Here is a 71,139-nt window from a genome sequence, read left to right as displayed (position 1 = left end):
CATGAACAATCATTTTAAATGCATTTCTATAAATAACCATTTGTTGAATTAAATTTGGTTATGTGAGGAATTACCATGGGATAGAGGGGTTATACTGGTTCTGATTGACCCAAGAGAGAAAAACTAGGAGTGTTAATGAAGTCAGGATATAGATTTAAACTTGATATTAGGATTACTTTCCTAGTAGCCAGAGCCATTCTAACATGGAACTGGGTACTTTGTGGGTCATGCATTTTCCATCATTTACGCTATCCAAGCAGAGGACCATTGACAAATTCTAGAAAGAGGTATTTCATGAGGAGGGATATTGAACTAAATGTCTTCTAAGAGGTCTCTTTCACCTCTGCCATCACAGTATCCTATGTATGCACATATGTGATCACATGTGTACTTTTCTGTCCCTATGAACATGTATTTATTATTCCACATACATGTAAATTCCATGGATCTATTTCTCCTGGAAACACTCTGGATTCAGTCACAGTGTGGCTTATCTTTGCTTTTCACGATGAGGTGGAGGTCAGCCCAGGGTTTGACTCTCTAACCGTTGTCTGTTCCCACACAGACAGGGTGAGATCCGTTTGGTCTGGGGAGAGAGAGCGTGGCTGCCTTCCAGTCCTGCCTGATCTGCATTCTCCCTCTTTCACTCTACTTCCCAAACTAATTGTTCCTGGGACATCCTGTCTCCTATTTCAACTCCTCCTTATAGTGTCTGTATCTGGGTTCCTCCCGGGAGCTTTAGTCAAGAAGAGGATCCTAGGAAATGGAGATGGGTGGTGAGGGAAAGGGACAGGAACAAAGATTATGGCAGAAAAAGAGAAAAATTGAGTGTCCTTCAAGGGGGTGGAGAAAAAGGGATGACCTATGCTTTCCAAATCTGAGGGCTGAATCCTGGACCTGGGATGGGGCTTTCTCTAGCATCTTAGAACTGGAAAGTATCTCCAAGTTTAGGAAATCCAACTCCAATGCCTAGGCTTTAAGTCAGTTTAGCCATAATCCCCTCAACCACTAGGATAAACACCAGTGTACTCCCTGGATGTGGTCCTATTCTTCTACCTCAGTTGATCACTTGCTGTCAGGTAGTCTGTTCATAAGACTGTCAATCAGAGTGTCCGGCAGTCCATCATCAGTTGGTTTGTCTGTTAGTCCAACTATCCACCAACTGGTCAGTTCCTGCATCAGCCTGCCAGATAGCCTACCTGTCCATAGGTCAGTCGGTCAGTTGGACCATCTGCCTGTCAGTCTATCACATTCACCTTTCACATTCACTGTTCAATCTGTCATTCACAAGCCATCAGTCTGTTGTCAGTCAGTCCTTCCATCAGCCTGTCTGTCCATCAGGAGCCTATTCCCCTCACCTGCTGTTGATTATCCTGGGGATGTGGCCCAGCCTGGATACCTTTGCCTCTGCTGTGTTATCCAGATTTAGACAGTGATTTACATATAATTTACCCAGAAAGCTGCACTGTGAGAAATATAATCACTTTTTTAATATTCCCCATTCTGATTTGGATGTGAGAAGCCCTTGTAATGAATTGCTCAGCTAATGAAGATGAACTTGAATGAGGATAGAGATGGAGGGTCATTAAATCCTAGGCTGTTGCTGCTGTTAACCTGGTTGTTGCCGCTAACCTCAGAAACAGATACTCTTCTTCCCTACGGCCTGAATTAACTATAAATTCCCAGGAAGTCCAAGGTTTTCCCCAGCCATTCCCTCCAGGAGGTATTCCCTGGCTGGTGAGAAAGGACCTAAAGCATCAGAAGTGAGACAGCTTAAAGGTCTGGTCAGTGGCAAAGCTCTGTTCCCTGCCCCCAGTCCATCCTGAATGGGAGGTCAGTCCCAAAGCCAGACACTGAGTAATCCCCAATTTAGTTAGTGATGGGAAGAGAGAGTGAGGAGGAGATGAGTCTGGAGGACAAAGGGGAGAGAAGCCTGCACTCCTAAGTGCCAGAAAGGGAGGACTAATGGAAGGGCTTTAGGAACAGCAGCTCCAGCACATGGAAACTTAAGGAGTGAAAGCTGAGAAATTCATAGCAGTGAAAGGAAGGAGGAAGATGCAAAGATGCAGCTGATCTGTCTGGGCTTAGATGGGCCTAATTATGTATTTCCTATGGTTCCTTTGCATATATATATATTCTGTTCAGTCATTTTTCAGTTGTATCCAACTCTTTTTGTGACTCCATTTGGATTTTTCTTTGACAAAGATACTAAAATGATTTCTTTTCTTTCTCCAGTTAATTTTACAGATGGGGACACTGAGGCAAAAAGGGTTAAGTGACTTGCCCAGGATCACACGGCTGCATTTGAACTCAAGTCCTCCAAAGCTCTGTGCACTGTGGCACCATTTAGCTGCCCATATTCACACATTTATATTCTGTTGTAAATGCTATGGTGTAAAAGCATATAATAGGTGGCAAAGCTATATTTCTTTCTTTCTTTTTTTTTTCCTCTGAGGCTGGGGTTAAGTGATTTGCCCAGTGTGTCACACAGCTAGGACGTGTTAAGTGTCTGAGGCTGGATTTGAACTCAGGTCCTCCTGACTTCAGGGCTGGTGCTCTATCCACTGCACCACCTAGCTGCCCCTAAACTATATTTCTAAAGCACAGATAGTCCTTATCAAGGAGTTGCAGTGGCTCCCTGTGGTTTTTAGGATAAAATCCAAAGTCCTGCTTTTGGCCCTTAAAGCCCTTTACTGTTTATTTCCTTCTTTTCTGAGTTGAGTATACATTGTTTCTCTTCCATAGTACTCTATAGTAACCACTAAACTGGTCTATTTCTTCTCCTACCTTTATACGGTATATTCTCTATTCCTCCCTCCTTACTATCGCCTTTTAGAATTCCTACCATCCTGTGGAGTGGCTAGATAGTGCAGTGGATAGAGCACTGTGCCTGGAGTCAAGAAAACTCATCTTCCTGAGTTCAAATTCAGACCCAGACCCTTACTAGCTGGTGACCCTGGGAAAAGCCCTCTGCTTGCCTCAGTTTCCTCCTCTGTAAAATGAGCTGGAGAAGGAAATGGTCAGCTACTACATTATCTTTCCCAAGAAAACCCAAAGGGAGTCATGGAGAGCTGGATACGAAAACCAGAGACCAAGATGAAGCGATCCCTGCCCTGAAGTTGCAGATATTTATTTTGGGGAAACAGCATATATATAAACCGAAGGTAAATAAAAGGATGGGAAGGAGGCTCTGGTAACTGGAAAGTCCACATGTAGAAGAATCGGTGCTTAAGCTGAGCTTTGAAGAGCTGTGACTCCATCTAAGGGTTTCCTAACTCTAGGGCTGTAGATCTATTTGTGGTGCCATTTAGCCGCCCAGCTGGCACATAGTAGTTGCTTAATAAGTGCTTATTAGTTATCCAACATATGCATCTGTATATCTGAGGTCTCTTAAAATCCCCAAAGAAGTATAACCTATCCTGTGTTTGTGGAATGCTCCTGGCCTTTTGCCAGTCACCCTGACCACTGACTCTTTATCCAAAGCTGGCTCTGCTATGGCCCTGCCAGACTTGGTTCTGCATTTCATGGAAACTCAGAACAGAAAAAATGTGTTTTTTCTTTTCTTCTTTACCACACAATATATGGTCCCAATGTGATAAACACACTGAAGGAGAGGTAGATCCCTTTGCACTCCATTACGGACCTCTTGATGTCAGGCTGAGTTGCAAATCCTGGCTTTTCTCTATGGCACATAATCTTTTTTTTTTAAGTTTTTTTTTTTTAATTTTCAAAACATGGATAATTTTCAACACTGAGCCTTGCAAAACCTTGTGTTCCAATTTCCCCCCTTACCCCTCCCCTAGATGGCTAGTAATCCAATATATGTTAAAATATATATAAAATCCCATAAATGTATGCACATTTATACAATTACCTTGCTGCACAAGAAAAATCAGATCACAAAGGAAAAAAAAAGATGAAAATAAAGTGCAAGTGAACAATGGCAAAAAGGAAAAAATGCTATATTGTGATCCACACTCAGTTCCCACAGTCCTCTCTCTAGGTATAGATGGCTCTCTTCATCACAAGACTATTGGAACTATATGCCACATAATCTTAAAAAGTCTCTTCAAACTCCCTGAGCCTCAATTTCTTGGTCTGTAAAATGAAAGTAATGATCCAAGTGGCTCCTAAGAATTTTTTCACCTTTGACTACTAAAATCCTATGATCCAAAGCCATGCAACTTTTTCTAACTATAGTATACAAATGGGTCAGGAGTTGTTCTCCAAGGTTTTCCATTCTCAGCACCTGATCTGGGAACCCACAGGTACTCTGGGATGTCAGTAATGACACTGAAGATGACCAGGCTACTGGAGCCCTAAGGCTGCTGTGGAGACCCAGGGGCCTTAAGCCACCCTGTTAAGGCTCTCAGCAGGAGACCACAACACAGAAACAGCATCATCATCTATGGGGAATTCGGGGGGGGTGGTGCAGAACTCTGAGCGGGGGCCAACCTGGTTCCTCATGATTCTGTCTGCTCCCCAGGCTCAGACAGGGCCACGGAAGAGCCTCCAGGTCCTGAGAGAGCCTCAGTGCCAGGGAACAGTAACTGGAGAGGGAGGGGGGAGCTGGTGGCTGGTGAGGGAGAAGACAAGCTAATGAGGCCCCAGAGAGCCCTTAATCCTTCACCTCCCGCCCTGCCTGTGAATCACAGCCACTTGCGACCGTCTCTCCCCGGCTCCCACCCGTCTGCCTGCTGGGCTTGTGCACATTTTCCCAGGAGGACCCCAGCAGCTCTCGGGGCCCATGAGCTAGCAGCCCCCTTCTCTACTCCTACCCACCCTGCTCCATCACTTACCTTGGCCCAGCTGTTTCTTTCCCTCCTGAGGCAGCAGCTGCAGAGGGGAGAGTAGCCTTGGGCCCTAGCACCTCAGCACTTGGAGGGGGACAGTGGGCACCCAGGGACGTCTCCAGGCAGAAGTTGGATGAGTACAAGTCCAGGAAGGGTGAGTGCCCCAGGAGCAGCAAATGGAGCCAAGATTCGGGGGTAAGAGGCTGGGCAAGACCTCCCACATTTGGGGCAAATTTTCAGATGTCCAGGGCTAAGATCAGGACAGAAAGGGAAGGGAAGCAAGAGCCAGGCCGACTCCCACACTCTAGAAAGGAGCTCTTCCATCCTGGAGATTCAAAAGAGCTGTAGGAGGAGGGGCCTCAGAAAGAGGAAATGGGGGGGACCTGGTCCTTGAATCCTGATAACAGTGGGCATTTCTGCAGAGCTTTAACACGCACAAAGTGCCTCATTTCCATTATCTCACATCCCTGGTGGGGGGACAGATACTAGGATTGTGGGGTATTATTCCTTCTTCACACAGGAAGAAACTGAGGTTCAACAAAATGCAAACGACTGGTCCAGAATCACAAAATGAGAACACATCAGGATTTGAACTTCAAGTTCTCTTTATTCCCAGTTTCCTCATCTGTAAAGTGGAAAATAACACAACAATGGATTAGAGATTAAGAGATTTACCCAGATTCACACAGTTAATTGGATCTGAAGCAGGATTTGAACTCAGGTCTCCTTAGCTCCAAGCTCAGCACTCTTACTTCTAATGCAGCATTTCTGTGTGGAGCCAGATCTGCTCCAAGACTAACTGATCTACACCAATTGAGCTTGTGTCTGATTCTGGACCTCCAAAGCAGTGTTAACGCTGAATGTCAGTTCATAATGTGACTTCATTTCTCTGTGTGATTCTGATCCTTGAAGTCCCCTGGCCCCAGGATATGGAGGCTTTTCTTTTTTGTCTCTCCTCAGAGTGCCCAGCGTCAGACTCCCAAATGCAGTAGGTAAGTACCCAATCAAGTCTGTCCAATGCCCTAGGAGCTCACCTCAATGAGCTGTTTAGGGGCCAGGATCAACCCTGGACTGCCAAGACTTATTTCAGGTATCATCACCTTCCCACAGTTAAATCAGTGAAGTATCTTAAAAACTGAACCAGTCATATAGCCATCAGTCCTAGTGTGAGGGAACAACAGCAGCAACAACAATAAAAATAATTCACATTTACCAAGTGTTTTAGGAAGATGATTCCGTCAGAAAATCATACAACCTCAGAGTTAGATTACTCTGTGTAAGAGGTGGGAAAAAGACTTCTTTTTGTCCCTGAATAAGTTACCCTACAGCTGTAGTGAAGTGGGATAGTAATACTAACAACAGTTTTTATTTAAGTACTTTACATATGTTATACTACCTATGTTATTCAATAATGGTCTTGGAGTAAGGAGAGATCTGGAATCAAATCTTGATACTTCCTCATAACAACCCTGGGAGGCAGAAGCTTTTATTATCCCCATTTTGCAGAAGAGGAAACTGGGGCTATTAAGTGGCTGAGGCAGGTTTGAACTCAGCTCTTCTGGACACCAAGTCCAGCACTCTCTCGACTGCATTACCTGGATGCCACAGATAAGCCTTGGAGTCAGAGGAGCTGAGCTGAAGATCCAGTTCTGCTGTACACCAGGTGTGATGCTATAAAAGTTGCTGCCCAGCCCTTGACCTCAGTCTTCACATCTGTAAAATAAGGTTATAACATATCTGGCCTGCTTCCCTCACAAGATTGTTTGAAGCCCTTTGTAAGATAGTAGAGTGCTGTATGAACCATAAAATCTCAGGACCAGAAGGGGGCCATGGAAGGAAGCTGGTCTCCCCTAAAGTGAACAGGAATCCCTTGTCCATCATCCTCTAGATGGATGGGGATGCAGTGATAGGGAGTGACTCTCTCCTGGTTCCATTCTTGTACAGTAATAACTCTTATCTGCAATTATTATCATTAATATTCAACTTTATGTAAATGATACAGCAACTTTTGTAACCCTGGGCAAGAATCTTTCATGCATCTAGAGTCTCTGGGAAGCCTGAAGGCTTTATGGGGAGTCCTGGCTGGAGTAGCTACCTGTTTGAGTTCAATAAGGATGGGTGGAGCAGTGTTCCCCAACTTCTAGTCCTGGAATTGTGAATGGAAACTCTAGACTTCCCAATGGGGTTGTGGCTATGGATGAAGGGAGCCTAGGGCATCTCTGAGCAAGTCCAACTTCAGAAAAGATGAGGACTTCTAAGACAAACACCTTTTTGAGGAGGAAGCTGAGGTGACTTCAAGACAGAAGCATTCTGTGAAAGGAGCCCAGTGAGGTCTGGGGTGAAGATTAGAGGCAGCCTGGTGAGCTGTGACATGTCTGATAACCTGTTGAGGTGTGACATCTTGTCACAAATGAAAGCTTTCTGATTTATGAAGCCTCAGTAAGCTGTTTATGGGGCCAGGATCAACCCTAGACTGCCAAGACTTATTTCAGGTATTGTCACATTCCCACAGTTAAATCAGTGAAATGTCTTAAAAACTGAACCAGTCATATAGCCATCAGTCCTAGTGTGAGGGACAACAACAGCAACAACAATAATAATAATTCACATTTACAAAGTGTTTTAGGAAGATGATTCAGTCAGAAAATCATATAATCTCAGACATGGAAGGGACCTCACAGTTTGAAGTGTCCAAGAAATGGGCACACAGCTTCCACCTGAACATCTGCTGCAGTGAAGGACTGGTAAGCTCCTAATATTCATCATCCCATTGTTGGACAGCTCCATGTAGTCTTCATGAGTCCTTCTTGGTTCTTAGAGATCACCATTTCCCTGTCTGAATTCCCATAAACTTTCTTTTTTCACAATCTATTGGAAGATTTTGCAGGAACTGAATTTGAGTATACCAGGCTATTGTTTAAGAAGAAACTACCTTCTCCTTTTTTGATATTTGGACTATTTGGTTATTTCTGGTTCTGGATGTATTCTTCCCATTCTTTGTGGCTTTTAAAAATTGATAACATTAGCTTAGCAATAATTATCTACCAGTGGTAACTATCCTGGGATCTAAGTGATTTTAACCAAATGATTAGAAGTCATAGAGAGCATCTATCTTGCCACTTATTTTAGGATCCAATTTCCTGTCCCCCCCCTTTTTTTTCTTACTCATTCTAATATGAAGCTCATTATCCCAAGGGGCATCATGGTGGATTAGATGGATTGGTAGATTGGGAATCAGGGAGACTTGGGCTTGAATTCTAGTTCTGAAAGTAGCTCTGTAACCCTAAGCAAGTGACTTTATTGGGGAGGGGATAGAGGGGGAATGGACAGCAGTGAGGGAAGACAAAAACATATAGGTAAATAGGTGGAAAGAGAAGAGGATGGGGAGGAGAAAAAGAGAGACAGAAGGGAATGGGTAGAGAGAAACAAAGAAGAGATATAGAAAAAGAGACAAGGGGAGATGCAGAGAGAATAGGAAAAGGAGATAGAGACACACAGAGTGACACAGACACAGACAGAGACAGAGAAAAGAAGGGAGTAGAGGGAAGGGGAGAAGAAAAGAGGGAAAAGAGAGAGTGAAAGGAAAGGAAGGGCAGAAGAGAGGAGAGAGAGAGAAGGAGGGAGGGAAAGAAGGAAGAAGGGAGGGAAGATAAGAAAGAAGAGGAGGGGAGAGGAAAGGAAAGGAAAAAGATTACAGCATATTTATTAAGCATTTACTTTGTACCAGACACTGTGCTAAGAATCAAGACTATACAAATCCAAACAAAAGAGGCAGTCCCTACCTTCAGATATCTTTTCTCCATTCTGACAAGGAAAGACAACATAGAAAAAGGAGCAGAGAAGCTGGGGGGATGTGGAAGAAGGCTATCTGCCTGGGGGCAGGGTTACTGGGGAGGAGGTGGAGAAGTTAGGCACTGTGTGCACTGTGTGGGGTTCCCGTGGGATGGCTGCAGTCCCACATGAAGCCAATACCTTTCCTAGGTTTAATTTGTAATGCTTATAATATTCAGTCATTCAGTGGTGTCCAGCCCTCCGTGACCCCATGGACCACACTGTCCATAGGATTTTCTTGGCAGAGACACTGGGGTGCTTGCCATTTCCTTCTTCAGTGGATTAAGTGAGAGGCTTGCCCAGGGTCACACAGATAGTGAGTGTCTAAGGCTGGCTTTGAACGCAGGTCCCTCGGACTCCAGGCCCAGTGCTCTAGCCCCTGAGCCAGCTAGATGCCCAATGAGAACAGAGTCCATTTCTGTGGCTCTTTAAAGTTTACAAAGCACCTTACAAGGGACAGGGTACCAGCTTTGGAATGCGAGGACCTCCGTTGTAGCCCTGGAACTTTGGGAAAAGTCTTTTATCTCCAGTTCCTTTATTTCCTCAGCTGTAAGATGGGTGGAGTCCCCCTTCAGCTTTAGGTCTATGCTCCTAGTTCATAGTGAAGCCATTTTCCTCCTTTCCATCTAAGGAAGCAGAGGCCCAGAGAGGTTAAATAGCTTCCCTGGAGCTCTCCAGCTCCTAAGGAACTAAGTACAGAGCTGGGATTCACAGGTCTCTCCTGATTCCAAATTCAGCAACTTTCTTTCCATTAAGCCACCTGTGAAGCACCAAGAGCAACCTAAATGAAGGAAACCAGTGCCAGGTCCTGGTTAGTGCCAACAGGAAGGCAGCCCCCTGCCCTGCCACAGGACCAAAGCATAGGAATGGTCAGTGGGTGAGGGCAAGAGGTGGTTGCCCACGCGTGGAGTTCAGGCTTCCTTTGGGAAAGCCAGTGGTCAGAAGAAGGTCTGCTTAGAGCATTAAACAGATGAGAAGAATTGTTCTCTACCTGGAAAAAGTCAGGTTCAGGGCAGAGAAGAGGAGAAATACACTGAAGCAGGGTTTGGAGCCAGAGATGTGAGAGGTTCAAATCCTGACTCATCCCTTTTCAGTGGAACTCTGGGCCTTGCCCATCTTTGTGAAATTCTGTTTTAGCATTTGTGAAATGATCTTTAAGGTCCCTTGGAGCTCTGAATGCTGTGATTTGATGAATTGGGATAAAGAGGGAAGGGGTAAAACACGGAGGGAAGATGTGGGCCAGCCTAGCGGCCATCCTGGAAATAGAATCGTGGGCTTTTCAGGGGGACCCCACTTCCAGAAGCTTCGAGGCAGCCCTTGCTTGGGCCCAGCGAGCCGTGTGGGTGGGTGAGAAGCTATAGGACAGCCGCTCTCAGGTCCTCCTCGGGGACCCGGCCAGCAGGCAGGCTCTCTGACGATGGGAGAGCCTTTAAATACCTCTCAGGGCTGGGCTCTGGCTTCCCGGCAGCCTGGAGAAAAGTGACACCCTCCTATTTTGTAAACTGTTTCTCACAGCTTGTTTGTTCTGGGTTAGAGCTCCAACGGCTCCGTATGGAAGTGTGACTCATTGTTTAATGTGTCAGCTCATTAGCAAAGCTTGTTGCTGCCTTCTATTCCTCTGCTCCCACTAATTGGAGAGCCCACTGTGGCCCCCACTCCCAGGCCAGAGCCCGGGGCACTGCTGGCCCAGGCTTCCCTGCTCGACTACTGACCTCCTGCCCTGCCCTGCTGGGTAAGGCTCTGGAAGCCGGGCCCTGCTGGACACCGAGCTTTCCTTGGGCTGTGGGCTCACAGCTGCCACCCCTGGACCCAGTCAAGCTCACCCCCTTATGGGCTCAATGCCATGATAGTGGCCACCAGGCAAGTGCCTGCTGCGGGCACGGAAAAACACGGGATCACGGATGGAGCCACTCTCCCAGAGTTGGCTGGGTCGTTCTCACATATCCTCGTTCCTGCCTTGGGTAGAACATGAAGCACCCTAGATTTAGGGCTGGAAAGAACCTCCAAGGCTATCTAGTCCAACCCCTTCCCTTAACACCGAGAAAGTGAGGTCCAGAGAGAGAGTGTCGGTGACAGATGGGATCTGACCCCAGATCCTCTGAGGCCAAAGCCAGGGCATTCATTCTGCCATCTCTCTTTTCTCCAGACTGTGTGGTATACACAAGCCATGGGAATCATGGGATTCACTGGGCTTTCAGTCCATTGGTCAGAAGTGGGGAGGGAGTCTCCCTTCAGATGAGGAAGCCACATATCAAGACTCAGAAAATAGATGAGACTAGAGATGAGCACTTAGATGTTATCCATCTCAGAAGCAAGATTCCAACAAATGTTTCTGACATTCATTTGTGTGGCTTGTGTTCAAGTCATTTCCCTTCTGGAAGCCACAGTTTCCCCATCTGTAAGATAAGGATAAATATTTGTGCCTGATTTCTCTCAAGATATAATTCATTCCTGAAGAGAGGATGACAGCTCATTGCTTAGGCATCCTCAGGGAATAAACTTTTCCACACCATCAGATTTTCCAGGTAACTCAGGGTCTGCTACTCTCTAACATTCATTCATATCTTCATGCATTTATTCCAAGACCACCAATTATATCTTACAACATGCAAGACCCAGTGTTTGGTACTGGGGACAAAACATAATTCCCAGCTCCAGAGAGCTCAGTATAAAATAGATTGAATCATATAATTAATATTATTTTTATTTATATAGTTCATTATTTTTATTATATTTGTAATTTCACTGATGTAGGGAGCTCCTAGGGGAGGAAATTTCTCCACCCATGCAGGGTAACATCTTTTCTATAATTTATGGTCTTGGTGAGTGTTGTCTAAGGTTACTCTAAGAACTCAAAGAACAGTGGCCTTCAAAGAACTCACATTCTGATGGAGGAAGAAAACTACAAATAATGATGTGTCTATAAGATGGATACTGATGAGGTCTTCAATGTTAAATGTGGTTAGCAGAGGAATTGCTAAAATAAATAAATAAATAATCCCTGAGGCAAGCAGGGAGAAGGCACTGGTAGAGATCAGTTTAGCACCATGGTCCCACCTTTGGGGGAAGTGATCCAGTCTGAAATCCAAGTTTCCTCAAATTCTTGAGATCCACCCTCTGTAAAGGTCTCAAGCAGTATCACTTTGCCATGCCCTGTCTTGTCCCTGAGGTTAAATTTTCTCTATAAAATCTATTTATGGGCCATCCTCCGGCTGCTGCCTTCCTTGGGTCAGTCCATCAGCCTTGGTGGTATCTTTCTCCTTACCCATCCCCTCAAGCATCCTATGCTTCTCAATTCTACTTCTCCTCTTGATAGCTAACTAATTCTTTTAAAGTGCTAAGTATCTTTCAAGATTTAGCCTGCCAGCTAAGAGCATTCCCAACTTAATGGGGTGCTCCCTTTCCATTGAGTAATTGTGAGTTTCACTGAGGAACTTGCATTTCATATGCTCTCCTAACTCTATTTCACATTTACCATTCTTGGTATCCCTTCTATTATACAGTGTCCCTTCATTTTGTCTGTAGCCTCTTCCCCAAATAACTCTACCTTTTGCCAAAGAGAATGACTACTGTGAATTCTTTATATGACCAAAGCCCACTCTACCATCATCTGGCATCTACATCACCCCTCTCATTTTGATGCCCGAACCACATCAAATACAGAGCCAATTGAATGTCATCTCAGAAGGATTGTCTTTTGTCTTTCCTTCATTTTTTTTACTGAGGCAATTGGGGTTAAGTGACTTGCCCAGGGTCACACAGCAAATTCAAGAAGATATGTTTGAACCCAGGTCCTTCCTGACTTCAAGACCTGTTTTTGATCTACTAATTCCATGTACTTACAGTGAAGTAAGTAGTGAAAGTATTACTCCCATTTTACAGAGGAGGAAACTGAATTTCAAAATTATTAAGTGACTTGTCCCAAGTCATGCAAGCTAGTAAATCAGAGAATCGGAAAGCAGCAAAATTGGAAGATCATCTAGTCCCACCTGTTCATTTGATAAAGGAAGAACTTTGTGGTAAAGTAACTTGTCCAAAGTGACAAGGGTAGTAAATGGTAAGGTTGGGGCTCAAATTCAAGTCACCTTCCTCCCAAGTCAGTGGTTTCTCCAGCATTCCATTCTTCATGGGAGCTAGAACAAGAAATAGAAAACTAGCATGCTCACTAGTGTAAGAGAAGCTCAAGAGAAAAATCAGGACAATGGACAGAGATGTGGGTGTCACCTACATGGGGAAGTCATTCTAGACTTAGAGCTAGCATTCATCTAATTTAACCCCTTCCTTTTTTTCAACAGAAGATTAGGGTGACTTGTCCGAAATTACAAAGGCAGTAATAGCAGAGCAAGGGTTAAATCCTGGTCTTTTTTTAAAATTTCATTTTCTTTACTGTTTAATTTTTCAGTCATCATTTTGATTGTCAAATTTTCTCCCTCCCTCTAGCTCCTCCTCCACCCATTGAGAAAGATGCAATATGTTACCCATTATACATGTGAAGCCATGCAAAACATATTCTATATTAAGCATGTTGCAAAAAAGAAAGAAAAATAAAATTTTAAAAATATGCTTCAATCTGTACTTGGAGTCCTTCAGTGCTCTCTTTAGAGGTAGATAGTATTTCTCATTATGAGTCCTTTGGAATTGTGAATCATTGTACTGATCACAGTAGCTAAGTCACAGTTGATCATTGTTACAATTCTGCTGTTACTGTGTGTACAATGTCCTTTTGGTTCTGCTGACTTCACTCTGCATCAGTACATGTAAAGTCTTCTTTGTCTGAAATCATCACCCTCATTATTTCTGTAGCACAATAGTTCTTCATCACAATCATATACCACAATTTGTTCAGCCATTCCTTAATTGATGGACACCCCTTCAATTTCCAACACTTTGCCCCAACAAAGAGACCTGTGGTAAGTATTTTTGCACATATAAGTCCTTTTCCTTTTTCTCCAATCTCTTAGGAATGTAGACCTAGAAGTGTTATTGCTGGGTCAGAGAGCCTGCACAATTTTATAACCCTTTTATAATGGCTCCAAATTCTTCCCCAGAATGATTAGACCAATTCACAGTCCCTGTATCTCCTCTAGCATTTTTCTTTTACTCTTTTTCATTTTAACCAATCTCATAGTGTGAGGTGGTACCTTAGAGTTGTTTTGATTTGCATTTCTCTAATCCATAGCTTTTGATCACTTTTTTTAAATGTGAGTATAGATAGTTTTGATTTCTTTTTCTGAAAAGTGTCTCTTCCTATCCTTTGACTATTTATCCTTATAGGAATGTGAACCCCAATCTTGAGAACTTTGTCATAAAGTGAAAAGAATCAGACTTGGGTCTGGAGGCAGGAAGAGGTGATTGTGATGTGGTGAAAAGACAGTTAGCATTGAAATCAGAGAACCAAGGCTTTGCTACATTGTTACCTGGGTCCCTTCACCCTGGTGTGATAGAAAGATCAGATTTTTGGAGTCAGAAGATCTGAGCTTGAATAGAATCCCTGCCATTAATACTTGAGTAACAAGCATTCCACTTTTATGGGCCTCGATATTTTCATGTGTAAAATGAAAGAGGTTGATATGAATATTGTCTAATCTCCCTTCTCCCCTAGATGTTAAAGCAAGATCAGTAATAGAGTGGATAGAATGCTAGTGCTGGAGTCAGGAAAACCTGAGTTCAAATTCAGCCTCTAAAAAACAAGCAAATGAATAGAGAGATAGATGAATGGATGGATGGATGGAAGAATAAGAAAAAAATTTAGTGTCAAAGACTATCACTTTACATTTTAGCCTCCACTTTCTCATCTATAAAATGAGCACAATAATAGCCACCTCTCTTACAGAGCAATTGTGGTTAAAATGAAATAAGATTTGTGAAGTGCTACACAAATTTTAAAGTGTTATGTGACTCTAGCTATCATCATTATCCATAATAAGATCTACATCCATATCCTAGTCCTGATATTTATTAGCCATGTGGCCAAATGCAAGTCACTTCACCTCTGACAATTCCTTCATCTGTAAAATGGGAGTGCTAATTGTCTAGTACTTATTTCAGAGTGCTGCTGTAAAACTCAAATGAGATAATGGTAATAAAGTATTTCATTCACTAAAAGTGCTTTATAATAGCTGTTATTTTTATTGTGACTCTAAATCCAGAGCTCTTTCCTTACTACATCTGCTTCCAGAACTGCTTTGGGAATGGTGGCAAAGTAGAGAAGATATCGGAGAGCCAGGGTCTGGGGAGGGAGTGTGAGTAGATGTTTATATTGGAAGAAGGGGAGAAAGGAGGAGAAGAGAGAGAGTAATAGAGATGAAAAGAGGATGAGGAGAGAATAGGAAAGGATGGGAGGGGGAGTAAGAGGACAGGGAGAAAAGAAAGGAAAGAGGAAGGAGAAGGTAGGAGAGGAGAAGGGGAGAGAAAAAAGGGGAAGGAAAGGAGGGGGAAGAGATGAGAAAAGGAGAAAGAAAGATGAAGGAAGAAAGGGAGAGAGAGGAGAAAGGAAGAAGGAGAAAGTAAAAAAGGAGTAGGAGAGAAGGGAGAGAAAAAAATCAATTAAGAAGAGAAATGGAATAGTTGAATGTAGAGAAGTGTTCAGAAAGTGGGGGTGTGCAACAGTGGCAAATACAGCAGGGAAATTAGGGAAGATGAGAACTTAGAAGCTCCTGGGTTTGGGATAAGGAGTTTCCAGATGCCCTTGGAGAACAGTATCAGTGCAGTCCTTGGCATAGGAGCCAGACTTCAGGGGGAGGAGGAGGGAGGAAAGTCAGAGAGAGAGAAGACAAGAGAAAGAAGCAGAAGAGCTAATCTAATGCAACTTGGCCCCGTCTGAGCCTTGGAAGAGAGAGGAGTCCAGGGGCTTCTCAGCCAAGAATGGAGGAGAGAGAACAACCAATCACCTTACCAGGCTAGTGCTGAGGAGAACACTTCCAGACAATCAGCGAACATCAGTGCTGGAAAGGACTCTTAAAGGTAATGATAATTATTATGATAACTCCCATGCCTAGAGTACTACAAGGTTTACAAAGCGATAACCCTGGACTGCAGAATAAGCAAGTATTATCAGGCTCACCTTATAGGTATGGAAACTGAGGCTCATAGAGGTTAAGGAAATTATGCATATTCATAATAGAGTGTTAGAACCCACTAGGCAGGTTCTCTGACTCCAGACCTTTCTCTTGTGTCATGCTGTCTCTATTGATGTTAGATGCAGAACTCAGCCATAAAGGCCTTGATATCCCCAAGGGCTGAGGCTAGAAAGCCAGTCATCTCTGGGAATTAAAAGAGGTTGGAATATGAAATCAAATCTTTGTTGTCAAGCCATGGCAGGCTGGGTTCAGTAACTAAGCTGAGTGCCTATAATCAACCCATGTGACAAAATCGCTATATTAGTTTAGTTTTATAGCAATTTTACGTTAGCCTTGTTCTATTTAATTTAATGGTTTTAAAATGAAGGGTAGACCTCCTGTAAGAAATGTGTTAAGGTTGTAAAATTCAAGAGAATTTCAAATATCAAAAGGCATCCATCCATTCATTAGCATCTTATTAAGCACCTACTATGTGGGAGATCCTTTGTTAGACAATGGAAGAAATACAAAGAAATACAAAGATGAGACAAGACCCAGTCTCTGCACCCAAGAAGCTGACAATTTAGTAGCAGAGTTGCCCAAAGATGTGCAAAGTACAAATTTAATATGTGTATGATTAATGCATTGAAAATAGATAAGAGAGTCAAACAAAGCACTTCTAATTGGAAAATCACGTCTTCAATACTATTTGAATTGGACCTTGAAAGACAAAGTTTGTCAACATGCCATGATGGAAGGGGAGCAGGATTATAGGTATAAGAGAGAGTGTAAATATTGTCTTCTAAATGGGAATATACTGAGTATGTTCCATATGCCTTAAGCATCAAGTTTATGAAGGGGACAGTAGGATGGAAAAATGCAAATATTGGTTGGAGCTTGAGTGTCGGGACTAACAGAACAATTTTCACAGAATATCAGCATTGGAAGGGAACTTCAGAAATCTGTGCCTTCATACCTGAACAGGCATCCCCTCCACAACACAAAGTACTTGAAAATTCGCAAAGTATTTTCTTTGCTATAACCTCATCAGATGGGTTCTAGTCAAGTATCATTTTACAAATGAGGAAACTGAGCTGGGAGGTTAAGTGCTTTTCCTATAATCATATAGTATTATCTAGGAAAAGGTTGAAACTAGGTCTTCTGGACTCTACTTTAGCCTCCCCAACAAATGAACGCTACCCTCCAGTGAAGAGAAACCCATTGCTTCCCCAAAGACCATCCATTCGACTTTTAAATAGCACTCATTTTTAGAGTTTTTCTTCCTGCAAGCACAAATCTAGCTCTCTACAGCTCCCACTCATTGGTCATATTTTTGCCTTTTACTGCCAGTTCAAAGAAGGCTAATCCTTCTCCCACATAATGACCCTTCACTTACTTAAACACAGCTGTTTTGTCCTTTATAAGTCTTTTATCCAGGCAAAGCAGCCCCAGTTGCTCTAGTCGTTCCTTCTATAGCATAGTCTACAATCCTCTTTTCATCGTCCCTCTCCCCTCACCCGCACCACCACCACCCTTCTCTGGACCTGCTTTAATTTATGGATCTTTCCTAAAATGTTATTCCCAGAATTGAACAAAAAACTCCAAACAATCAAAACAAAAGGGTATGGAATTATGATTTCTCCACTCCTTGACCCCCGAGAATTCTGTATCTCCATCTTTTTTTGCCACCATATTACTCTTTTAACTCAGAAAATCCTATAGTCCATTGAAACCTCCAGATCTTTTTTCATGCAAATTGTTATCTGACTAGGTCTCCTTTATTATATGCACATGTATCTGTTTTTTTTTTTTAAACTCAAGATTAGGACCTTGTATTGTTCTCTACTGAACTGAATTTGGTTAATTTGGAACATATCCTTCTAGCATATTGAGATTTTTTTTTAGATCTTAACTTTTATCCAATAAGTTATCTCTCCCAGATTTAAGCTTGGCAACTAGGTAATTTCTACCTTCATTTGAAGCATTAAGAGAAATAATCAAGAACAAGAGTCTTAAAACACTCCAATAGAGATTGCCTGTCCAGTTGATGTTGATCCATTAATGACTTTCTCTTAGCTAGTCACTAAGGGCATCTGGGTGGTGAAGTGGATAGAATACTGGGCTTGGAATTAAGACTTGTTTTCATGAGTTCAAATCCAGCCTCACTTACTAGCAATGTCACTTGAGCATGTCACTTAACCTCGTTTGCCACGGTTTCCTTATTTGTAAAAATGAGCTGGACAAGGAAATGACAATATGATTGAACAAAAGCAATAAAAACCAATTCTAAATCCATATTTTGTTCTTTCATCTGAACCATATCTTCCTACATTTTCCATGAAGACATAGTGTCTTTGTTGAATATATTTGATCAGCAGTAAGAGATTATCTGACTATCTGCAAAGATAGTATCCAGAATTCTCATTCCCCCTTACCTTAATCCCTATTGTAAAAGGGTAGCAGGAAACATCAGATCCATTAGCAATTTTGGTATCCAAGGCAAATAATATGAAATGGGCCCTCAATTCAACTTTTCAAGATAAATTCAGCTGAGTGGGATGGAGAGGAGGGAACGATGCCAGAACTCACCTGGGGGTGTGACTATGGAGAAGTGTACAGTGCCATCTGGTAGATTCCTACTTTAAATATTCTTACTAACTTTGTGCTAAGCTCTTGAGTCTATGAAGCCAAAGGAATACAAGTTCACCTTCCAAATATTGATGCCTTGGAAATAAACTCTATTGTACCATCTAAGTTATGATACCATGTGGTCAATAGAGAAAAGAGAGCTGACCGGCAGCCCAAGGGCAGCCTTGGTTTGGAGAAACTAATTGCAATACCAGGCAAAGGATACATGCAGAGCAATAAGTGTACTAAATATATCACCTTCTATACAAAGCCTTTCCTGATCCCTCCCCACCAACTGTTTGTGCCCTCCCTCCCAGACTACCTTGTGTTTGTTATGCATGTGTGCTGTATATACTTATATACACTGAAATCGACTCCCTCAGTAAAATGAGAAGAGACATTATTTCTGTTGTTGTATCTGCAACTCTAGTCCCTAAGATAGTGCCTAGTACATAGTAGGTACTTAAATGCTTGTTGATTAATTGATTTAAAAAGAACTAAAGAGAATTTTTTTCATTTTTAATTCCAAAGATCCAATGAGAATAGAAGAGGGACCTGGGGGCTACGAAAAGAACCTGGGATGGACTGAGGGGGAAATGGGGAGAGCTGTAGAGGCACTTGGTAGAGCTTAGTGCACACACACATATGTATACATATTACTATATATTATATCATATTATACTTATTATAGAGGGAGATAATGATCCCATAGATAGAGATTGGTCCTGGAGTCAGAAATATATGAGTTCAAATCTGATTTTAGACTCTTCTTAGCCATGGGACCTTAAAATGGGGATAATAATAGCTCCTATTTCCCAGAGTTGTTACAATGATAAAATAAAATGGTATTTGTAAACTGCTTTGAAAAGCTGAAAGTACTATATAAATGTCAGCCATTATATGTGTATGTAAATATACCTATATACATATATAGAATATATACATATATGGAATATATTTTATGTATACACATATATCAATGTGTATACATATATACATAAACATATGGAAAGAGTAAGATATGTGGAAATATATACATATGTAGAGATAAATTACACATACACTTACACATATGTATATATACACATACAAGTGTGTCCCTCTAGATTATACATATAGACATATACATTTATATTACATATATGTGTATACAAAGAGATTATAAACACACATATGTGTACCTCTCTAAATTATACATATACATGCATATGCATATATGTATATATGTGTATACAAATATTGTAACACAGATCTATATACATATATTTCTCTACATTGTACATATGCACATGCAAATATATGTGTATTTAGATACATGTGTATACAAAGATATTGTCATATATACATATATACATCTATCTCTCTAGATTGTCTTTATTCACATGCATATGTATGTATACATCTACATGTATACAAAGACATATATATGCTATATTTCTCTAGATTACAAATGTACACTATGTATATATATATTCATCCATGTATATACAAAGATATACATACATACATACATACATAAGGCATAACTGTGAAGTAGAAATTGATTTAGCTTTCAATTGCTCTCCTAATTGTTCTGAAAAAAGGAGAAATTAAAGACATGTGCTTCCCCAAAAAGTGAACATATTTCATTTAGGATAAAAACTGAAAATAAGAAGAAGGCACTCTCTCTTGCAGCTGAGGCTTCTCTATGACCAGGCATATTTGGAGGCGGGTACTGGCTTATAAACAGCATAGTATAACACAAATATCTCTGGGTTCAAATTCTGATTCTCATACTCCTTAGTGGGATGATCCTAGACAAGTCAATTTCTTTTTTTTTCCCCTGAGGCTGGGGTTAAGTGACTTGCCCAGGGTCACACAGCCAGGAAGTGTTAAGTGTCTGAGACCAGACTTGAACTCGGGTCCTCCTGAATTCAGGGTTGGTGCTCTATCCATTGCATCACCTAGTTGCCCCGACAAGTCAATTTCTAAACCTCAATTCCCTCCCTAAAAATGAGGATCATAATATTTTCACTACTTACCCTCACACAGTTGTTGTGAACATAATCTTAAAATAAATCTTAAGTAAATCAAGATGTAGAGAAAATCTTAAGATTCTATAAAAGCAAGTGCTAGTTTTCATTGACTAGTCAGTGAGAGAAATGGTATTTCTAACCTACATAGAGATTCCACCTGAGGTTCCTTATGGGATAGGAAAGACCTGGAACTTGAAGGAGATGACAGCGAGATTTCATCCTGGAGTCTGGTTTTGGTTATGTTGAGTTGGAGTTGTTTGGGATGTCCAGATGGAAATGTTCAGCAGGCAGTTGGCACTGTGGGAGTGGAGCTCAGAAGAAAGGTTAGGGCTGAATAGATATGACTGAATAGACATGGGAATCATCTGTCCAGAGATGGTTTACTGAACTCACAGGAGCTGATAACATCACCAAATGAGATATTGTCACAAGAGAGAAAGAGAGAGAGAGAGAGAGAGAGAGAGAGAGAGAGAGAGAGAGAGAGAGAGAGAGAGAGACCAGGACAGAGCTCAGGGGCATTCTCACAATCAATGGGCTTGACATGGATGAAGATCCAAGAAAAGAGATTGAGAAAAAGCAGTCAAATAGGAGGAGAACCAAGAGAAAGCAGGGCCATAGAGACCAAAGAAGAAAAAGCGTGTCCCCTTGTGGGACACCCACAGCTGATTGACATAACACAGATGACGATCCAGAAAAGACGATAAAGAAATGATCAGACTTGTAGGAGGAGAATGAGGAGGGAAGAGTAGATTCAGAGGAAAGGATTGGTCAAAACTTGTCAAAAGCTGTTGAAAGGTCAAGAAAGTTGAGAATTGAGAAAAGGACTGAATTTAGTAATTGAGATCATTGGTTGTCTCTAGTGGAGTGCCACACTCTGTTCTCAGGCTGCTGATCAATGGTTTTTATCAACCACTTGGATGAAGCCATAGATGAGCCGTAAGATAATAGATTTAGAATCAAAAAGGACTTTAAACTTCAACAAGTCTAATTCCTTCATTTTACAAAAAGGAAAACTAAGATCCCAAAACAGCTAAGGCATTTGCCCAAAATCAGATAATGAGTAAGTGGAAGACCCAAAATGGAACTTAGAACCTTTGACTTAGAATTCAGTAACATTCTTTTCAAGATAATTTACTACAGCCTCTCCTCCCCCAACATGCTTATCAAATTTGTAGATGATATTAAGTTAGCGGGGATGGTGAGCAGAATCAATATGAAAAAAATGATGAGTTAGAAGGATAAGAATTCAAATGTCTTAGCTCTAGAACTAGAAGAGTCCTTAGAGGCTTTCCTGTCCAACTCACCCATTTTATAGCTAAGCAAACTGAGGCCCAGGGAAATTAAGGTCTGATTAATGAGATATTTCCAAAGCTAGTCTAGCCCAGACTCACCGTGGGTTTGCTTTCTGGCCTTTTTCATGCCTTACTATAGTTCAAGTACCCCTTTTCCATCTATCCTACATTCCCCACCTCCTTCTCCCTTCCACCTCTAGCTTTAGGAACAGGTAATTAACATTAACATTCCTGAAAAATTCATGTCAATTAATTGCCCTAGAGATCCACTCACTAACCTTGATTTTGCTGTCCAGAACACCCTTCGTTGGCCATTATTGCCTTATACCTGTTGTCTTTCCCTTATTAGTAATAATAATAGCTAATACTGACATAGCACTTACTATGTGCCAGGTACTATTAGTGTTAAACACTTCGCAAATCTTATCTCATTTGATTCTCACAGGAATCCTTGGAGGAGAATGTTATTATCTCCATTTTTACAAATGAAGAAACTGAGACAAAGAAAGGTTGTGACTTGTCCAGTATCACATAGATAGAAATTGTCTAAGGCTGGATTTGCCTTGCATTCAAATCGAGTCTCAGATACTTTTTAGTTATACGATTTAACTTCTGTTTACCTCAGTTCCCTCATCTGTATAATGGGAATAATAATAACACCTACTTCTCAGGGTTGTTGTGAAGATCAAATAAGATAATAATTGTAAATCTCTAGGCACATATTAGATGCTATAAAAATGTTCAAATCTGACCTCAGATCCTTGCTAGCTGTGTGACCCCTGGCAAATCACTTAACCCTAACTGACTCAGTTTCCTCATCTGTAAAATGTCCTGGAGAAGAAAATGACAAACCACTCCAGTATCTCTGTCAAGAAAACCTGAGATGGGGTCATGGACAGTCAGACATGACCTTTAAAAATGACTATAGCAATAACAACTATGTAAAATACAGTATTTGCTACTAAGAATACAAAGATGAAAGACAACATAGTCTCTGCCTTTAGAGAGCTTATGATTTAGTAGGGAAGATAACATTAATGGAGCTAAGTATGAGATAAGGTAGAATATGAAAGGGGGAAAGGAAAGGACCACACCAAATGCTCCAGGAGTATTTGAGAACACATAGAATCTTGAGCAAGAAGAATCAGGGAGGAGTTGATGCATAAGTTGGCACCTGGGATGCCCCTTAAAAGAAAAGATGCCACCCAGAATTAGGAAAGTGATTGTAGTTCCACCATCCCTTGCTGTCCTGGTCAGACCACGTCTCTATGACTAGATTCAATTCTTGGCCACAATCCAGGAAGGATAATGATAAATGAGGGCAGGGCATCCAGAAGAGGGTGATGGTGAAAACAGGACCACAGCAGCATTATTGGCTGGAACTTGGAATGTTTGGCCTGGAGAAGCTGAGAGCTGTCTTCAAGCATCTAAAGGGCTGTCACGTGAAAGAAGGATTAGCCGTGTTCAGCTTTGCCCCAGAGGGAAGATCTGGGAGAATTACAGGAAGGTTGCAGACAGCAGGCAGATTTCAGTTTCATGAAAGGCAAAATTTAAACTGTCCCAAAGTAGAATGAACTGCCTTAGAAGGAAAGACAAGTATTGTGAGAGGTCTTCAGTCTGGTGGCTGGCCATTTGTTGGGAACATGGGAGAGAGAATCCTATTCAGGAGCAGGCTGGGTCAGGGACCCTCTAGAGTGTCTCATAACTCTGAGGTTCTGTGAAGAGAAGAAGAGGAGAAGATAGAGAGTTCTCCATCACTGGAAGTCTTCTGAGATTCTCAGGGTTTGTGTTTTCTCAGGGAATCTAGCTTTTGGAAGTATAAAACACCTTCTGAGTCTTCCCTTCCAAATCTGAGATCCCATAATTCTGGAAATTCTCCTGGAAATCCTCTTTTACCATCATCCTAATTTAAAGCAATGTTCTCTCATGAAGATCAGGGACAGAGATAGGGATAGGGACAAGGGGAAAACCAGAAAGAATAGAAAAGAGATGGAAAGGAAAAGAGGAAAGGACAGGGATGGAGAACGAAGTAGGAACATGAATAAAAAGGAGCAAAAATCTAGGGTAGACATATAGACACATACATAGAGAGAGTACAAGAACGAAGACAGGAAAGGAACAAAGGTAAAGACAGAAATCCATACATAGAGGGACAGAAGGAGAACTTCTGTCTAGAACCGAAGTCCATTGCTCAATCCCATATTAAAACTGCTCCTCATGCTCTGCCCACAGAAATCCTCTGCCCTAAACTTCTTTCCTGGGTGTCTGGTCCCTAAGATCAGCTGTCACGATTTCCATCAAGCAGCTGTCTTAAATGACTGTGTTTGACAGGTCCTGACTGACATTCAGCAGCAAGATGGCAGATAGAGTGAGAGCTTTGGAGTCAGGCCAACCTGAGTCCCAATTCTAACTCAGACATTTCCTAGCTGTTGGGATCCTGGAGCAAGTCCCTTTATCTTCTATCTGCCTCAATTTGCTCATCCGCAAAATGGGGACAAAAATATCTTCCAATTCAAATCAATATCAATAGCATTCATTAAGTTCCTACTACTAACAAAAGAGAAAACAATCCCTTCTCTAGGGGAGCTTGTGTTCTGGAATATGTTAACTATGATCATTCTATTTAGCTTTGAACAGCTCATTACCAGCCCCATTACACCTGAGGTTCTCAAGTTCAATAAGATTTGCTTCCCTGCCAGCTCTGTGGGAACTTGGAGATCAAAGAGGAGGCAAGTGCTGGGTGGGACAGATTGGGGAAGGGATGGGGAGGGGGGGGTTGACACAGCTCAGGACGGATGCTACTGGGACTCAGCTGGGAGTTTGACTATATTTGCTTTAGGGAGTCAATGGACTTCCTGCCTGTCCCAAATTTGGCCCTGGTTTCTCCCTATCTCTGCCTTGAACTTTGTTTTTACCAATCTCTTGCCCCTGCCCTTGCCTTTATGCTTATCTGGGCATTCTCTTCATCTCCTCCATCCCTGTCCTGCCTCTCTCTCTTGCTCTGCCCCCTGCCCTTTTCCTTTCCTCTGCTCCTAGGTGGTATCTTTTAGGAGTGGCTACAATCCAGCCCCATGGAGAGTGGGCCCCCAACACTGGAGACTCTACCAGGGCTGTAGCCTGAGGAAGTCCCCGAGGACAAAGGCCAGGGACTGTGCAGCACTGACTCCCCAGTCTGTAACTCTGACAGCAGCTGCTATTCTGGGAGCAGGGAGGAGCCAGAAGCAGAGTCTGGAGGAGGGAAGGGAAGGGGGGAGCAGAGAGATGGTCTGTGAGCCAACAAACATGTATGTGCACGTGTGTATGCCAGGCTGTGTGTATGAGGCGTGTCCATACCAGAGCTTATGTCTAGCTGGCTGCCTAATGTTTGTATGCCAAAGTGCAGAAAGTCCCAGAAGCCAGGAGTTCTGAACCTTTTTGTAGGGCCTGAGTACTTTGGAAGTCTGATAAAGCTTCTGGGCAGCTTTGAATCATGTTTTTAAATGATTGAATAAAAATCAGATTACAAAGGAAACCAAAGGTTAGTGAAAATAAAAATGGAATTCTTTTCCTATATGAATTTAGGAACTCACTGAAATCTAGGGAACTCCCCTCCAAGGTGGGAAGAGATCCCTGGTTAAGAACCTTTAGAAAAAGGAACCCCAAAGGTTATTGATTTGGGACAAACCTTCCCTGACCAGGAAATCCCTAGTTAAATAGTCATCCAATGTTCATGTGTGTATCTCAAGGTGCTGCTGTGAATAGGGAACCTATGTCAGCACACGTATGTGCTAGCATGTGCTCCCATGAGTGCCTGACAGTACTCCCCTGGCCATATAGTCAATATGTACATGGCGTATCACTGACAATCCATAAGCATATGTGGGATTCAGCATTGGGTTTATGTGTAAGTGTGTGTGTGTGTGTGTGTGTGTGTGTGTGTGTGTGAATAATTGGATGGGTAATAGAGCCTGTGTGAGGTGATGTGGGGGGGAGCAGGGTGTTGATTGCTCTAATTTGGCTCCTGATGGGAAGGCTGGAAGGCAGAAGGGCCTGATTCTTCTGGATTTTAAAGTATAGGAAAGGTGGCAAAACATGGTCCCAGAAGGAAAATAGGGGATGTAGTAGGGTAAGCTTCCAGTTTCCACTTGAGTCCCTAGTCCTTAGCCCTCATTCTCTCCACAACTTATTCTCAAAGCAGTGCTATTTTCATCACTTCATTATACTTCTGTCATTAGAATCTTCACAGAAAAGTCTGCTTAAAACTCTTGGGCATCCCTGGAAGGAACACCGAGGGTCTCAGATCCAATGGGAAGCTTCACAGAAGGACAAGGCAGTAAGTGACCTCAACAGCCATCAGAGTCTAACCAATGCCTGAGCAAGACTCCTCTCAACATGTATAAGTGGTCATCCAGGCTCTGTGGGAAGATCTCCAGACAGGAGAACTCAATTCCTCCCATAGGCTCCTGAGATAGTTTCTTGAGGCTCTGCCATGTTGGGGCCTCATTTCCTCAGCCATACCACCAGCTTTTCTTCTCTCCCTTCCCTCATATCTGAAATGTGCCATCTAATTCCAAGTGACTATGAGTCCGTAGGATTGAAAATTTTGAAAATTAAAACTGGAAGATACCTCAGAGATCACTTTTTCAGACCCTTCATTTTGTAAAAGAGAAAAGTGAAAGGAGGGGAAAAGAGAAGGGAAGACTATTGTCAAATTAAATACCCAGCAGAACCCAGCAGATCTAAGTGTGGACACGTGTATTTATGAGTCTCTGTGTATTTTATATTTATAAATAGTTGTAAATCTGAGTATTGGATATGAATTAAGAATAGTTAGCATTCATATAGCTCTTCAAGGTTTGCAAAGCATTTTCAGTCAGTCAGTCAATAAGCATTTAGTAAGTGCTATTATGTATCAGGTAGCATTCTAAGTTTCAAAGATATAAAAAGAGGCAAAAAAAATAGTTTCTACAAAAAACAACCTAATGGGGAAGCAGATATGCACAAATAAACAGGATAAATAGGAAATCATTAGCCACCAGAATTAAGAGGAGTTGGGAAAAAGTTCCTATAGAAGTTGGGATTTTAGCTGGAACTTGATGGAAACCAGGGAAGCCAGGAGGGGGAGACAAGGAGGAACAGACATCCAGAGAAAATGTCAGGGCAAAAATGGAGTGTCCTATTTCTGGAACAGCCAGAGTATTAACAGGGAGTAAGGTATGAGAAGACCTGAAAGGTAGAAGGCTGTCAGATTATAAAGAGCTTTGAATGCCAAACAGATTTTTTTCATTTTATCCTGGAGGTGATAGGAAGCTACTGCAGTTTACCTAGTGTGGGTGAGATGACATTGTCAGACTTGTATATAAGGAAAAGTACTTTAGTGATTGAATGGAGGATGAATTGGAGCAGGGAGAAACTATGTTATCTCATAACATTGGGAATGAATATTATCCCCATTTTACAGATGAGGAAACTGAGCCTGAGTGAAATGATGTGACTTGTGCACACACAGCTAGGGTGTGTCCAAGGCCATATTTGAACTCTACTTTTCCTGACCCCAAAGCAGCACTCTATTCACTGAGCCATCTAGCTACCTATGACATAGATATCATATGTCTGTATCTTGTTCATATTGGAGGTGCTTATGTATTTTAACTTTATATATGTATTTATGTCTGACATACATGTATTATGGGACCGTTGTGGCTAAAGAGCCAAATTGGGAGCCAAGAAGCCCTGGGCTCATGTGCCAACTTGACACATCTTGTCTATGGGATCCTGGACAAATTATTTGTCATCTCAGGGAACTAAGACTGTCAAACTGTAGAATGGATGCCTATTCACATCCCTGGAGAGGGTTTTCCATACTAGGAGTCCTTGACACCAAGAAAGCTTCATATGTGTGGCAAGAAAGCAGAAAGCAGGGGTCCGCATCCCCTGTATAATGTGTGTGTGTGTGTGTGTGTGTGTGTGTGTGTGTGTGTGTGTGTGTTGGGTCCCTTTGTATGCCTATTGGAGGAGGAGGTGGAGGGAAGAAGAGAAGGGGCCAAGAATGAGTTACTGGCCCAGACCTGACCTGACCTTAATGAGAACCACATGGACAAGGAGGTGGGGCTGCTGGGGGGAACGCAGGACCTTCTGGTGCAGCGCTCTGACTCAGGCAGATGCTATGTGAGCCATCCCAGTAATGGAGCCAAGGCGTCCTCACCCCCTCCCTTCTCCTCTCCCAAAGGACAGGGGCAAGCAGGAGCTCTGGAGCTGCTGGGGATGTGGGCTCTTCACACCCCAGACTTTCCCTGGGGGAGTTCCTGGGAGCTCCCCCATGTGTCCCCCTGTACTCCATGTGCCCCACCCTCCTCCTGGGATCCCACAAAGGAGAATGAGGCTGAGTCCCTCCTTCCCTTTCCTCTCTCAGTTTTTTCTCTGTCCACTTCTCCATGCATTACATGGGTAGAGAGGACATCAGTGCTGCGTAACCAGGATACTAGCAAACCTGGGGTTCAGAGAGTTGGTGGAAAGAGTTCTGGGACTACTCTCTGATGTGGGGTAAGACACTATAGTCTGCTATCCCACTGCTGCTTAGTATACAAGTGACTCTCATTTCCTCCAGCCTCTATTTCCTCATTTGTAAAAAAGGGTTAGAGGGGGGGTCTTAACCCTTTGTAAATCATGGTATTCCTCAGCAGTCTGGTGAAACTCAGAATATTTTTAATGTGTAATTAACAGGATTGGAAATCCCCTGTGATTAAAAATTTATGGAATTATAAAGGAAGCCAATTAAATCAAACTAAACATGTAACTTTTTCCCATACAAGTTCATATACTCTTTGAAGTCTATCTATGGATGGTTTAGGATTAAGAACCATTGGACTCAATCTCTAATCTTCCTTTCAGATTTAAATCCAATAATAAATGCTAGTTCAATGATTGACTGATTCCAAGTCACTTAATCTCTCTATGCCTCAGTTTCCCTATCTGTAATGAGAAGATTGAACTAGTTGACGTATGAGATCCCAGTTCTAGGTCACTGATCCTACATTCCTTGCAATGTGACTTCTGAACTTATCAATCAGCTGAATACTCTCTGTGAGGGTAAGATCTTGACTACAAAATCCAAGGACTTTTTCTTACTTCTTATCCTACCTGTCTGCTCTGCAGTGCTCCTCTGGTTTCTGTGTTGTGGCTTATCCTTGATTTTTCCTTACCTGTTTAATCCTGGCCTCAGTGTCCCTATGCTGTATTATCATCTATTTTCAATCTAATAGGCCCCTAAGGCTCTGTCTTGGGTCCTTTTCTCTGTCTCTGCTGTCTGTTTCTATGTATCTCCATATCTGTCTCTTTGTATCTCTGTTTCTCCGCATCTGTATCTCTGTGACTCTGCTCCCTGTTTCTTTGTGTCTATTTCTGTGTCTGTCAACATCTCAGTATGTCTGTGTCTGTGTGTCTGCCTTTCTGTACCTGTCTTTCTGTTTTTCTGTCTCTTTGTGTCTGTCTTTCTATTTCTATCTCCATGTATCTCTTTCTGATATCATTCATAGCTCCCATGAGTTCAATTATCACTTCTATACAAAAAATTCCCACACCTATACATCCAGCCTTTGCCTCTCTGGAGCTCCAATCCTGCACTGCCAACTGCTTGTGTATACATCTCCATAGCTGTCCAACTAGCATCTCAAATGTCTAAAAACTCATACACTTCCCCCCAACTCGTCTCTCCCTGCTTCCTTCCTCTTAACTGTTCCAGTCACTCACGTTCAAAGACTCCAACTTGTCTCTGACTCCAAACAGTCCCTTTGAGGGCACTGCCCAGTTCTAGCCCACCGATCTCCTGCCTCCCCCTCTCCATTCCCCAAGTTTCTCTATGAGACTAGACACAATCTTTTCTTGCCTGAACTATTGCCATTGTCTCTAATTGGTGTCTTTGCTTCCAGTCTGTCCCCTCCTCAAGGTATTACCCAATCCTCCTATGACACATGTCTGATTATGTCCCACATAAATGTTCACTGCCTTCCTATTGCCTCTAGAATAAAATACAAACATCTCAGCCTGGCCTTTAAAGCCTCCCCCAATCTGGATCCCCGTCTACCTTTTCCAGATAGTTCTTGTTACTCCCTTTCACATACTTTAGATTCTAGCCAAACCATACTGGCCTCCTGGCTGTTCTGTGAAATCAACATGCCATGTCTTCCTTCTCAAGTCTTTGCACAGGCTGTTCCCCCATTCCTGGAATGCATTCCTTTCCTGTGTCCCCACATACTAGAATGCTGTTTCCTTGGAAGCTCATCTCAGGCGCCACATCCTATAAGAGGTCCATCCTTCTCTCTTCTATTGTTGGTATTGTTTTCATCACAATCTATGTATAGCTAGGTGAGATGGTCAGATAAAGTGCTCAGCGGGGAGTTCAGACCCCAGTACAAATTCCACTTCAGACACACTAGCTGTGTGACCCTGAACAAATCACTTAATCTTTGCCTCTGGTTCTTCAACTGTAAAATGAGGATAATAAGATGATCTACATCTAGAACCTCCTAGATGGATGGCATATATTTTTTGGACTCAAAGACCCTAGCACATAAACATAAACAAAGTGCCTAGCATATAGTAGGTATTTAATAAATGCTTATCGACTTGAGATAAGCACCTAATAAAATGTATAAAAATTAAATTATTGTTAAATATTCTTATTTGAGCCTCACAAGACTATGAGGAACACAGGGAAAGCACATTTTCCCCCATGTTGAAGATAAGAAAACTGAAGTTTTAGTGGCTAAGTTAGCCAAGGTCATACAATGAGTTAGCAAGGTTCAGACGTGGAAGCCTAGTCCTCTTGACTCTTACACAGCGTTTGCAGCTTATTATTATCCCCATTTTACAGATGAAGAAACTGAGTTTCAATGTCTTACTATGGTAACCTAATCCATGCTTATCAAAGCCAAGACAGGAATTCAGGACATATAATTCTGAGATCAATGCTGCCATCCATGAAGTAGTACTGCTGTTCGTTGGTGCTTTTGCCTTGTTTGTAAAAGAACTTATCCATTTGGGTGGATTCCTGGGGGACATTAGTTCTGAGTAATAGAACTTGGGATTGAGGGTGAAGCTGGACAATGATTCCCAGGTCCAAGATTTGGGGGTTGGCTCTAGGCCATGACAGATTTTTATGCTCTTTAACTTTTCCAGGAAAAAAAAATCAACTTTATAAATTAAATGGGAAAGAGTAAAGGCAGGAGGGAAGGGAGGCTTCAGCCTGAAGCTAGGCAAGAAGGTGACAGAAAAATTTATTCCAACATATATAATAAGTGTTTAATCATGGTTTTTCATTCATTTATTCACCAAATACTTGCAAAGCACCCACTGTGTGTAGACTGTTGTTTGATTTTGTGAGAGCTATAATTTAGATAAGGTGTAGTCTTTTACCTTCTTGGAGCTCCCAGGAGGATGACACAAAAGCAGAACTATATAATATTTTTATTGCAGCAAGTTCTACATGAAAACCAAGAGTGAAGATTGTTGACAGGAAATAAAGATCTGTAAAGGTTTATGGAGGTGACCTTTGATTATGTCTTTTAAGGATGGGTAAGAAGGCAGCAGGTAGAATTGGTGAAGGGAGAAGGCACCCCTGGCATTGGGAACAGCATGGGCAAAGGTGTGGAGGAAAAAGTACCCAGGATAAATTGAGAAGGCAGGGAATATTCCAGGTTTAGTTCAAGCCTAGAATGCATATCAGGAAATAACACAAGGAAAGGTGAAGTGTGCCAGATCCTGGAGGGTCTTGAATGCAAAACAAAGCATTTTGATCCTCACTTGGCAGGCAATCGGAAGCCAAAGATGCTTTTTCTGCAGGGGAATGACACAACAAGGTCAATTCAATTCCCACCTTCCACTGAATCCTTCCTTGATGGGCAGAAGTAAACAGACAAGCTATAAGAGAAAGGGCTGAAATTAGTTCTGGAGAAGAACTTCCAACCAGTAAATATTACTGAACCCTAAAAGAACTTTGATGGAAACAGGGACCTGGATTTGATGTCAGGACTAATATTCCAGTCAGCTCTTTGTCAGTTTCAAAGTGTGGGACCCTGGTCACTTAACTTCTCCATGAAACCAGGTTCAAATATTCAAATATGATCTCAAAAGTCAATCCCTCTTTAGGGCTGAGAGGTTAAGGGAGCTGCCCTAGCAACTCTGCTCGACCTATGAAAGGTTATGTCCATGTCCTCCCACAAGTTCATCACAAGAGGTCCTCCCCACTTTTGCTGAGATTTCTTTCTTGATATTTCATCATCACTAAGATGAAAGAGTTGGATCAGGTGTCTTCCAAAGTTCCTTCCAGCTGTAAATCTGTAATCCCAAGAACTGGCTTGGTTGGCAGCAGAAAAACCCTCCCAGCCTGGCTTGGCCTTTGACACTTCTGCTGAAGTAGCCTGGGGGACTAGAGAGGGAAGACGCGGTGCAAAAAGTGGGAAAACCTGGAAATTTAAAGTTCCTCAACGGGTTTTCATACATTGTAAGGCCTCCTGGGTGGACCGAAACCGAAAGTACAGTATAAAAAAAAAAAAGGAGCTTACCCCCGGCTCCATCCCCAGACCTAGGGCCCCTTACTTCTCATTTTGCAGTGGTCTTCAACAAGCCCCCCCCCAAAGCTGACAGTAGGGGGCCAGAGGGCGGAGTTCTGGGCATCTGGCCCCGCCCTCGGTTGCCCCGGGATACCCTCAGTTATAACAATGAGGGGGTGAAGCTAGGCTAAGCCCAGGGGCCCGGGAAGGGTAGGGGTGAGTAGGGATTCTCCTGTGCCCACTAGGCGTGTCAGCCCCGCCTCCGGCCAATGGGAACAGACCGGGCCTTCTCTACACCCCCGCCCCGAGCGGTCGCGCGCCCCAAGTCCGCGCGCCGTCTTCCAATTTTTTTTAAAGGGGGGGAGGCGATGGCGCTGTAAGGCTAAGGTAGCCATGTGGAGAGCTGGACACCGGGCTCAGGAAGAGCTCGGGGTCACCCCGGGCCTCAAGAGCTGCCATGGTGCACGCCCCACCCCCCTCAGCCGCCCACAACTCTCCCGGGCGTGGCTGGCAGTCTCCTTTCCCAAACCCGGTCCCCAGGTACGGGTTCTCCCCGGGGCGCGCCCGCCCTGCCCCGCCCCGCCCCTCCTAGCCAGCGTTCTCGGCCCTGTGGGGCGCTGCAACCTCGGCTCCGACTCCGAGAACGCCGCACCCGGCGGGACCGGGCGGGGGGAAAGGGGGGGAGGTGCCCGCGGCGCCGGGAGCGAGCACGCCCCCGCCCCCCGCTCCCGGCTCCCCGCTCCCCTCTTCCCTCCCCGCGCCGCGCCGGGCCCGCCCCCTCCCCAGCTCCCCCTCCCCTTCCCTTCTCTTCCCTCCTCTCCCCAGCTCTCCCCCTCCCCCGGAGGTGCAGCCGGCGCTGAGCGCGGCGGGCGCGGGAGGAGCAGGAGCAGGAGCAGGAGCCGGAGCGGCGGTGGCGGCTGCCTTGGCAGCGCGCGGGGTGCAGGGGGCGGCGGCGGCGGCCGCAGCAGCAGCAGCAGCAGTAGCAGCAGCAGGAGCGCCGGCTCCGGCTCCGGCTCCGGCTCCGGCTCCAGCATGGTGCAGCCCGGCCCCATCCCGGGGGAGCGGAGGCGGCGCGCGGGGCCAGCGCCCGGGGAGCGGCGGCGACGGCGGCGGGAGCAGCAGCAGCAGCGGCAGTGGCGGCAGCGTGAGCAGCGAGAGCAAGAGACTCCGGCTCCGGTTCCTGTGGGCTGCAGGTGCTAGAGCGGCCGGCCAAGGTGTGCGCCCACCTGGACTGAGGCACCAGGCTCCGGCGCGGGGCGCAGCCGCCACCGCTCTCGCGTTCTCCATCGTCTTCCACTTCCCCACTACCGCCCTCCCTCTCGGATCACAGGGGAGCTGCCCCTAGTGCCAGACGTCCGGGAGCCCTAGGCCGGCGCTGCCCGCAGACCTGAGCGCCCCTTGCCCTTCCCTGTGCTGCCCCCGCCCCCGCCCGGTACCCAGAGCAAGCGCCTAGTGACCATGGCTCTTCTCGGCCGGTGCGCCCTGAAACCCCAGCCCCCACCCGGAAACCTGAAACCGCGGGGGACCTTCCCTGGGGCCTTCCCGTCTTTCCCCCGAGGGGTTGGCCCCCCGTGGCCCCGTCGCCCCCGGGGGGCGCATGGCCGCCCGGAGGGCTTCCCCCTTCCCCCCCTCCCCCTCTGAGCGCGCCGTCGCCCACCGCTGGGCCTCGCTGGTGCCGCCCGCTCTGTTTCCCCTTCCGTCGGGCGGCCGGGACTCATCCGCCCCAGTGCTTCTCCCTCTCTGCGCCCCAGAATCTCTCGCTCCTGTGTGGGGGACTGCTCGGGGACCGGAATCACCTGGCCCGTGGCCGCCGCCCCCCGGGCCGGGATCATGGCCGAGAAGCTACGAGGAGCGCATCAGGTGGACATCGACCCAGACTTCGAGCCGCAGAGCCGGCCGCGCTCTTGCACCTGGCCGCTACCGCAACCCGACTTTGCAGGCGGCGGCGATGAAGAGGATGGGGCGGCCGGGCCCGGCGGCGGCGGCGGCGGCGCTGAGAGCACCGAGAACGGAGGGGCTGGGGCGGGCGTTGGGGAGCGCAAAGCGGCGGTGGTGGCTGGGGCCCCCGCTCCCGGGACGGCGGCTCTACCGGTGCTGGGTGGGGACGCTGGACAGCTCCGTAAGGCTAAAACCTCTCGGCGAAACGCCTGGGGCAACCTGTCCTACGCTGACCTCATCACCAAAGCCATTGAGAGCGCCCCGGACAAGCGGCTCACGCTCTCCCAGATCTATGACTGGATGGTTCGCTACGTGCCCTATTTCAAGGATAAGGGTGACAGTAACAGCTCTGCTGGCTGGAAGGTGAGAGCCCCCGGCGTACTTGGGCTACAGTAGCTTGCCTGGGTTGGGTCTGAGGTGGGAAGGCTAGCTGGCAGTGGGCACTAGCAGTTCTAGTGCGTGTGTCTGTAGGGGGAGGGGGGAATTGTACCCAGCTAGCCAGTGCATGGAGGAATGTGACTGGAGACTCAGGCTGGGGGAGGGGGCTAAGATACTAGGTTCAGGACAAGTTCACAGCCCCCAGAGCTCATGCCCGGTGTGATGAAAGGTAGGGGTGGGTCACGCCCCAGGTGGATGGGTGTCCAGTTCCCCTATCTGAAGAAGGGGAGGCGGGGGTGGAAATGGGGAGAATCGGGAACCTTACTTCCTTATAGACCCAATAGATTTTTTTCTTTGACTGAGAGGAGGGAAATCAGGTGCTGCCTGTTGACACCCTTCTATTCCTCAGCTTTGTGCCTAGAAGTGTGTTAATGGGGATTATTGTTTTGTTTTTTTTTTAAGAGGGGCGGTCTCCTTGAAAGGGATTGGAGCAGGACCCTAGATCTAGGTATAAGGAAGACACAGTTCTAGAGCACAGGAGTGGCACTCCCCAAATTTGGGGAGGGGGACAGTAAGAGGGCAACTTTGGGAGGAAAAGGAGAAGCTGACCCTGTGAGGAAGGAGCCCCCTCCTATCTGCCTGTGTTAAAGCTTTGAGTGTCCAGTTGCCTGCCAGCAGATGGCATAGTTAACACAAGAGGCAGAGAAACTGAGGCACAGCGAAAATCAAAGGTTCACACAGAGGATTGGAGCCAACACCTCATTCCATTCTCTCTGATAGCCTTATTGACCCTGCTTCTCTTGGAATTAACATGCTTTAATTGGGGGATTGGAAAGGGCTTACAAGTATAGAGGACTGCATTATTAGGCTTAGAAGAAGGCCCTGAGTTTACATTCAGGAGCCACCTCTCAGAGTTCTGAGGTCTAAAGAGAGGGATATGGAGGTCTATGTGCTTTCTCGGGTCTAACCACAGGCACCTCCTCGCTTGGGGAGACTAGCTTACAGGGACAGTGGCCATTGACCCTCCCCCAAACACAAGAGCATTGGTAGACTGGCCTGCTAACTCCCCATTAGAATCTGGCACTGGTCCATACCTTTCCCCTTGGTCATGCCTCTGGTTCCTGGAGTCCAGAAAGAAAAGGACAAGGTCATGAAAAGGATGCTGGGTATGTCCAGAGTAAGCAGGGGCAAATGCATTTGGTGGTAGTGCTGGTATAATGGTATAATGTTTTCGAGCACGCGTGTGCACACACACACACACTCATGTACATAATAGCTCTCATTTCATTAGTGATTTAAGGTTTGCAAATAGACTTTCTCATTATGTAGGTGAGGTATAGATATTGAGTGTTATTATTCTATATTACACATGAGGAAATTAAGGCTTGGATGGTAATTTGTCACTGGTTCACACAGCAAGCATAGGAGCCAGGACATGAGCTCAGAACCTGGATTGGCCCATGCCCTGCATTGGCTCCCAAAGCAAAGGTGCCCCATGTACCACTCAGTCAGCAGCTTTGGTGCTGAGGTTTGCTGGGGACTGGGCCTTGAGCTAGACATCTCAAGATGTCTCAAAGCAGAGAAGGAAAGAGCAGAGTCCCTGCCTTCTGGGACCTTATGATTAAGGGTTGGGTAAGAATCAGCAAAGCCAAAAGAGCTAGCCACAGAGGATGGATGTGCTCGGGGCGAGATGTGAGATACAGTCCAACTGGAAGGGCTCAGAGTAGGGGAAGAATTTCTGTAGGAAATGAGATCTGGAATGATGGGACGGGGTAGAAGGATATGGCAAGCAAGGGGGGGATAGGTGTGAGCAGAGATAGTCTAAAAATCAGAAGCTGGCTGGAGCAGAGGGTGTGTGTGGTGGGGAGCTATGTAAAGCTGGAAAGGTAGCTGGGTAACAGACTGGTTGGAACATGAATGCCAGACTTGGGGGATTGGTACTCTATCCTGTTGGAAGGGGAAGTCACTAAGGGTGTTTTAGAAGGGAGGCGATAGACTCCGTATCAGAGCTGGGAGGGAACATCTAGTCCAAGCTCTTTTTTTTTTTTTTTTTCCGGAGAAGGAAATCAAGGCCCAGAGAGGAAGAAATTATCAATCCAAGGTCACATGACAAATAGCAGAGCTGAGAATGGAAGCCAGATTTTCTGGCTCTAGATCTACGCTCTGTCCATTATCCTGGTCTATCCTTCAAAAGGGTTATAGAGGTATCTGAAGCTTACTTTATTCAGGGTATATGTAGCTTAGCTCTATTCAGGGGTAAGAGCTTCCAAACTGACTACTGTATTGACAAGGGCATATTTGAGCCTCAATTTCTTTATCTGTACAAGTAGATTGGATGGGACTTAACCCAAGGTCATAGAAGGAGTCATGGTGGAGGCAGGGACCCCTGACTCCCAATCTGGTCTGTGAAGTTAACCTTCAACTGCCTAGAAGTGGATTTCCTTTTTCTATGCCTCTTGAGAGAATGCAGACTTCCTCTTCCCAGTCTATAGGAGAAGCCTGGATGACTGATGTTGGGAACTGGAGCCCTAGATCACTGGACCTCATCTGCCTCCATCCTTGTTGAGAGTGGAATGGGATGAGATAGGATGAATCACCCACTGTGTGTGCTCTAGCACCTGCCAGAAGGGAAGACTCCTGAGGGAGAAAATTCAGGCTGGTGAATTCTATCAGGTGGAAGAGAAGGTGGTCTCCCTAGTCAGTTGCTAATGGCTGGTTGGATCCTGGAACAGAATCCTGGGCCCAGAAGATCCCTTCTCTGTCTTCCTATCGGTCTCTTTTTTCCCCATTCTATCTTTTACAATTTCATTTTTTCCCATCAAATATTTATAGGGCTCTTCCTGTGTTCCTATTTTGGTGCCAGGTACTGTGGGGCACATAGGAGGAACAGACTGGACCCCTTCCCTCCAAATCTAGTTGGAAAAAGAAGCTGTCCAGGTTAGAGAGCCAAGGAGAATATTAGGCCAAGTATAATCAGGTGCTGAATATGATGAGGAGAGAAATTATTAAATTGGGGAAAGTTGCCTAGGTGAAGCAGTCCTGCTCGGAAAGATGAATAGGGCTGGCATAGGCCTCTGGCCCTCCAGGCACTCTAGAAAGGAGGTAAGGCAAAAAGCCTGCTTTGTATATAGTAAAGGGACAGCAGAACAAACCATGCAGGAAGCTGGGGACAGAGAGAGGGAAATCTGGAAAGGCAGCTAGTTTGGAGCCAGCCTGTGAAGGGGCTTAAGTGCTAAGCACGGGAGTTGGGAATTTAATCTGGAACTAGTGGGAACCACTGAGGCTTCCAAGCAGGCTAGTGAACTGAGATGCTTGTCTAACAAATATTTATTAAGCCACCCTCTGAGTTATGAGCTGAAAATAATGGTTGAGAGAAGTCATCATTTTATATACATTATCCTCACAAGAACCATATGAGGCAAATGCTCTAGGAATTAGTATTATCCCCAATTTGCAGATGAAACTTGAGGCTTAGGTGAAACGATTTGTCGATGGTCATTAAGATAATAAAGGCTGGAGCTGGGGTGCTATGGCTGAGCAGCATGTTAGGAAGATGATGGATATATATGTCAAGGATGGATTGAAGTGCAAGAGATTAGAGGTAAAAATGCCAGTCGGGAAGCCAGGCAAGCAGTGATGGGGAACTGAGCTGGTTCAGGGGGTGTGGTTCACTGAAAGTGGAGAGAAGGGGATATATGGGAGAGGAGGAATACTGTTCTGTCAACCCCAGGGTCTCTTCTTTCTTGCTGTGACTCTCAGTTTATGAGATGTTACATATGGAAGGGACGTGGAAGATCATCCAATCCAACCTCCTGATTTTACAAATGTGAAAAGAGGCCCAGAAGGAAAATTAAAGAGCAATAAATCACTAGGGCAGGATTTGAACTCAGACTTTGGTTCTTAAACAAAACTCTCTTGGCATTAATTCCTCTCTTCTTGTTATTGAGATTAAGAGGGTTCAAAGAACCTGGGGCTCCTGGGACTATACCAGGTAGTCTTAGATCCAGTCCTCCAGGAAGTCTTCCATGGTGTATCTGCCTCCTTCCACCCTTTCCCCATCCATTCACCTTGCATAGAATTCTCCTCTGAATCTCCACCATGCTTTTACCCTACCAAATCACCAAGGAGGGGGCAGGGTGATTTTTCTCTAGATGCTATCCACTCTCTTATTATGTAAGTGGAATCTCTTCTTAGGGTGGTTGTGGCATTTTTCCAGTTTATGTTCCCTTCTAAGAGACCTCCCTGAGAACAAGCTAAAAGCTGGTCCATTTTTTACTTCACCTTCCTATGCAGGGATCCATAGGATAATAGGATAAATCTGGAAAGAACCATTATAGCATCATCAGTTCTAATATTCCCATTATATAGAGGAGGAAACTGAGGCCCCAGAGAGATGGGAGAAAGGGATTACGATTTACCAAGTGTCATACAGAAGTAAATTGTCATAGCTAGCTTGAGAATTCAGGATTTTTTCACTCTGAATGCAGTGTGCTTTCTTTTTTAGGAGTTTTCCTAACCTGAGCCTGCTAAGGTCTTCAATTTTTGACAGTCAGCTTCTTTCCCTAACCATCATAGGAAAATACCACCTCAGCGCAGGAATTTGTCTACAAGGGAGTCTCATCCCAATCTTTATTTTCAATAACCTCTGGTTTCCCTTTGTAACCTTCTGGATTTTACTTCATATATTTAAGAACAGAATTCTCGGAAAGGATCCATAAGTTTCATCAATAACATTAGTCTTCCTTTTGTATAACCTTATGGTTTATAGGGTTATATAGTAAATCCTATGGATTGCGTCAATAACCTTTGGTTTCCTTTTGTAACCCTCTGGTTAATAAGGTTAATGTGGTTAATCCTATGAATTTTGTTTCACATATTTAAGAACAGAATTCTGAGAAAGGATCCATAAGTTTCACCAAATTTCCCAAAGGCTTCATCCACACAAAAAACTGCTTCTGCTGGATAGCATCATCTAATCCTCTCTTGCTGTTCTTTACCCCAGAGCTCCAGGAGCCCACACTATGACCCTTCTGGGATCTCTTGACCTGCTTGCTTTCTCTTTGGATTCAAAAAGGACTATTCAATACTATCCTGAAGTACCTCCCCCCCCCGCCTCCTACTGCTCTTCTCCCTATCTATGACACCCAAACACTCTTTCCCTTTCCCCTTGAGAGGCTCTGGGTGTCTTTTTCTCATTTATTTCTAGGGATAAAGAATGATAGAATGAAAAATATGAGAATAGGGTAAAGAAATTCTGCTCAGGCATGAGGTTGGCTGATTCCAGGCTCATTAACTGAGCCCACCACTGCCAGAGCCCCGAAGGAGGTGTTTGAGGCCAGAGGGGGCCCTCTGAGAACAGCACTGGGAAGGCTCTGCCCAGCAAGATCTGGCTTCCCAGGAAGCCACGGACTTTTTCTAACTAGCCTCTGCCCACAGGAGGTGCTCAGTCAGTATTTGATGAGGGAGTAAGTCTTTGTTGCATCCTCTTCTCCAGTGTTGGAGCTTTCTTGCTTCTTTCCCATCCCCAGTGAGGGGAAGAAGGGAAGAAAACCTGTTTCCCTCTTCCTCCCCACCTCCCCCTGCTTTATGAAGTCAGGTTCAGCTCAGCCTTTACCAGGTCTAGCCCCAGGGTCAAGCACCAATCAGAGACTAGGAGAAGTAGACCCATGGGCAGCTGCAGACTGCTCTGGAGAAATCCAGGACCAGACCAGATCCAATCCCTATGCCCACAGCGGGCCCCCTGGAGTGGGACAAAGGGGCCTCATGCCCACAGCCTGAGGGAATGGGCAGGGCTAGGGGGCATCATGCCAACTTGGGGCCAGGATTCCCTTCTTCCCCAGGTGTAGCTGGGGCAGGGTGCCAGCCTGCTGGGCCAGCCGGTTTGCTAGTGCAGCTGCTCCCAGGAAAGGAGCAGCAGAATGAATCTGGAGTGGGTGTGGGGTGTGTGTGTGTGTGGGAGTGTGGAAGAAGAGGAAAGTGGGAAAACCCAGACACCCTCCTCTCGGAGCTTTTCCTCAGAATGTCTCCTCTCTGAGGTCAAAGAACCATGTAGAACCTCCATGTGGTGAACCAAAAGAAGGGATGGGTTCCATGATTCCTTCCTTCTCTGATCCTGAATTCTCCCCCAAGCCTCCTTAGGAGTTCCTTAAGAGATAAAGGACTGGGGGAACAATATAGGGGGCCCAGGAGGGTACCAGACATCAGAAAAAGATTTAATCTTGTCTGTTACATGTGTGACTTTGGACAAATGATCTTCCCTGCATGAGCTGGCCCAAGTGTCTCCAACTCTAAAATGAAGGGGTGCTTCTTATACACTAAAATGTATAAATATAAATATATATAATAATATATATATAAATATATATAAATATATAAATAAAATAAAAATTGTGACTAGAAGTCCAGAAGAAAAACAGGGTCAAATGTCAGTTCTGACACTTGCTAGCTGGATAACAACAGCAGCTTCCTCTTCCTGGGGATGACAAGGGTGGTACTCCTCTCCCCAGGGGCTGGAGGGCTCAGTTGAGATGATGTTTTGTTGGCTTAAAGCTCTGATGTATGTGAGTTATTTTATTATTGCTATTGTTGTTATTACACAGGATGTTCCCATGAAATAGAGAGTTCAAGTGTGTTTCTATCCTCATGATGGGGAAATGAGGTTTAGACTGAATGACCTTTCTCTCTATGATCTTCTGTGGATTAAGCGCCCTTAGAATTTGAACCCAAGCCTCTAAATTGAGAACCCTTAGTATTTCATCTCCTCCCTCTCTCTCCAGTCCCTGTGATGTCATCCCCTGTCTCCATCCCCCTCTCCTCCCGCAGAGCCTGGGCTTGGAGTCGGGGACTGCCTCAGTTCCTTAGAAGTGAGTGGGGGTTGGGGGAGGGGGTTGGACTCCACCTCTCCACAGATAATGCATTCAGACTCTGGTGTGTTTGTGGGGGTGGGGCTTGCTGGGATTGACAAGGCTGTGGGAAACTGTGCCAGCTCCGGGTTGGTGGGGGGCACCGCCTCCCTTCCCCTCAGCCCGACTCTGAGCCGGGTTCCCTCACCTCATCCATCTGTCTGGTTCTCTCCCTCCCCCCACCCCCAAAGGCAGCGCGTGTTTCCCTGCTGGCTGGGGCTCTGGAGAGCCTGGGGGTGGGGGGAGGCTCCGAGGGCGTCCTCACACACTGTACTGAGCAGGGGCCTGGCAGCCTCCTGGGCTTGTGCCCGCCACTCCTGGCACATGGGCTGGTGTGCCCAGCAGACTCCCACAACCACCTGCTCACACCCACCCACGCCCGGTGGCGCTCCAAGGGCCCTCCCTCCCCTTCCCCCGGGATGCTCTTGTCCTCCCTCCCCTCCCCCCACTGTTCCCCCAGTCCCCTTGGGGCACCTTCCTTCTCCCTCCCTTCTACCTTGGTCTGAGAGAGCTGTGGGTGGGGGTCGACAGGAGGGAGGGAGTGGAAGCCCATGGATGCCTCTGCTCTGCCTGGGGGTGGGAGGCAGACAGACTGGAAGCCAGGGAGCCCCCCGGGGCTAGGGTAAGGAGAGGAGGGGGGGCTGCCGGGGCCCCCGCCTGCCACCTGGCGAGGCTCCAAGCGCTGGGGACGCTGGAGGGCGGGCGGCCGTGCCAGGCGGTAATTGCAGACAGACTAATTTAAAGAGACGAGACAGTTATTTTTAACTCATGCTAAGGTAATGAACCGATCTCCAAGCTGAGGGTTCAAAAGTTCAGCCCCCACCCCCCAAGATAACACCCCCTTGTCCTCCTCCTCTCAGCCCACTATCTCCCTTCCCAGGACCTAGGACCGACCTCTCCTTTAAAGTGGGGGGTGAAGTGGAGGGGTGCTGCTGTGGCTTCCTTCCCTGTCTGAGAGGCTGAGCCCTGGGACTGAGGGCCCTGTGCACCCATCACTGTGGAGCTGTGCAGGACTCCACCACTCCAGAACAGGAAAACCAAAAATGGGGGGGGAGAGAAGGGGCTAGCCAGTGATCCCCGCTTCCTGCCAGGGGCTGGGCTGCTCCCTCCTGTCCCCAAGGGGTGCAGATCGTTCAGTCTCCTCCGTGTCTGTGGGGTCCCATCAGGTTCAAACACTCGAGCAGGGACTCGGGGAGAAAGAGGGACAGCTTTACCTCAGAGAGGAATTTGTCAGCCTAACATCTAGAGAGCCCTCTCCCCTTTAGTGATGGCCCCCCACTGACTCCCTAAATCTGCTCAGAGGGAGGAACAGAAGCATCTCAGCCTTGGTTAAAAGGGGAGGGAGAGTTATTCACCTCGAGTTCAGACTTTCAGATCAGGGAGACCCTCAGAGGTCATGTGATCCATCCCTGCTCCATCCCTGCTCCATCTCTGATCCATCCCTGATCCATAGATGCCCTCCAGAGCCTTTCCTTGAATATTCTCTCTGAATGGGGTACTCACCACTGGGCTGAAACCCAAGGTTCTCAACCTTTTTATGTCATGGCCCTTTCCACAGAGTGTGCTGAAGCCTGTGTGGATCCCTCCTTGCAAAAATGTTTTTAAAGGCATAACATAAGATTACAAAGGAAAACAGTCATATTGAAATAATTTTAATATATAATATAGAAATATATATTAAATGCAATGTTACAGACTCCAAGTTAAGAAGCTTTGAGCTAGACTGCTGGATGTTAGAGCATCTCATCTGACCCTTTGATTTTAGAGATAAAAAAACCAGAGCCCAGAGAGGGTTCAGATCACATAAGCATGTGTCACAACTGGGATCTGGACCAAAGGTTCCCAACTCATCCCCTACTTCCCGCCCCTGGGCTCCACTCAATACTCCTTCTCAGACTGTTGCAGCTAGGAAGTTCCATGCTTGTTGCCTTCAGTGCGAAGGCCAGCTTTTGCCTCTATCAGCATCTCCTGGATCCTGGTGCTGCCCACTACAGCCAAGAAGAACCAATCTGATCTTTCCCATAATTCTGTGCTCCCCTCACATGTCTTCCAAGCTAAATGCCTCCAGTTCCCTCAGAATTCTAGGCTCCGCCCTGCTCCTTTCCCCAGCTCTCCACTGTTAGAGAGGACAAGGACAGAGGCTGAAGGATAGGGACGTAGTGGGAAGAGGAGCTACGGCCAAAGCTCCTTTATTCCATCCTATATGAACATGTGAGTGAATGTGTGTGAGAGAGATGTCAAACCCACGGAGACCTTGAGAAAGGAACTTGGATCTGCTCATGGTGACCTTATTAACCGCCTCTCTGCTGCTAGCCCTCTCACAGAGCTGCCCCTGCAGTCCTCTGTTTTCCACTTCCTATGAGTGGAATTGTTCCCCTTGGTCCCACTCTCAATATTCATTCATTCGCTCATTTAGTCACCATGTCTTCAGAAGCAGAGTTTTTTATTCAGTGGAGGAGTGTAGATAGGACATAGCTACCCCTCCATAGCAGTAGAAAGAGAAAACTAATCCACAATATTACTGGTAAGTGTGTGGAGCTGGGGAAGGCATTCTGGATTTGGATCTAGATGACAGGAGTTCCTTGATACATGATCATGGACCAATCTTAGGTCACCAATGTTCTCCCTACATGCTTGGGGACAGAGGCTTGTTTGCCACCATCTTCTGTCCTTAGGTACTTAAGCATAGAGGCCTGTTTACTACCATCTTTCCTAGGTACTTAAGGACAGAGGCCTGTTTGCCACCATCTTTCCTAAATACTTAAGAACAGAGGCCTGTTTGCCATCATCTTCCCTAGATAAGGACAGAGGCCTGTTTGCCACCATTATCCCCAGGTACTTAAGGACAGGGAATCTGTTTGCCACCATCTTCTGTCCTTAGGTACTTCTTTGCCACCACCTTCTCATCCCTAGATGAGATCAGACTACAAAGTTAGGCTGGCAGTAATTCGTAGAGGCCTTTAATGCCAGATGGAATTTGATCTTTAATTGGCTGGTTTGGGAAGATTTTTATCAGAGGAGTAACACGGCCAGATTTTCGGCATAAATAAGATGATTCTGCCAGTGTAGGAAGGACAGTTGAAGGCGGTGGCAGCGACTGGAGGCAGGAGGACCCGTTGGGAGACTTTTCCCGTGGTCCAGGCAGGTGGTGACGGGTGCCTTGTACCCTGAAGAACAGCGGCTGTGGGAGTGGAGAGGAGGGATGAATAATAGGATGCTTCCAAAGCTGAAATCCACATGACTTGGGCACTGAGTGTGTGTGAGAAATGAGAGCGGGCCCAGAGGTTTTCCACTTTACAGAACCGGAGGTTCCGTGTGCCAGGCACACAGACCAGGCATGTGGGCCCTGATTGCTAAGGGGCACCTGGAGGGCCCTGAGCCTGGCCTCTATTTTCCCACAGCACCAGAGGCTGTGGAGGCTGCCCTCAGGACTGGACACAAAAGGAGAGGGGGTGACCAGCCTTTTGGGAAACAGTATTTAAAGAGAAGCTTTACCCCCTTTATCCTATAACCCCTCTGAGCTGGGGCCTATGAGCTGCTGAGGGCATCCAGATGGGTTCTGGTGTCTTAGGGGGAGGGGATGGAGGTAGGTGGAGAACAAGAGACAAGGGGGGAACCTTCACTCCCACATCTTATTGCTGAAGAAGGAGGGGTATGAAGGGAAAATCTCCCCCTGGAGAGAGATGTAGTTAGAACCCCTCCCCCTACTTCTAGGCACCCCAGTTGCCATGGAAACCCTCCTGTTTGGGATGGGTTCAGCTGTTAATGTTCCCCCTCCCCATATGTGGAGGTGGGAGGGGGCCCAGGTGGCCTGTGTGGGAGGGGCCTCTCTCTGAGTCAGAAGCCCTGGGTTCCAGTCCCAGCAGTGCAAAAGGACATGCTGTGTGATACTGGGTTTCAGCTGTCCTGTAAGAAAGGTCACTTCTAGCCCCGATCTTCTCTTTCCTGGGAATATGATTGAAGTTTGGTGCACAGGGTGGGGCTTCAGACATTCCCTCCCCATGACCACCTTCCATACAGAGAAGGCGAGTCTCTCTTGGACAGACCTCGCATTCCCCTCTCTTCCTCCATCCAGCTACACCCTCAGATTTCCTCCTTTATTCACCTGCTGGATTCAGAGATACACTCCCCAAAATATGGCTTCCCCTGGTCATTAGCTTTTGCCAAAATAAAAAAAAACCCCAAACCTGTAGTCTCTTTCTGGATTAAATCCCAACTCCCCAACCTGGCATTTGGAGGCCTTTGGCCAACTTTCTCCCCCTCAAAACACACAGCTAGCAAGCAGTGAGCTGGAGTCCAGAGTTCAGATCAAACGTTCTTTCTACTGCCACTGGCAGGGGTTGAGGCTCTGGGTTCCAGGCCCGACTACTACTAGCTGACTTGAGGGGACCTTTGCCTGCCATTTCCTTCCCCTCCCTGACCAACAGCTTTTCTTTTCTGCAAAATGAAGACATCTGTCCAAGGTTCTTTCCAGCTCTGACATTCTCTGAATGTCTCTGGGCCACGCCCTGTGCCCAGCTAATGACTCCCACCCACCTAACTCTCCCCTTCCTGCCTCGTGTTTCTTGCTCCCAAGTTCGCTCTAGTCTCATCCCTCTCATCCTTTTAAGACCCAGTTTGGGCTCCTCCTCTCCCAGATTTACCTCCTAATCCTCAGGCCACAACATCACCTGGTATCATGAATGTATTTCATACAAGATCCCGGCTCTCCCCAAGACAAACTCTGCTAAGCTGTCCCTGCGTCTGGGCCCTCATAGAGCAGGCTTTAATTAGGCACTGCCTTCCCTACCAGAGACTGCTGTGAGAGCCCAGCACACTGGACACACTTTTAATTGTCTGTTGAATTGACTCAAATGATTCAGTGAGTCTTGACTAACAACAGTCCCTCACAAGGGTGCAGATGGCTGGTTACAGGTTGCCAAGTTTCTTCTCCACTTTCTCATTTGTTCATTTGCTCCTTACAACAGCCATGTGAGGCAGAGAAGGGTGTGTGTGAGAGAGAGACAGACACAGGGACAGAGGCAAAGAAACAGACACAGAGAAGAGATGAGAGGAATGCACACAGAGATAGAGACTAGAGAGAGGAGAAAGAAAAGACCAGGGAAAGAGAAGAGAGACACAGAGACAGGAATGAGAAGAGATGAGACATAGAGATAGAGACAAGAGAGGGAGAAGAGACAGGGCATCGCAGAGAGACAGAGGAAAGAGAAGAGATACAGAGAAGGAGAAAGAAGACAGAAAAAGAGATGAAAGACACAGAAATAGAGATAAAGAGATATGAGACAGGGAGGGAGGGAGGGAGGGAGGGAAGGAGAAAGAGAAAAACATCTTGAGACACACACAAATGAAAGCATGGGAGTTTTGTTTTACAGATAAGGAAACTGAGGCAATAAAGGCACCCACTCAAAGTTGCAGAAGTGGAATTTGAAATGTTCTGATTTCTAGGGTCCTTTTCCATTAACTAAGCTGCCTTTCGCTACCTATTGTAAACCCAGTCTTGTTCTAGACCGTGTCGTGTGAGGAACCTACCAGGAATCATTGCACCATCAGGAACTCGGGAATCTCACACACAGTCATTTCACACATACATGACTAATACTCCTGGGCTGGACAGAAATCATCTGTGCCCACCCCCAGATTCTTGGTTACACTCATTCCCTTGGGCTCTGAAAGCTTCCAGCTGCCCCAGTCCCTCCAGATTGTCAGTCACTCTGCGGCTTGCTCCCTCTCCCCCCTTCCAAAGGGTAATAGAGTGATGGTATCCAAAGCATTGAAAGACTTGTCATGATGGGGAAGTTGGGAATAGGAATAGAAGCTCTGTTGGAAAATCTGTGAATTCTGGGGGATCTTTTGGTCTAGGGGACTTTCATAGTTCACAAAAACAAACTCGGTCTAATGTGAATTTTGGGGACGGGCAAGGAGGGATTTCTGGAGGAGCTGAGGTTGGGAGCAGGCCTAGAAAGCTAGGCAGAAGGGTGAGCATATACAGGAGCTCACTGCCCAGCTTATGTGGAGCGCCAGTGACCCCGATATCCTCCTGCCCTTGTTGCCAGGTCTTTGTGCCTCCTAAAGCGTTCACCAGTCTTGGCCAGGCTGGTGGATGAAATAGGCTGGAAGGTACAGGACAAGGGCTAGGCTGGGGGTAGCATGGGCACCAAACAGCCCCTTGTCCCTTGGGCTGCGTCTGTGACTGGTCCAGGGGCACTGGGATGGCATGGCTGTCTCCCCTGGGCAGAAGGCCAAGCAGAAGTCTTGAGTTCAAAAGATGAAGGGCTGTTCAGAAATAGAATGGGGAACTGAATGCCTTGTCACAAGGCTTTCAGGTAGAAGCTAGAGGAAGCTTGTGGGGGAATATTGGAGAGGAGATCCTTGCTTAGTTGGGGAATGTTGTAGTGGAGATTCCTGTCATTCATTCGACAAATAGGCACCTATCACTACGTGGAAGGTGCTAGTCCTTTTCCCTCCCCGAGCTTCAGTTTCCTCCGCTCTAAACAAGGGGTCTGGCTTGATCTCCACACTCCCTCGCAGTTCTGGGTTCTGTGATCCTGTAAGAAATGAGAGGCAGATCTCCAGAGCAATGCACCCACATGAGGCTGCAATAGAGCAAAGTCCCCCACTAAAGGTTGAAGGCAGGCCCTGGTAGAGGTGCATGGGTATTTGGGGTGGGGGCTGCCTGGCACCAGCTGGCAGGGAGAGGGAGCCACATAATTCCCTCCTTCCCCACCCACCCACCCACCAGCTGCCTCTCCCTTGGGCCTGTCTGACTACCAGGTTCCTCCAGCAAAGCTAAGGCTGCTCCCCTTGTCTGGGGCCTGCCCAGGTGGGCCCAGAGCATTTCAGAGCGGGAGGGACAATAGTGGCCGGAGCCCCGAGACAGACCCCAGACAGGAGTCTGCCCGGGGGCTGATTGGATTGGGGAGGTCCTTGGTTAGCCTTTCTATACTGCTCTCAGCCTCTGCTTCCTCCTCTCTTCCCTCCTCTTCCCTCTGGGGGACCTCTGTCCTCAGCTGGCCCCAGCCTCCTATTTGTAACCTGAGTTGGGGGAGCGGGTCAGCTATGCACTGTGGGTGGCACCTGCCCTTGAGCAGATGTGCCTGGGTGGGTCCAGGCAGGGTAGGAAAATTGGGGCTGATCCAAGGAAGCTGGAAGGCTGTATCCCTCCCCACTTCGTGCTCACTGGTGGGGGCTTCTGTCCCTCCCCTTTCTGCTCCAGCCGCTGAAGGCCTCAGAACGCCCGCCTGGGCAGCAGGCAGACCTTGGACCTTGCCCTGGTTGCCTCCCCATAGCTCTCACTCCCCCTACCCCTTGGCCATTAGACCTTGAGGGTTGCCTGCCTTCCCTGGGTGGCTGGGCCCCGGGAGAGCAGATGGTTCTCGCTGGCTCTAAGCCAATGGCTCAGGCCCATAATCCACAGGAACCCAGGCCCTGTGGGGCTGAGGAGCAGCTGCCAGGCCCCACCCCAGAGCCGGCCACATGGCAGGGGAGGGTGAGGTCACAGCAGCTGCTCTAAGGTCCAAGATCCCCAGGGGGTGTTAGAGAGAGGGAGGGGCGGGGAGAGGGTTAGGGCCTGGTGCCTGAGAGCCAGACCCATACACTGGAGTGGGCAAGTAGGCCTGAGCTCCCCACCACCATCATCACCCCATGGTTAAGTACTCCAGAGGGTGAATCTAGAAGGACCTAGAGCTAGGAGGGGGCTTAGAACCCGGGATGTCAGAGCTGGGAGGGCCCTTAGAACCCGGGATGTCAGAGCTGGGAGGGCCCTTAGAACCCGGGATGTCAGAGCTGGGAGGGCCCTTAGAACCCGGGATGTCAGAGCTGGGAGGGCCCTTAGAACCCGGGATGTCAGAGCTGGGAGGGCCCTTAGAACCCGGGATGTCAGAGCTGGGAGGACCCTTAGAACCCGGGATGTCAGAGCTGGGAGGGCCCTTAGAACCCAGGAGGTCAGAGCTGGGAGGGCCCTTAGAACATAAGGATGTCAGAGCTGGGAGGTTCTTAGAACCCAGGAGGTCAGGGCTGGGAGGGCCCTTAGAACCCAGGAGGTCAGAGCTGGGAGGGCCCTTAGAACCCAGGAGGTCAGAGCTGGGAGGTTCTTAGAACCCAGGAGGTCAGAGCTGGGAGGGCCCTTAGAACCCAGGAGGTCAGAGCTGGGAGGGCCCTTAGAACCCAGGAGGTCAGGGCTGGGAGGGCCCTTAGAACCCAGGAGGTCAGGGCTGGGAGGGCCCTTAGAACCCAGGAGGTCAGGGCTGGGAGGGCCCTTAGAACCCAGGAGGTCAGAGCTGGGAGGTTCTTAGAACCCAGGAGGTCAGAGCTGGGAGGGCCCTTAGACCCCAGGATGGCAGAGCTGGGAGGGCCCTTAGAACCCAGGAGATGAGAGCTGGGAGGACCCTTAGAACCCGGGATGTCAGAGCTGGGAGGGAGCTTAGATCCCGGGAGGTCAGAGCTGGGAGGGACCTCAAAGCTCCTTTACCAGGGGGCTCTTAAGTTCCTTCTCAGAATAATGCTTTGAAACACATAAAATATATATAATTACAAAGGAAACTAAATTGAATTGCAGTTATCCAAGTACATATTGTTTAAAAAACTAATCCACAGACCTTGGGTTAAGAACCACTGTGTCCAGTCTAAGAACCTTGCTTACAGAGAGAGGTCCACAAAGAAGGGATTTCCCAAAGCCGTAACTTCAGTGGTGATGCAGGGACCGGAACCCCCAAACTCTGGCCTCCCAGTCCTAGACCCCGTGTGTTTCCACTGAATCTGCTCTGAAACGAGGTCACGCTCTTCCTCTGACTGCGGCTCTTCCCCCCAATGCCCACTCAGCAGAACCCCGGCCGCCACCTCTCCTTCCTGGAAGCCTCCGGGTCCGGGACAAAGTTCCTTGTACGGGCTCAGCCTGAGAACTTCTCTGATCCCCCCCACACACAGCACCAGGCTGGGAGGAAGCTCTCCCACTTGTGTCCCAAAGCCCTTTGTCCCTTCCAAAGTTCTCATTTTTCTGAGAATTTGTGAGAGGCCGAGGATTGAGTGTAACCTGCCCCAGAAGCGGGAGGGAAATAGAACTGGGGCGGGGTCTCAGGCTCGCCCCTCACACACGGCGCAGCCTATTCTGGTGGCTGCCAGTCTTAATCACCTTTTCCTCCACTGGCAGCAGTGGGAAAGAGCCCGACTGGGGGTACTCAGATCCCAGCTCTCCTCTAAGTGACCGTGGGGCAGGTCCCTGTCTTAGTCTGGCCCCAGGTTCTTCCTCTCTAAAATGAGCAGTTTAGGCCCCAAGCCTCTTCCAGTTCTTGATCCCAAACCTCTGCCTTCAGCTCCTTGAGCTGCACCTACTTGTTGCATTGCCTTGTGTCAAGGTGAGGAGTAAGAGAAGACTTGTGTAGTTCTCAGCACGTTGGGGACATTTGCTGAGTGTTCTATCCCAGCCAGAAGCACACAAAAGCTCTCTGACAGAGGCAGAGGCTATTTCAGTTGTCAGTTTCACTTGAGAGTTTCACTTGTCAATTTCAGTTGTCAGTTTCCTCTCTGTTGACTTCTGTCTTCCTACTCTCTACTGAACCTTCCTTCAACTCATAGGAACCTAAAGCCCAGTTCTTTTCTTCCCTGATCTCTAAGGTGGTCTCTGGCTTTTAGGATGCTCCAGCCTCCTCAGGTTTGTGTCCTGTCTCCCTGGCTTCTGCTGCCCCCCCCCAGTCTCAGCTACCTCCGCTGTTCTCTCCCTGGCTGCTCATCCATCAGCTCCAGGAAGGGGAATCCCCTGAAAGAGAAGATTAATTTCACTCCTTAAAGATTAGATACATAGTTAGCATGTATAGAGCATCTATTCTGCACTAGTTACTGAGCTAGGCACTTTGCAGAAATCTCATTTGAGTCACACAGCCCTAGGAGGTAGGTGCTGTCATTCCCATTTCACAGATGAGGAAACTGAGGTCCAGGAAGTATCAGAATTGGAGTTTGAACTCAGGTAAAGAAAGTGCTGCCTTTTCTTCCCAGGATGCACCAGGCTGCCATTGAAGGATAAGACCGAAGTGCCGCAGTGCTTGCAGCTGCAAGACCTGGGGGTGGGGACACTCCTTGGGCTCTTTCCGCTCCCCGCAGTCTGCGCCCCTGCAGGAGGGCTTGCTCTTTAGTGGCGGAGGATGGGAGAGTCCGGGATCCCGTGGCTTTGGGCTTAGAGAAAAGGGTCCAGGAACCGAGGCAACAAATACAAATCCCAAGTGCGGCAGCAAATTTAGGATCTGAGCAGGTTCCAGTCCTGAGAGCACGTGTACGGGTGGAATCCGAGATCTGAGCATGTCTGCATGGTTCTGAGGTCAAGGATACTTACCTGGATGTGTCGGGTTGGGATTCGGGGCCTCAGGGTGTTTGTGCCTGGGGGAAGGCTCGGGTGCAAGGGCATCTTTTTCCTCCACTCTGAAGGGACTCAGGGGAGAGCTTCCTCTCTGCCGGGGGCTGTATTCTCCCCCCCTCCCCATCACCCCTCCCAGTTATATACCAGACAAGTTCAGCTTCTTCCGGGACCCTCCCCCACCTTTCAGCTCCCACCCCTGAGGGCCCTGAAATCGGGCCTTCTGAGCCTCTGCCCTTCATGGCGGCAGGTTGCTAGACAACGGCGCTAGGGAGCCTTGCTTGCAGCTGCCTGGAAGAGGCTGTGAGTCTAGAAGGTCTCCCCCTCCTCCTTCCCCTGGAGTTTCCGGTCCTGAAGGGGCGAGGGGAATGGGAAGGGAGGGGAGCCCAGATGGCTGAGGGGGAAGGAGCCCTGAGTGGAGCTCTGGGCCTGGAGGGGGCAGGGGTTCTGGGACCGGGCTCCAGCTCCCACAGGCCTGTGTAACCTGGGGACCGAGCTTTGGGCAAGGAGTAAGAAGATCTGAGTCATGATCCAAACCCTGTCATGTGACATGGAGCACGGTTCTCCTCTCTGGGTCTCAGTTTCTCTCCCTACAATGAGGCGCTGGATGAGACATCTGAGTGCATCCTGTGGCTTCTATCACAAGTCCAGGACGAAGGCAGCTTGCACAGGGGATGCGCCCTTGGGGGGGGGGGGTGAGTATGGGGAGCTCCTAGGGGATCACTAGCAGAGAGTAAGGGTAGCCAGGTGCTAGTGAGGGAGGGGGAAGGGGAGGAGTGAGCAGCCCCTAAGGGCTCGGTGTATGGGGGAAGGGTTGCCAGGCACCGAAGCTCATCTCTGAGTCTGTCCTGAGGGAGCCCAAGCCTGCTGGGAAGTGTCATCCCCAAGCCAGCAGCCAGCCCGGGCACGCAAGCCAGCCTGCTCCCGTTCCCCTCTTACTGTCTGGAGAGCACGATATACTTTAAATTTCTAGAGCCCTTCAAGTGTTACAGAGCACTTTTCTTACAATAATCCTATAGTTAGATGTATTCTCTCCCCCATCTTACAGATGAGGAAAAAAAGTCCAAGAGAGGAAATACGCCATGTCCGAAGTTGCACAGTAAGGACTTAGGACTCCAGTCAGAGGCATCCTCGCCTACAATTCCAGCGCTTTCCATCCCACCACAATTCATAGACTGTCAGAACTGACACTTGACCTTAGCCCAATATTCTCAATTTACATATGAGGAAGCCACCTCCGAGAAGTTGAGTGATTTAGTCCAAATATACACTATAAGTGGTGGAGACCAGGGAGACCAGAAGATGAAAAGTCTTAGAACTAGTACCGAGAAGTTTAGAGTTTATCTAGAGTAGGAGCCGCACAGATTTTTGAGCACGAGTATGAAGAGGTCAGACGTGGATTCGAGAAAGACGTCTTTGGCCGCCATGTGCCAAATAAACAGGAGGAAGGGAAGTCAACTGAAAGACTACTACAGTAATACAGGGAGAAATGAGGGAGGTGGTGGCTGTGAGAACAGAGGAGAGGAGGGGACAGATGGGAGGATTGTTTTGGAGGAAGAATTTAGTGAGTGGTGGATATGGTGGATGCAGAAGGGGGAGGAGACTTAGGTGCTTATGAGGATTGAAGCTTGGGTGCCTGGGAAGTTGGGGGCTCTGAGGAAGTTGGGAGGAGCCTGTTTGGGGGGATTATGATGGCAAACCACTCCCATATCTTTGCCCCCCAAAAAACCAAATGGGTTCACGAGGAGTTGGACACAACTGAAATGACCGAACAGTAAAAGGACATGTTGCGTTTTATTCATGCTACAAGAAGCTGGAGATAAAGGTCTGAAATTGTGGCTGAAGCCAAAGCAGGTGAGGGTGGAGAGGATACAGTAAAATTTGGAAGCCTCTAGAATAGGGAAGAATGGGCCCACATTTAGAGTAGAAGAAAGAAGAAGCCAGGGAATGAATGGAAAGGTAGTTTTGTCACAAAAGGCAATGGGAAGGAGGGAAGACCAAGACTCAAGGCAGTGAAAGATGTCGGATGGCAGCAGGAAACGAGCCAGCTCGAAAGGACTTGCAGAGTGAGTGATGAAGAAGTGGAGGCAGAGAGGGTAGCTGTATTAGGAGGAGGAGTGGAGAGGATGATGGCTTCCAGGACTAAGAGGGTCAAGAGAAGGTGCTAGTGCTTTTTAAAAGCATTAGAAACCTTTCTTTATAAGCATGGGGAAGGGAGAGATTAAAGCTGTGCTGAGTTGAGACTTGGGAGTATATGTGGATGGTAATTATAGCATCCTTGTATATGAGATTCTTATGTAATATCTTAATATATATATTATTTGTTTTTTGGTCCTTTTCATGATCATGTCATGATCTTATTTGAGATTTTCTTGGCAAAGATTGTGAGGTAATTTGTCATTTTCTTCTCAAGTTCAGATGAGGAAACTGAGGCAGAGAAAAGTGACTTGCCCAGGATCACATAACTAGAAAATGTCTGAAGCTAGATCTGAACTCAGGAAGATGAGTGTTCCTAACTCCAAGTCCAGTTCTCTATTTACTGTACTACCTAGCTGTCCTAATATTAGTGCATAAGTATACATACACACACATACTTTCATATATAATATAAAGCTCATTGTGTAGCATTTTAGGATTTGCATCAGTCTATATACATTACCTCACTTGATTCTTACAACAATCATTATAAAATAAATGCTATTGTTCTCCCCATTTTCCAGTTCAAGAAACTAAGGCTTTAGATGAATTGTATAACTTGCCCAGCATCATATAGTTAGTATCTGTTAAATGTGGATCTCTGAGAATTCAAATGTGGGTTTTTCCTATTTCATATAGGATGTTCTAATCCATAGATGTATTATAGCTGCATAGTTAAAGAATTAACTTCAGCAAGTAGGTATCCTCTGAGACTACAAGGAAGAGGGAAAAAAGAAAGTAGAGGAAATAATTAGTTTAACTCACATGATCTGTCCCTTTGATTTTTGCAAAGTGCTTTCCTTACAGTAACCCTGCACAGTGACTTGGATAGGGTCACCCAGCTAGTGTCTTAGGCTAGATCTGAATTCTGGTCTTCTCGACTCGAAGGTCAGGGCTCTATTCACTGGGCTATCTAGAGTCCATAGATGTTAGCTCCTCTGATCATTGGGACACATGGAACACAAATAGAGGGGTCTCCTTCACCAAGGTGGGACATCTCATCTTCTGAGACTTGGAGGAAAGAGATTGTGGTTGGTAGCAGAAAGGGAAGGAAGCAGGAATCATTTAGACCTGAATTGTGGAGAACAACAAAAATGATGAGGTGTCATATGGGGATCAGCTGAAGAAAATAGGAATCTTTACCTTCTTTTTGAAGAAGACTTAGGAGGAACATGATAAGTGTCTTCCAGTATCTGAAGGGCTGTCTTGGGACAGAGGAATTAGCCCCCCGAGGACAGAAGTAGAGGCAATGGGGAATGTCGCAGAGAAATAGATCTTGGTTCCATATACAGATAAGTTCCTAATAATGACAGTTATTAAAAATTGGAGTGGGCCGCCTTAGGGAAAGCAGTGAGCTCCCCTTCGTTGGCAGTCCTGAAGCAGAGTCTGGGATGCTACTCCTCCAGGGAGACTATTTGTGTGCATTGGATCAGCAGCCTCCAAGGCTCCAGTGCCAAACCCTGGGATTCTGAGGGACAAAGAAACAGTGTGCTAGAGGGGGATGAGTCCCAAGACCTGGATCTGACTCGTGAGTTTTTGAAATCTAAATCTTAAAGAATATAAAAAATATAATGGAATAGGGGGATTCAGTTTCTTCCATGGGCAGAACCAGCTGGACGAGGTGGAAATCTTGAGGGAACTTTGCTCTTTATTGGCCATGTGACCCTGGGTAAGCTTCCTCCTCTGTAAATGTTCCTTCCAGATCTAGGGGGTCATTGAGTCAGTGACTACTTCTCAGATCATCAAGCTTCTCCAGGCTTCATTGGGGGGAAGGGAGGGAGAGGCCTTACTGAGAAAGTCCATGAACCAGACCCTGGACTTGGCTGGCCACAGTGCTCCCTCCCCAGAGGTCTGGGGCTGTGTAAACCATTAAACAGTTATGCAAAGAGACTCAGAGATTTAGAGGTGGAAAGGACCTTAGAGGTCAACAAAGTCAACAGAGAAAATCAGGTCCCAGAGAGAGTCATAAAGCCAGCACTCTAGCCACTGTACCACCCCTCTCAGGAAAATGTAAGTTAATATTAAGATGGGGTCTCTGGGGATCACTAGGGACAGTGGAGTTTACTGTGAGGCAGCTGGGCAGTACAGTGGGTAGTGGAGTGAGAAAAACTTAAGTTCAAATCTAGCCTTAGGCACTTACTGGTGCATAATAGGTACTTAATAAACGTTTATTCCATGTGGGGGGCTCAAGTGGAGCATAGTAGGATTACAGGTGGGGAGAAAAGGGTTATTGGAGATGGAAGTTCAGTTAGGACTTGGCCAGGTGTCAGGTCAAACTTTAGGAGGTGAAGTGGAAAAAAGTTTGAGCTGGCACTGAAGAGCTTAAGAGTCAGAGCACTTCAGTTCAATTCTCATCTCTTGATGCCATGTTACTATGTGAATTTGGGCGAAGTCCCCACTTCCATGGGCATCAGTTTCCTCCTCTATTAAGTAAGGGGTTTGGATAGGTCTAGAGCCAGCTCTCCAGTCCTCTCATTTCAATTGGCATTTAAATTAGTTCTTACCAGAAGCCCCCTCTAGGGCACCCCCTACAAGCTATCTTTTAATCTGTTTGGATACCTCCAATGACAGGGAGCTCACTCTCTGTGGAGATAGTTTGTTCTTCCTTATATTGAGCCTAAATCTTCTTTCTCCCCTGTACCTTCCACCTGTTACTTCTGGTCCTGCCCCCCCCCAAGGCCAAACAGAATCCATCTGACCACTCTTTCCTGTAGAAGATCTTCAGTCACTTGAGGACAGATTGAACCTCCCCAAACCTTCTCTTCTCCAAGCTCAATATCCCACGTCCCTTGTGCTTCCGGTCCTTTCACTGGCCGGGTTATTATTCTCAGGATAAGTTCCAGCTATTCCATGTCCTTCCCAGAATGCTAGATGTGCTGTGATCATATATCATCTCTGGGGAACTGCGAGCTCTCTGGGAGGTTGGGGGGACCTGGGTTGTCTTTTGGGGTTCAGCAGATCACATTGGGGTGGCGATAGCTCCATAAGGAGGAGCCGTCAGTCGAGTCTATGTGGGGAATGGGATTCTCCCTAAGATCCGGGATTGGACCCCTTTGGTGGGCCCTGGCTCTAGAACCTGGTCTGACTGGGAATCTTCAGAGCCTCCTAGGCCAGCTTTGGAAATGCCCATCCTGTGTCTTCCCCCTTTGCCTCCTTCCCTGTTGCCCCCCACCTCTCCGGCCTCTCCTCCAAAGGGTTAATGGCCTTCCCTACCTGCAGTTGCATTTTAAAGCTGTGAAATTAAAGCACGTAATTTATTCTCCCCACACACGAAGGAGCAATTAGTTCTAAACAGGGCTTAATCAGTCACTGCGAGATTGATTTCTGGAGCCCGGATTTGCGGGCTGCTGGCACTGTGCCAGGCAAGGAGAGGGAGGCATCGGGTGGGAGTCGGGAACCATTACATAATGTGCTGTATGGTGTATCCGTGTGGGGAGGCTGGGAAAGGGTCCCTCAGGAAACCCCACTGCCGGGGTCGGGGCCAGGGACCCTCAGTGGCCGGGGAAGAAGTGCTGAAACTTTCCCCTCAGGACTCCCACTCACTGGTCAGCTCCCCTCTACTCCCACCTAGGAGAGGGAGGAGCCCCGGTTGTGGCTGGAGACAGGGAGCTGTCCCAGGTATTGGCCCCTCTGCCCACAATCCCCTGCTTAACTCTCTCCCCCAGGCTCAGTCCATTCCCGCACCTCTGTGGCTAATCTGGAGATCCCCGGTCCATTAAGGGCTGTGAGAACAGAGCTGACCCGCTGTCCCTCAATTCCTGACCCCCTTTAATGTGGAAAGCGCTCCCACAGGGCACTCCTCCTGCCTCGGGAAACACAGAGGTCAAATCACCATCCCCTCGGTTTTTCCTGCCAGTCTTCAGGGAATCCCCAGTGTGCCAAGGGGAAGGGCAGCTCCTCTCCATAGACCTGGGATGTCCCTGTGAATGTGGCAATGAGAAGAGTTCGGGTCTCCAGGCCCTGTGTGGAGCCTGGGGTCATGGTGGCTCCCAAAAAAACAGGGATCCTGTCCTCACCCTTCCCTTTAGATCCCAACATACCCACAATATCACCCACTAAGATGAGGTCTGGGACAATTTTGTCAATAAGACTTTTAGGATCAAGCTCAATTACTCAAGGATCAATTACTGCCTAATTTCTCAGTTTCCTTACTAAGCATTTATTAAGTGCTTACTGTATTCCAAGCATTGCACTAAGCCCTGGGAAGACAGAGAAAATAAAATATGAGACAGCACTAAATGACCTCTGTGGTGGTCTCTAGGTATTCATAAGTGTGTAGAGGAGAGTATGGAGGAGGAGGAGGAAGAGTGCTCCCAGGTGTGCCATCTGGGGCTGTCACACACTGCCCCTGTCCCCAGAACCAGCCCGGAAGCTAGCTCCTTTAGGAGGCTCCCCTGGGTGTTTGTGGGACCCGCCTCTTATTTGTATCCCATGGACTGAGGGAAAGGCAAGTTCTGTAAGGAGCAGGAACATCCCTGTAGTTCTTGTCCGCTCCTCCATGCTCCTTCCTTGGTCAAGGGGGGGCCCATATGGGGGAAGGGAGGCCTGGTGTTCAGGCAACTGAGGATGAGGGAAGGGAGGCGGGGACAGCCTTCACTTCTCCTGATCCCCCACTAACCATAGCTCTTCTTTCTCACCCTTACTTCTCTTCCTTTCCTTATCCTTTCTTCCTTTCTTCATCTCTTCACCTTTCCATCTCTCCCCTCCTTTTTCCATCTTATCTTTCCATCTTTCCCTTCTTTATCTCCATCTTTCTTTCCATGTCTCCCATCTTCTCTGCATCTCATCTTTCTCCCATCTCTCACGTCTTTCTCTGACTCATCTTTCAATCTCTCCTCTCCTTTCCCCATCTCCTCATCTTTCTGTCTCTCCCCTTTTTTCCACATCTCTTCATTTTTCTCTCCATCTCCTCCTCTCTCTATCTCTCCCCTCTTTTCTCTATTTCTTCATCTCCATTTCTCCCTTTTTTCCTCCATCTCTTCATCTTTCTTTCCATCTCTCTCCTCCTTTCTCCATCTCATCTTTCCATCTTTCCCCACTTTTCTCCATCTTTTCATCTTTCTATCTCCCTTTCTTTCTCCATCTGCTCCTCTCTCTACCTCTCCCCCCTTTTCTCTATCTTCATCTTTCTCCCATCTCTCCCATCTTTTCTCCATCACTTCATCTTCCTTCTCTCCACCCTGACTCCCTCTCTTTATCTTTCTCTCCATCTTCTCTCTCTATTTCCCTCCTTCTTTCTCATGTTCTTCCTTTCTGTCCCCAAATCTCTTCTCATGATCTCTCATTTTCCCCGACTCCATCCTTTCCTGCTTTCTTCCTCCCTTCCTCCTGCAGAACTCCATTCGCCACAACCTGTCTCTGCACACTCGTTTCATCCGAGTTCAGAATGAGGGCACAGGCAAGAGCTCTTGGTGGATGCTGAACCCCGAAGGTGGCAAGACAGGCAAGACTCCCCGGCGCCGGGCTGTGTCCATGGACAACGCCAGCAAGTTTCTGCGTATCAAGGGTAAGGCCAGCAAGAAGAAGCAGATTCAGGCAGTTGGGCCCGAGAGGGGGCCCCACAGCCCACCGGGAGCCCCCCCACCTGCTGCGAAGTGGTCCTCCAGCCCCGCCTCACATGGCCCTGGCCCTGGCCCTGGCCCAGCCGGCAACGATGACTTTGAGCCCTGGACTGACTTCAGGGGTCGGCCCCCGCCTCCCCCACCACCAGGCCTGGGCTCGCGCATCTCCCCACTGCTGGCGGGCGGGGGGCAGCCGGATGAGCTGGAAGATGAGGAGGCAACCCCTTCCTCCCCACTCATGTACCCCAGCCCCTCGAGCGCGCTGTCCCCAGCTCTGGGTGCCCGCTGCTCCGTGGAGCTGCCCCGCCTCACTGACCTGGCCGGGCCTCTCAGCCTCCACGAGCCAGGACTGGCCGACAGCCTCCTGGACGACCTCCGGGACAGTTACGGGTTGAGCCCGCCGCCCCCGCCTCCCCCTGGCTTACGGGCTCGTGTCCCCCCAGCCCACAGCTATGCCTTCAGTGCCAAGTGTGGGGGAGCGGCCGGCAGCGGTGGCGGCCTGGGGGGCTCCTACTGTGGGACTATCTACAGCCAGCCCGCCTTGGGCCCACTGCGCCGCCTGCCCATGCAGACCATCCAGGAGAACAAGCAGGCGGCCTTCGCCCCCTTCCGGCCTGGACCCCTGCAGGGCCTGCTGGGCTCCCCAGCTGGGCCGCCCCCGCTACCCCCCACCAGGCCGCACAGATCCGGCTCCCTCCTGGGTGGGGGCCCTGGGGAGCTGGGACTCCCGGCGGCGGCGGTGTATCCGGCCCACGGCCACCCCCCGCCCAGCCACAGTGCCTTAGCTCACCCCATCAGCCTTATGACGCTGCCTGGCGACGCCTGCGGTCTCGGAGGCCTGGCCCACCCGGGCCACCCGGCCCCATACGGGAGCGGGGGCGGGCCGGCGGGGCCCCCAGGCCTGCTGGAGGCGGCGCTGCAGGGCCCGTACACGGCAGGCGCCGGGGGCCACGTGCCGCTGGCCGGCCAGGATCGCTTCCCCGCTGACCTCGACCTGGACATGTTCAGTGGCAGCCTGGAGTGCGACGTGGAGTCCATCATTCTCAACGACTTCATGGACAGCGACGAGATGGACTTCAACTTCGACTCGGCTCTGCCTCCGCCGCCCAGCGGCCTGGCCGTAGCCGCCCTGCCCAGCGGGCCCCCACCACCCAACCAGAGCTGGGTGCCCGGCTGAAGGTGGCCTGGGGGAGGGGGGCTCTGGACTCCCGCTGACTCCTCCCGGGGCAGTGCAGGAGCCAGCCCTCCCTCCTGGGCCCCGCATCTCACCTCCTGGACTGCAACAGCTCCTGGAGGGCCTGCCTGGCCTGGCCTGGCCTTGGGAGACTCTGTCTTGCTGCTGCCATGGGGAGGAAAGGGACCTAGCTCAGCTTCCCCAGGCTCCCTGCACACCCCTCAAGGATCCCCGTCTCTTCCCTGCTGCCGGACCCTCCCCCCAGCCCTGCTGAGGGAACACTCGGTCCAAGCCCTAGGAGCCCAGACTCTTGGTCCTAGAGAGCCAGACCCCAGGAGGCTGCAGGGAGGAGGAAGGCTGAGCCCTGGGTTCCAAGCCCCCCCCTTGCCCACACTCTCAGCCTCCTCCCCACCTGGGCCCGTCTCGTGCCGCTGTGCAGTACAGTGGGATTGTCATGTCTGCTTTGTGTGGTGATAAGCGTTGTGTTCCCCCGGGGGTCGGGAAAGGCTGAAGAGGCTGCTGGGTGGGGAGAAAGGAGGGGCCAGGCAGGGAACCTGCAGGCTGGTGGCCCTGTGCCCTCGGGGAGCACCCTACTCGGTGGATCCCTTCCCAAGCTGCCCCCACATGGCCAGGCCCTCCGCCTGCTCACACTCAGCTCTCCCTTGGCTAGTCCTGCCAGGCCCTCCTCTGAACGCCCCTTCCCCAAGCTCCCCCAACACCAATCCTCCCCCATATTTATAAGTGTCCAGTCTGGGTCTGGGGGGGAGGGTGGGCGCGGTCGTTCCCCGCGCAAATATCGTAGGCAGTGTACCGTGGCCGTGCCGTTAGCGTGTGTGTGCGTGTGCGTGTGTACCATGTAAAGGCCGTGTATAGTGCATTGTACAGCATATTTTCATGAATAAAACTGTTTTAAATATTCTCAGGGTGTTGGACTCGCTGGTAGGGGGCTTCCAGCATTCCCAGGGGGCAAAGGAGGAAAGTGGGAGTCGGGGAGGACCAAGTTGTGGGTCTGAGCCAGCGCTACCCAGACATCCGAGGCTGGGCATGTGGCCCCTGGAACTCGGTGCCCCGGCCCAGATTCACCATCTTTGTGTCTGTGTGTATGTGTTCCTTTGTGGGTGTCCTGGGTGGGGACCTGATCTGGGGGAAAGCAGTTCTGCTGTGAGCAGTTCCAGAGGAGGAACTGCCTGCTCCCCCCACCTGCCGCCCCCTTACACACCATGCAGGCCCCAAACTCAGGTGCAGCCTGGGACCTCTGAGGGCGAGGTGCTGTCAGCGTGCAGACTGAGAGAGAACCACGCTCCCCCCTGCCCCTGCATCCTTCAGGACAGAGGTGTCTAAGGAAGGGTAGGGCTGCAAACCCCAGCAGCCGCTCCCCCCCTACACACACCAAGTACCTTCTCCCCAGAGCCTCAGCTGCATGATTTATTCATAAAAAAGCCATTATTTATGCCAAAGAGAGAAGACAGGATGGGTTGGCTTTTTAAGTGCCTATAATGCATTCGCTGGTCCTGCAGCCCAGACTCTTCCTCAAGAGGCAATTCATGCAGCGGAAAGAGCCCAAGATTCTGAGCCAGGACACCTGGTTCTGCCTCTGCCGCTCACTTAGGGGGTGACCTTGGAGAGGTAACTTCCTTTCCTCTGGGCTTCAGGTCTCTCCTCTTCAAAATCATAAATATACACGGCTTCTCAAGTTTCCAAAGCACTTCATGTTTGAGAGCTCATTGGATCTTCATAACCCTAGGAGATAAAGGCTTTTATTGCCCCCATTTTATACATGAGGAAACTGAGGCTGAAAAAAAAGGGGAAAAAAGTTAAATGATTTGCCCAGAAATGCACAGTTAGTGAGTGAACACTCTGCTATATCACCTACTGCCTGTATGAAAGGGTTCAACTGGATAAAAGCTAAGTCCTTTCTCATTCTAATATGCTCTGAAAGTGCCCCTAGCTCTTATATTCCATGTTCTAAGGCCCTCCCAGCTCGGGCTTGTCCATCACCCCAGAGCAGAGAATCTCAGAAACCCCTTCTCTCCCCCGAGGAAACCCCCTCTCCCCCCACCCCAGCAAAGCCCGTTTCAGGAGCAAGGATCCCAGAGAGAACTCAGTGTTAGTTATTTCGAGATCCACCTCCCCGAGCACTGGGCTGTCCCCACCAGAGTCTGCTCTCCCACATACAGGCAGGCTGGAACTGGAACCCCGGGAGCAGGTGGGAGAGGAGGAGTGCGCAGACAGGACTGCGGGAGGGGGCCGGGGGATAACGGCGCCTGGCAAACCCCGTCCCCTTGTCCTGCTCCAGACCCAGTCAGGCTCGCACAGATATCCCCCCTCACTTAGAACGCCAAATGTCGGATCTAGAACACAGGGTGCCAGAGCAAGAGAGAGCCTGGGAGCCCAAGTATCGCTTAAAAAGGTGCTTGGGGAACAGTCACTGGGATGGAAGCGACAGAGAATGTCAGCCCTGGGAGAGAACCTGGGGCCAGAATGTCAGAGATAAAAGGGCCTGAGAGCTTGGGGCGCCTTAGAGTATAAAGTGTCAGAACTGAGAGAAGTCTTGGACTAAAAGTGGTAGAATATAAAATGAAATATGAAAGCCGAGAGAGAGAAATTAGAGCCCCATCTTTCCCAATCTACCGTATAGTCTTCTTTCCTTTCTGTGTCTCTGACAGTGTCCTGTCTCTGTCTCTCTGTCTCTAATTCTCTGTCTTTCCCCTCCCCCTCTGTCTCTGTCTCTGTCTCTGTCTCTGTCTGTCTCTGTCTCTCTCTCACACACACACACACACACACACACACACACACACTACAGGCTCACCCAGGGACACACTTAGGAGGACTCACCTTGCTCACGGACTCCTCCCCCCTCCTCCCCTGGGGGTGAGAGCCTCTCCTCCCAGGAGCCTGGATTGGAGGCAGGAAGCCCGGCTCCGCTCAGGCAGCCCCCCCCCCCCCCCATTCCGGCAGGCAGGCCTCCCTGGCCCCGGCAGACAAGGGGTTAAAGCCATTTGGTGGCAGAGCCGGAGCCATTAGGCCCCAATAATTATGAAATTATCAAGGTGCTCAGGTGGACTGCTAATCTCACACATACTGTTTCAGCTCCCCGGCTAATGAGCTGCAGAACTCCCGGGCCTCATCCTTCTTGTTGAACGGTGCCCTGCAATTAATGAGCTTCCTGGAAGCCCGGCAGTGCGGGGGCCAGCGAGGCCGGGAGCCTCAGGCAGCTCGCTCCTTGCTCCCGCCCGCCGCTCCCCGGGCCCCGAGGCCGCCGCTCGGGCCTCCCTGTGACTGGCACAGCTGGCAGGGCCCCCACGGCCTGGGAAGGGGGGATGGGGAGAGGAGGGAAGAGGAGAGCCCCGGATCACCGTGGGCAGAAGGGGCCCATGTCAGGAGCCGGGACCAGCAATGCTGTCTGCCTCTGTAGAACCAGGCCCAGGCAGAGCCCTAGACCCCGGAGGGCCGGGGCGGAAGAAAGCGGCGGTGATGGGCATGATGGCCCCTGCCCCGCCACGATGGTGGCCCCGTATCCTTGCGGCCTCCGGAAGAAGCCCCAGTGCGGGCCTGGAGCCAGGGAGACCAGGCATCCTTCGAGACCTCGGGACTCTCAGGCCCAGCGCTGGGGGCGAGTGATCTCAGCCCTTGTGTCCGGGCCGGCCCCCGAGGAGGAGGGGAATCGGGACCCCCAAGCCCCAGCGCTGGGGGCGAGTGATCTCAGCCCTTGTGTCCGGGCCGGCCCCTGAGGAGGAGGGGAATCGGGACCCCCAAGCCCCAGCGCTGGGGGCGAGTGATCTCAGCCCTTGTGTCCGGGCCGGCCCCTGAGGAGGAGGGGAATCGGGACCCCCAAGCCCCAGCGCTGGGGGCGAGTGATCTCAGCCCTTGTGTCCGGGCCGGCCCCCGAGGAGGAGGGGAATCGGTTTCTGTCTGGGACACCTCTTCCGGGCCTGGGAGAAGTCAGGAATCATCCGCCAATGGCTGGTCCCGCCAGAACGACACGAGGAGAGTCTTCATCGCGAGCGGGACGCGGCTGCCGTAGACGTGGGGTCAGTGAGCACCCGCGAGGGAGGGAGGAAGCCCCTTGCAGCCGTTCCCAGATATTCCCTCGCTCTCCCCAACTAAGATGCAGGACCTCCCTGCGCGGGTGTTGCTCCTTTGGGCTTCCACAAGTGAAAATGAACAAAAGGGGCCAAGGGAGGAGGCCTATGGGCAGGGGAGGGAGGAACCACGGAGTCCTCCTCATCCCACCCCGCTTTCACTCACTAATTTACAAATCTTCATCCACCGGCTCGGCCTCAGGCACCCGCACTTCGGACAAGATGGCAGCCGGGGTTCCTTCGGTTCTCCAGCTTTGTGCTTCTCCAGAGCCGCCCTCGCCCCTCCCCCATCACCACGAACAGAGAATGCACCCATTAATCCATACTCATCGATGATTATTAGCCTTACCACTGAGTCACCATGTGCTGCTGCCCCATCACTCCCTCTCACCTGTAGCACATCCTGCGGAGATAAATGCCCCCCACCCCCCTGCAGGGGCCGTATAGCCTGCGGGGCGGACTCCCACCCCGGGGGTTGCAGCCAGTGAGGGGGTCCGCCGGCGCCTTTCCTGCTTCCAGAGTGGGCCGGCCCTCCCCAGGGAGCAGCCCCGGACAAGAGCCGTCTGTGGGAGGGGGCAGGGAGGGTGGAACGGTGAGGGCCCTGCTGTGCTGCTGGGCCCGCCCGGAAGCCAGGCCCCCTCGGAGGTGCAGGAGTGAGGGGTTTCCCAGTCCCGGCCCCCCCCTCCCTGGAGGAGAAGCCTTGTTAGGGACTCATTAGAGCCGAGGAGGACGGACGGGAGGGGAAGTTGCTGAGCCTTTGATGCCACTCGAGTGCGGGGATGTCGGCTGTCTCCCCCTCCTCCCTCCCCTGCCCGCCTGCCGGCTCTGCCGCCAAGGAGCCCGGGAAGCCGCCTTTGCCAACTGGCGATAAATTTCATGAACATCATAAACGTAAGTGGTTTCTGGAGAGCAGGGCAGATTGCACATAAAAGTCCCCCTTCTGTCCCTGGAACGGGGGAGGCCTTTCTTGGCAATCCGAGCCCCACACGTCGGCTCCCAGGCTTCCAGGGCAGAGGGGCTGCCAAGTGTATCTCCGGGGGCCACCTCCTCCCTTCCCCCCCCCCATACACACACGGGCTCACACACAGCCCTGGGGCCTGACTCTGGGGGCCTCGGGAAGGAGGGAAGGGGGAGGAAAGACCTCAGGAAGGCCAGAAGGGGGGAGCCCCCACCCCCTATGCCCTTCACAGCCCAGTCACACACACCAGGGAGCTTCTCCCAGGGAGGGTGAGGGGAGGCAGAGGTGGAAGTGTCTGGGGCCTGGCCACGCTCACACACACAGGCCGGGGCTGGCTTTGCCCAGGGCTGGGAGAGGCAGGGAGGGGTGGGCTCCCGGGTGGAGTAGAAAGACCCCCAGAACAGCCCCACCTCTGCCCTGACTCCCCAGATTCCTTTAGGCGACTTCAGGAGGTTTTTCTCACCATCATCCCTGAAGTTCCTTCATCATTTTACAAACATTTTCCACAACTTGTCTCATTGACTATCATCAGTTGCTAGGAGGTGGTTTGTGATAAGCCCCATCCCCTGATGGGGAAGTCAGAGATCTGAATCTGTTGCCCACCCAGCTGACAAATATTAAGGGCTGGAGTGTGAATATAATCATCGCAACAAGCATTTTTGGAACACTTTAAAGTTAGTCATGTTCTTCATGAGGAAATGGTGTCTCGTTTGGGACTTATTACGCCCATTCTACAGATGAAGAAACTGAGGGCAGTTGAGGTTAAGTGACTTGCTCAGACTCACAGGTCTTTCCAGCTACAATATTATTCCCTGCACTCTATGGTTCTTAAAAATTTACAGTTGGAAGGAATCTTATTTTTTTTTTTAATAAAATGAGGTAACAGATCCAGAGAGGGGAAAGTCTTAATTTAGGTATCTCTAAAATGGGAACAAATACACCCTATACTTCTCATTCCCAAGGGTATTGTGAAGCATGAAGAAAATATTGTCTGTATTTTATGACCCAAAATGTCATATAAATTCATCCATGACTCTAATTGTTAGTAATGTTGTAGAAAGGGAAGAAAGAAATGGAGAGCTGAGTCCTACAGGCTCTTTGCCTAAGTCCAGATTAAAGGCCTATGTTTCCTGTGATCCAGCTCAGGAGCTGCCCACCCTCAGTGTCCCCTGGGGAACAGCCTCACCTCTTCCTCCTGCCCCTGGGCCAGAGGCAGGCTTCAAACCAGAGATTAGGTCACATTCCTGTTTATAGCTCTGACTGGTTTGGTGAGGGAGCCTGCCCGCACTAAGACACCTTAAAGCTGGGCTTGTGGAAGCAAGACCTGGTCATAAAAGGTGGTACCTCCCTTCCTTTTTCTCTTTCTCTCTCTCTGTCTCCCTCCCATCTTCCTTCCCTTCTTCTCTTCTTTCCTCCCTCCTTCCCTCCCTCCCTCCTTCCCTTCTTCTCTCCCTTCCTCCCTTCTTCCCTTCTTCTCTCCCTTCCTCCCTTTTTCCCTCTCTCCCTCCTTTCCTTTCTCTCTGTCTGTCTCTGTCTCTCTCTCCCTTCCTCCCTTTCCTCCCTCCCTCCTTCCCTTCTTCCCTCTCTTCCTCCCTTTCTCTCTCCCTTTCTCTCTCTCTCTTTCTTTCTCTCCATCTCTCTTTCTCAGTCTGTCTCTCTCTTTCTCTCTCTCTTCCTCCTTTTCTCTCTCTCTCCATCTCTCTTTCTCAGTCTGTCTCTCTCTGCTCTCTCTCTCTGTCTCTCTCTTTCTCTCTCTCCATCTCTCTTTCTCAGTCTGTCTCTCTCTGTTTCTCTCTGTCTCTCTCTTTCTCTCTCTCCATCTCTCTTTCTCAGTCTGTCTCTCCCTGTCTCTCTCTGTCTCTGTCTCTCTGTCTCTGTCTCTGTCTCTCTGTCTCTGTCTCTGTCTCTCTCTCTCTCTCTCTCTCTCTCTCTCTCTCTCTCTCTCTCTCTCTCTCTCTGTGTGTGTGTGGGGGGGGGTGTGTGTGTGTGTGTGTCTCTCTCTCTCCATCTCTCTTTCTCAGTCTGTCTCTCCCTTTCTCTCTCTTTCTTCCTCTCTTTCTCTCTCTCTCCATTTCTCTTTCTCTCTCTCTCTCTCTCTCTCTCTCTCTCTCTCTCTCTCTCTCTCTCTCTCTCTCTCTCTCTCTCTGTCACACACACATTGGGCCTATCTCTCTGTCTCTCTCTCTGTCTCTCTCTCTGTCTCTCTCTGTCTCTCTCTTTCTCTCTCTCCATCTCTCTCTCCATCTCTCTTTCTCTCTCTCTCTTCCTCTCTTTCTCTCTCTCTCTCTCTCTCTCTCTCTCTCTCTCTCTCTCTCTCTCTCCTCTCTCTCTCTCTCTTTCTCTCTCTCCATCTCTCTCTCTCTCTCTCTCTCTCTCTCTCTCTCTCTCTCTCTCTCTTTCTGTCACACACACACACACACACACACACACACACACACACACACAAACATTGGGCCTATACTTTCCCATCTTGAATATTAGGTTCTGGTTGGGCTGAGCAGACAATTGTTCCCTTCTCGACCTCCCCCCCCCCCCGGGGGCTGACCCAATCTGTTTGTCAAGACCCAGCCTTCTCTAGGAAGCTCTTCCTCCTGAGTCCTTATGGTCTGTTCCCCAAGCACACATAGCCCAGCCTCTCTCTTGTGCAAAGTTCGGCTCTTCCATTACACATAAGCCAGAGGACAGAGCTCAGGTCTGTCCTTCTCTGACTTCCCTGCATACCAAGCTCTGTGAAGGTTGGGTCCGGATGTACTCCTCCACTCTCTTCCCCAAATTGAGAGCTCCCTGAGGAGAGAAGCAGGGCCTGCTTCTCAGTCTCCCCATCAATTGGCAGAGATTCAACAAATACTGATTAATTGCTCACAGTAGTAATTAGTCAATTCTAAATAATAAATCTTCCATGCAACTCCTCTGATGCCTCAGTTCCATGCCACTGGACAAACTACACAGACACTCCTTTTTTCCCCGGTTCCTGACCTCAAGGAGCTCACATTTTCAGAGGGAAAGCTCTAATAGATGCTATCAAGCTGAAAAAACTCCAACAAAAGACTTCTCGTCTGTCTGTCCACCAAGGACTGCCAGCCTTCCTGGGATCAGCCAGACCACCAGAGAGGGTACTTTTTGTCTCAAACAGCTTTGCAAAACTATTTAGCACTGATGGAGAGGTCTGCAATCTACAGTGGGGAAAATACCCTCATGGATGGAATCACAAATTCTTTTTGTATTGAAGTAATAACAATTCACATGATTATTTTGGTTTTTGTTGTTATTGTTTCTTGCTGAGGCAATTGGGATTAAGTGACTTGTCCAGGGTCACATGGCTAGGAAGTGTTAAGTGTCTGAGATGAGATTTGAACTCAGGTCCTCCTGACTTCAGTACTGGTGCTCTCTCCACTTTCACCCCCAAGCTGCCTGAATTCTTATTGTTGATGAATCGTTAATTAATCAGGAACAGAAGAAAAACCAAACAGGAAAAGAAGAAGGTAAGATGAACAGATATAGAGATGGAGAAAGAGTAGACTAAGCATAATCTAAAAAGAAAGTGGATCCAAAAATATTGGTTTGGAATCAAGGAAAGTGGATTCAAATCCCAGCTTGCAGTTCATCTGTATGATTTGGAGCAAGATACTTGATACATCTCAGTCCCAGTTTTTCTCATCCCAAAAAATCAGTGGACTGAGATTTAAGATCCCTTCCAATTTGAGGTACCATCAACTAATAAAAATGATGACCATAAACACGGTGTTGCTATAATGAGACTTTGTGATTCAGAGGTGCAGGGTTTGGATCTCAGCATCATGTTCAGTATCTCTGACACAGTGGATAGAACACTGGTCCTGGAGTGAGGAAATCCTGAGTTCAAATTTGGCCTCAGACACTTATTAGTTGTGTGATCATAGGCAAGTCATTTAACCATGATTGCCTCCCCCAAAATATGTAATTGGGAAAATAATTTGACAAAATAAATAAAACTACAATAGCCCTTAGATAGTGTTAATATATGCTTTTCTAAGTTAATATGCAGCTGCATGGCTCCTTCTTATGAGACCATTCCTATTTGATTTTGATACACTGATGAGGATCAATGCCTCGGACCCAGGAAGAAGCCCTGCCTGTGACTCTAGCAAGTGACTTCACCTCTGCCTGACTCAGTTGTTTCTGAGAGAATGGGAAGAGATAATTTGTGTAAAGCACTTTGTAAGCCTTCAAGCACTACACAAATGCTAGCTGTTATTACAAATTAGAAGTATTATCTAGTTAGAATCTAGGTAGCAGTTTGTTGCATTAGTCCAGGTAAGATTAAAGAGGGCCTACGTTAGAGAAGGAGCTGTGTGAGTGGAGGGGAACACATTCTGGAGATGCAAGAATTGGCAGCTGATTGGGTTCAGGTGGAGATGTCAAACACATGTTGATATGGGGACAGGAAAGAGCCAGGAAACCAAAGAAATAGAGGCAGTATCCAGAAGGAAGTCCACTGATGTCTGAAAAAAAGGCATTAGATTACTGATGATAATAATTACTATTTAAATATCCCTTTAAAGTTTGCAAAGGACTTTACATACATTCATTTATTTGACCCAGTTCTGTGAAGTTCATAAATCTAGGGACTAGATTTGTGATTTTGTTGATCTACTCCAGTGTTTCTTAAACGTTTTTAACTTGTGACCTCTTTTTGTCCAAGAAATTTTTATTTATAACTCATAATTTAAGAAGCTTTGATCTAGACTGCAGGATAGAACCGAGAGAGAGACAGAGACAGACAGACAGACACACAGACAGAGAGACAGAGACAGAGATCAAAGAACTTAGATCCTGATAAGTATCCAGCTAGGGAAGGAGGGAAACACCAAGGGCAGAGGCTCTTACTGTCAGCAGGTGAAAGGCAGCAAAGAGAGAGTATGGACATGGAGACAAACAGATAAACCCAAAGAATCAGAGAAAGACACATAGAAGTTATGAAGAAAAGAACAGAAAAATGAAGAAAAAGAGAAATAGTGAGAAATTGAAATAATCAGAGACAGAAATAGTTTAAAATACAGGGAAAGAGCCAGAGATCATAAAAGACAAGAAATAGTGATAGAGACAGAGAGATGGAAATGATAGGAGATTCAGAAGGAAGAGAAAGAGAGAAAGAGAAAAGGGATACAAGGGAGTGAGACAGGGACAGAGACAGACAATCAGAGACAGAGATGAAGAGAACAACAGAGAACAAAGGGGAAAAAGAGAAGGGAGAGATGGAGGAGGATGGATGGGGAGAGATGCTGCAAATGTCTGAATGAGCCAGATGATAAATGAAGGACCAGGGTGTTGAGTAGATTGAATTACAGGAGGTGAGCAGAGAGCCAGCAAATAATGAAGTTGAATAGAATCTGGAAAAGATGAGGTATGTACTTTGCAGAGGGGGCTGAGAAGAAAGACAGCTTCAGAGAAGAGGAAAAACAGGCTCCCCACAGTGTAAGTGC

General features: G+C 48.0%; 1 protein-coding gene and 1 long non-coding RNA gene across 2 annotated transcripts; both read left to right on the top strand.

Moving 5' to 3' along the window:
• The first annotated feature begins 24,957 nt into the window (after positions 1–24,957).
• LOC141559963 (uncharacterized) lies at positions 24,958–26,332 on the top strand. The gene is made up of 2 exons (XR_012487595.1): positions 24,958–25,134; positions 25,832–26,332. It is a non-coding gene; the product is annotated as an uncharacterized LOC141559963 (long non-coding RNA).
• Positions 26,333–33,887: 7,555 nt separating this feature from the next.
• Positions 33,888–61,555, top strand: FOXO6 (forkhead box O6). Its single transcript, XM_074305458.1, has 2 exons — positions 33,888–34,447; positions 59,237–61,555. The coding sequence occupies exons 1-2, from the start codon at positions 33,977–33,979 to the stop codon at positions 60,638–60,640; spliced, it is 1,875 nt and encodes a 624-aa protein (XP_074161559.1). The 5' UTR covers positions 33,888–33,976; the 3' UTR covers positions 60,641–61,555.
• Positions 61,556–71,139: the final 9,584 nt, after the last annotated feature.

The sequence above is a fragment of the Sminthopsis crassicaudata genome, chromosome 3, assembly GCF_048593235.1.
Source record: "Sminthopsis crassicaudata isolate SCR6 chromosome 3, ASM4859323v1, whole genome shotgun sequence".
Taxonomy (NCBI): Eukaryota; Metazoa; Chordata; class Mammalia; order Dasyuromorphia; family Dasyuridae; genus Sminthopsis; species Sminthopsis crassicaudata.
Note: the sequence above shows the minus strand (reverse complement) of the source record. Positions and strands in the feature narration are given on the sequence as shown.

What these genes read in the sequence shown, in the direction of transcription:
- FOXO6 (XM_074305458.1), top strand. Translation starts at nt 33,977, where the DNA reads ATGGCCGAGAAGCTACGAGGAGCGCATCAGGTGGACATCGACCCAGAC. An exon ending in ACAGCTCTGCTGGCTGGAAG is followed by an intron (nt 34,448 to 59,236) that starts GTGAGAGCCCCC and finishes TTCCTCCTGCAG; the next exon opens with AACTCCATTCGCCACAACCT.